The sequence below is a fragment of the Capsicum annuum genome, chromosome 10 (genome assembly GCF_002878395.1).
Source record: "Capsicum annuum cultivar UCD-10X-F1 chromosome 10, UCD10Xv1.1, whole genome shotgun sequence".
In the NCBI taxonomy this organism is placed as follows: Eukaryota; Viridiplantae; Streptophyta; class Magnoliopsida; order Solanales; family Solanaceae; genus Capsicum; species Capsicum annuum.
Window position 1 is genome coordinate 67,701,804 of NC_061120.1, and position 72,089 is coordinate 67,773,892.

A 72,089-nucleotide genomic window follows, 5' to 3' on the forward strand; every position below is an offset into this window, starting at 1 on the left:
TGTTGAAATTTCCCAACCTCCTTTTTCTTTTTTCTTAAGAAATTATATTTGTCACATTATTTTTATATTGTCACATCACATATAATTAAATCCACCCCTTTTACACATTAAACGACAATCAAATGCTCTCATCTACCTCACAATCCCTTTAGATTCTCTAATTTGCCGAAATCCTTTTATTGTATTTTCAAATTCTTGCGTAACCGTTCCTCTTGTACATACATACAGACAGACAGACAGACAGATAGACCTATAAAAGATATCCTCTTAATTGACAACTTGTTTTTGTTGTCTCTATATGGACTGCCTCTTCTACATCTCAATTTCTCACTTGGGGTTTCCTTATTCTTCTTATTCTTAATGTTAGAATTGACGGTGGTCCGAAAGATGGAGTCAGCGTATGATACTAAAATAATTTGTCATTGGTAAGAACTTTAATTCTTGATTTTCGGCGCAATTGTGCATTGAGTTTTTATGGGGTATTCTTGACTTTGTTTATATTTTTACATGATGATTCTTGGGGTTACGCAAGAATTGAAAAACACAACAAAGGATTTCGGTAAATTAAAGAAAATCAAAAGAGATTGTGAGGTAGATGAGAGCATTTGACGGATGGTTAATATGTAGAAGAACGGATGGATTTAATTATATGTAATGTGACAATTAAAAAGTGATGTGGAAAATATGATTTCTAAAACAAGGAAAAAGGGGTTGAAAAGTTTTAGCAAAGCAATTAACGGCAACAGGGGTATATATGACCCAAAACTTGACAATAGGGGTATATATGGCCCAAAACTTGGCAACAGAATTATATACGGTCCAAAACTTTGACAGCAAAGGCATTAATGAGCTAAACTTTTAACGGAAGGTATATCTGAATATTTTTACAAAGTTTAGGAGCATATTTGACCTTTTTCCCAAATATATATAATGTTGAGTTTGTGGGCTTGAGGTCGCAGAGGCTGGATGAAACGAAACAAGAAGCTGTGTAAATATGCCTCTATTGGTGCATCTATGTCATCTTTTACTTGTCTTGAGTTTTCTTCAATTTTTTCAAGATTATGATTTGTAAGAATCGGACAAAAATGAATCTGAAATATTCCTGAGAGTTTTTGTAAAAAATTGTAGTTTTCTTTTCTTTTTTCGTTGTACTTTTTTCATTAGTTATCGTCTCATAACATACAAGACATCATACATAACCAAATTTATTCATCTCATTGCATGTAACTAGACTTCTCTCCCACAATGTACCATGGAATTTCAAAAAAACATTGGCAACAAACATAAACACAGCTTTGAAAGGATGGAAGTCTAACTGCTCACTTACAAAGAAAAGTAGGGCTCAATGGAACAATATGAAACAAAACATTAGAAACCTAATTAATTCGTCTCGCCACAAAGTCAAGGTGCAGATGGCAAGACAAAGGAAAATTTGCTAGCTCATTTGGTGTGAGGTATAAGATATAGTTGTCCCGAAATAAAATGTAGGATTATTTAATATATTCTGTGTTTGGTTGGAGGTAATAGTTAGTCCCTAGATTATTTTATCACACCATTTATATCATAGTGAAGGGATAAGTTATCTCATATAAATAATGGAAAAAATATTTTCGGAATAATTAATACGAGATTAATTATCTTGAGACAAATTGTTTCTAACCAAACGATCATGTCCAACCTTTCAAGCCCAACTAGAGAAGACAGTGTGCATTGTATGAACCAGCATGCGAATCATGTGAATCATCAATACAATATTTGATTCACATGGTTTTCTACCATATGTAATTCAATTTCATTATATTTACTTAACTCGAGAGTTACGAGAAGAAAAAAAGTCTTCTAATTTTCATTTTCCAAGAATGATTTAAAAAACAAACATAGGTTTTTTTTTTTATTTCAATCATCCAAATTATCTATAAAAAAATTTAGATAGAATATCTTCCACCTTGTCAATTGCTGATGAAAGAACGAAATTGGGTGTATACCAATACCTATTACGGGTAAAAATATGGAGATCGAACAAAATAACTCTCGGGGTTTAGAATCAAAAAAAGAATCCTTCGGGACATTAAATAGCTTGTATATATAAAACATCTGACGCATATTTGTTAGTCTATTATTTATGGATTTTATGGGCCTACGTGTGTTTGTTTGTATGTGGTTTCTGAGCTAGGAGTGCTTGGAATTTCAAACCTACCCTAAACTATAAAAAAAAAAAAGTGGCTCTCCTTCTTTTATGAGAGATAAGCGCTCTTTCTACGGCTAATTCTCTTTAACAAAAAAGGCGCTCCCTGATCTATGATCATCCTTTATTCATTCTTATCCTGACTTTCTAAGTTGATGTCCTTTCATGCGTGAGGAACTATCAGGAAGTGAAAGGCATCATTGGTAGGCGGCCAAGTGAACATTCCTAGCAATTTTTCTTTTTTGCGCTTATACGCTTTTCTCTGTCTTTGATATCAAGCTCAGTCCCAGCGACCCATTAGATTGGATTTCTCCTTGGGTGGACTCCATATGGGGATAACTTGTAACTTGTAAAGTGTAAGAATGAATGCTTATCAAGGAATCGGTAAGTTGATGTGTCATTACTGGGTTCCATCATATGGCAATTATCGACTCGGGAATGAACGAAGTCACCTCACTTCAAAGTAGAGGTTTGTGGTAATGGTGGACTGACAAATCAACATCAAGTACTGAGTGGCTAGTTTGCATTGGTAAGAGTCATTGTCGATGGAGTTCCAACTGCCAGAGTCTTCGATAAGAAAGAGGAGTTTGAGTAAACAAAAGTGAGATCTTTCTAATTCTTGAACTAGCCTTCCCCAGCTTGAAGTCAAGTGAGGAACTCTTTCTCTTATATAGGTTATTTTGCCTTGAAATTCTATTTTATCCATCTTATTCTTCCGTGTAAAGAAGGTCATATTGACCCTAAAAAAAGTAATCCAAAATTAGGGTATGTCTGGCCAAAGATTTTACTTACCCGATTATGAAATCCTACAAATAAAGCAAAAATGACTCTCAAAGAAAGTACATAATGGAAATGTGCAACCACATAATAAGTATCACGCAGAGCAAAGTCTAGCCTAGAATTTGCCAAAACTATTCTAGTGAGTCCTCCTATGGTGAATAAAAAAATAAAATCTACAGAGCGTCGAGGCTAAATAGCGAGGAAAGGATCCTCAAAATTGGGCAAGCATTGAACATGCCCTAAATTCAACTTTAGAAAAAAGAAGGTCAACCACTCCAACAGTGTCATGACCCAAACCAGGGCCTGGCCGTGATGCGTATCTCAAGTCTACCGAGGATTGGAGACCACCCCCTGTACCCTAACCAATCGAAACACAATACAGCTAGCAGCCGATGAATTCTGAACATATAACAAGATAGGATTGAGTTCCGAACATATAACAAGATAGGCAACTCAACTAACTCATAAAAAAATCTAAGAATTTTAACATCCATAATAATCCACAAAGCCTCTAAAATCCAAGAACAACCTAAGTCAGGACATGCCCCCGGCCATAGCAAAAAAAGTCCAAAAGAATAGTCCAAAACACAACGAAACAAGAACATGAAATGAGGGTCTCCCGAAGTATGGAAACTCACCACTTTAAGCTGACTCACAATCGATGCAAGAATCACCTAATCATTGTGCAGGAAAAGCAGAAGTGTCTCTGTTCCCTGCATCGCATGGGGATACAACATTTGAAGACGGTTAGTGGGGTGAGGGCTAGCATGTAATTTAGGGTAGGGATAAAATAATGTCAACTCAAAATTTAGTCCAAACTCAGTGTACATGTCCATATATATGCATGCATACATATATATAAGATACTGAGATAGGAAACAAGGTTTAACATGATATGTAAAATCATTAACCTAGAATGTGTAGCTCTAACCTTCCTAAGGGCACCCACAGGCTATATGGGTTCAGCTCCTCCTGCTGAAAGGATCCTTATCTTTGTTAGCCACACAAACCAGGAAAATACAAGGATGAGCCAGGGAATACCTCGACCCCATCCAATATATATATATATATATATATATATATATATATATATAAATGTGATCATGCACACATTCATAAAGACCTCTACGCCGACAAACGTGGTTTCCAGTATCAGTCTCCCAGGGACCTCCACCTTTCATGGTGAGCTACACAACCCCCTTTAAGACCAATTAAAATAAGTTTCACATAACCCATCAGTTTAACCAAGGAATTATCCGTTAAGGCATCAACCATAATTATTGTCATACCATTATGCTTGTAGGCTTATAATTATGCCATACCAATTCCATTAACCTAGGGGAATACCACGACCCCCTTTGTTCATTAAATCTAGTTGGGGAATTCCACGACACTCTTTGTTCATTAAATCAAGTTTAAAATAAAAAAGTACGGCCAATAAGGCCTTCAAAATCTTTTTTTAACCGTTTAAGCATTTATCCAATGCAATAGTTTAGGGAAAATAAGCCAAAACATGTGATTAACTATATTTTTCAAGCCAATATGCAAGTGGGTTGAGGGAATAAAATTTCCAGACCAATTCCAAAACCAAAATCATCAATTTGGGGGAATACCTTTACCCCCATCCCATTAACCATACCATGCACCCCAACGAATTTCAAAATGCATAGATAAAACATAAATATTTGCATTAAAATCATGGAAATTCAAATCAAGTAACAACCCTTCCAAAAAACCCCAATCCAATTCAAAATCCATATTCAAATCCACATGAATAACCATTTAAACACATGCTTTAAGCAAAACAAGTTTAAGGGGAAAGGTATATGCCTGAAAGCATCACAATTATGGGCAGAAATCACCACTTGGAAGCTCTAAATGATCAACCTTGAGAAACCCTAGCTTGTTTTTGACTTATGGATTTGCAAGTGTTTAAGACTTGTTTGATTTGATATAGGATGAAAATAACCCCTTCTTTTGGAGTTTTATGAACATGGGGTCTAAATGGGGAAAGAGAGAATTAACGAAAGTTCCCTTAATAAAAACACTAAAAATTTACCGCCCAATCGTTACGGGTCACCTTACGACTCTTAACAATTGACTATGAGTCGTCCCCTTAACTCGTGGTCTGGGTAGTGTCCCAAGGCACCCTGACTGTTGACTCTATGAGTCATACCTTATGACCCGTAGTCCATCCTTACGACTCGTAGGGTCCAGTTGTAGTCATGACAGAAATAAAGGGTCACTACACTAGTGAGACTACGAGTCCCATATTACGACTCGTAATGTCTCATCGTGACTTGTTATATCTTAATAATACTCAGGTTAGGAACTTTTAGGTAACTTACTAGTCACCCAACAATTAGGGTCCTACGGCCCGTAATAACACCTTACGACTCGTAAGGTAAGTCATAATCTGGGAAGTAAGAATGAAGTCAAGAACTTTTTTTAGAGGCAAAAATCTAGGAGGTTACATTACCCCTCCCCCCTCCCTTCCTAGGATCATTCGTCCCCGAATGATGAGTCAAGGCATCCCTTAGCATGATTCGAAGATCAAAACATAACCATAATTTCTTTTAACAAAGTAAGAAAGCAAAGATGATAAGAAAAACACATACTGTATAAGTAGTCTTCACAGGCAAGAAGTGATTGACTTAGTCAGCCTATCCACAATGACCCAAATTGAATCAAACTGATGGCGAGAGTGCGTAAGACCAGTAAAAAAGTCCATACTGATCACTTCTACTTCCACATAGGCAACTCAACCTCTTAGGACATGCCGTCGGGCCTCAAGTTCTCAACCTTTACTTGCTGACATACCATATACTTAACTACAAAGTTAGCCACATTTTTCTTCGTGTTGTTTTACTAATAAATCTCCTTCAAGTCATGATACATCTTCATCGAGCCTAGATGAACTGTATACCTTGACTAATGAACCTCAATCAAAATTCTTTATCGCATCTCATCAATATCAGGAACACGTAATCTACTTTGGTACCTCAAGATACTATCTCCACCAATCTCAAATGCCATGACCTTCTGCTGACCTACATCAGCCTTAATCTACATAAAAATGAGGTTCAAAACCTACTTCTCCTTCACTTCTGCACCAAGAGATGACTTCACCACCTCTCTTACAAATACCTCCACCCTCAGAATCCAAAAGATGAACTCTAAGAATAGTCAATCGATGAATGTCCTTCACTAATCCATGCTTCTCTTCATCCACATGAGACAAGATACCCATGGATAGCCTACTAAGAGCATCAGCAACTACATTAGATTTACCTAGATAGTAATGGAAACTAATGTCATAGTCCTTGAGTAAATCAAGCCATCTCTTTTGCCCGAGATTCAACTCCTTCTGAGTGAACGCATACTGCAAGCTTTTATGATCTAAATAGATATCAACATGAACCCCATACAATTAATGACACCAAATCTTTATAAGAAACACAACAGCTACCAACTCTAAATTATAAGTCAAATAATTCCTTTCATGAATTTTCAACTACCTATAAGAATAGGCCACAACCTTACCATGTTGCATCAACACACACCCTAGTCCCACATGAGATGTATCACAGTAAACAACAAACCCATCAGTACCCTCGGGCAGGGTTAAAATTAGATCAGAAGTCAACTTGTCCTTCATCTTCTCAAAACTATCTTCATAAACATCGGACCACAGAGACTTCACCTTTTTCTGAGTCAGCTTGGTCAACGGCGCAGCAATAGACAGAAAACTTTCTACAATTCTCCTATAATACTCGGCTAAACCCAAAGAGCTCTGAATTTTGGTTGGAGTCGTGGGTCTAGGCAATTTCTTAACCACTTAAACCTTCTGTGGATCCACCATGATTCCCTCACAAGAAACAACATGACCAGGGAAAGTCATAGTATTTAACCAGAACTCACACTTAGAAATTTGGCATATAATTGATGATCCTTAAGAGTCTTCAATACTATACGGAGGTGATTGGCATGATCCTCCCCACTCTTAGAATATACCAAGATTTCATCAATAAACACATTCACAAATAAATCCAAGAACTACCTTAATACCCAATTTATCAAGCCATAAATGCAGCCGTAGTATTAGTCAATCCAAATGACATCACCAGAAACTCATAATGACCATATCGGGTTCGAAAGGCAATCTTAAGGATAACCACCTCCATAATCTTCAACTGATGATAACCCGATTAGAGATCAATCTTAGAAAATTAATTAACATCCTAAAGCTGGTCAAAGAGATCATCTATACTAGGAAGAGGATACTTATTCTTCACCATCACTTTATTCAGGTGGAGATAATTTATACACAACCAAAGGGAACTATCATTTTTACGCATGAAGAAACAGGGGCACCCTACGGAGAAATACTAGGACAGATAAAACCCTTATCAAGAAGATCCTTTAGCTGCTTCTTAAGTTCTTTTAAGTCAGTCGAATCCATTTTGTAAGAATGAATAGAGATAGGATTGATATCCAGTAGAAAATCAATCTCAAAGTTTATTTTCCTATCGGGAGGAATACCAGGAAGATCATCGAGAAACCCTTCAGGAAACTCATTAACCACAGGGATAGATTGTAAAGAGAGAACCTAAGAAACTAGAATCTTTGACCCAAACTAGATGGTATAGACACCCTTTGGAAATCAACTTCGAGCTCTAAGATAAGAAATAAACCTTTACTTAGGTACCGGGGAACTCCCTTCTCACTCAAGTACCGGTTCATTTGGGAATCAGAAACTGACCCTCCAGGTTTGATAATCTAGAGAAGCATAGCACGAGTGAAGCCAATCCATCCCTAATATCATATCAAAATCTAACATATCCAACTCTATCAGACCACCAAAGGTCTCTCGACCATATATAGATACCACGCGACCCCTATAGACCCTTCTAGCCATAATAGAATCACCCATCGAGGTAGACACAGAGAAAGGATTAAAAATACACTCAAGACTGAAACCAAAATGAATAACCACTTAAGGGGTCACATAAGAAATGGTAGATCCCGAATCAAGTAAATAGTACACGTCACGAGAGAAAAATTATAACATACTAGTGACAACATCAGGAGATGTCTCAGATTCCTGATAGGTGGAAAGAGCATAAAGACAATTCCAACTAGTGTTGGTACTAAAAGTAGCACCCTTTGGTGCGGGAGCTGAAGAAGTAGAAATTGAAACCTTATTAGTTCCAGCAGTAACACTTGTTGTCAGACAGTTCCTCTGAAAATGACCATGCTGGCCATATTTGAAACATTTATTTATTCCCTCTTCATAAAAAACATAATACAACTACCCACGAAATCTATAAGGAGGATAGAATAGAGTTATTTGAGCTCCACTAACCTAGGTCTCGGCACCCGGGGTCTTAAACCCACTGTCAACCTGAAAAGAATAATTACCCAACGGCTTAAGATACAGAGCACTAGCCAAAGAATAAGAAATAGAATTTCCCTAAGCCTTTTTTTGCCCTACTGCCTACCATCTCTACCACTAATCTGTTGGCCTCTACCCTGCTCTGAATACCTGAACTTCTTATTGTACCTCTCTTCTATTTCTGCTTGCTTCTTCTTTTCATTTTCAACCTGCTATATATACACCACCAGCCTAGATATATCATGTCATTATTCAATATCGCCGCCTTACACTCTAGTACCAGGTCCTGAGATAATCCCGAAGTAAATTTTCTCATCCTTACCCTCTTGCTAGACACCAACTCTGAAGCATAATAAGACAACTGACGGAACTTCAAAACATACTTCTTCACAGTGATCCTTTCCTATTTCAAGTTCACAAACTCCTCAATTTTAGCCTCCCTCCACTCCTAAGGAAAGAAGAGATCAAGGAAAGTACCAAAAAATTTCTCCCACATAGACTGCTTAGTATTTTTATCCCTCGACTGCTCCCACTCCCCATACTACTAGTATACCATATTCTTCAACTAGTATGCATAAACTCCACACCCTCCACATCAGTAGAATGGATCACCCTGAATATCATCTTCATTTCATCAACAAACCCCTAAAGATCCTCCTCAACCTTAGAGACTGTAAAGGTCGGACGATTCAACCTCATGAATTGGCCAACTCTAAAAGAAGGGTAGCTCGGTGCACTAAAGCTACCACAATGCGCTGTGTTTGGGGAAGGGCCTCACTACAAGGGTGTATCGTACACAACCTTACCTTGCATTTTTGCCAGAGGCTATTTCCAAGGATTGAACCCGTGACCTCTTGGTCACATGGCAGCAACTTTACCAGTTACTCTAGTGACCTCAAAAAGTAGAGTAATAAAACCAACACGTTCAGGCTGATGAGTCTGATAAGTCAATAACTACATCAGCAGATAAATAGATTAATGGAATTCGGCATTAGAAATGTATTCTTGGGACGGTGGGGAATGATCATCATCGGCCCGATGAGGACTTGTAGGGACCGGTAGAACTCCACAAAGGGATGTACAATCAAGAGCTGGGGCTCTAGACCGGGTATGTACCGTATAAATAGAACGAGTTCCATCCATATTGTCCTCAGGTGGGACAGAGGAGTTTCCATGAGCATCAGATCTTCAAGGAGGCATGATCTAAAATGTGAACAAACTAAATTAGAGGTTATTCCAAGACATTAGACTCTACAGCTTGAAAATAGATCACAAGAAAGGGGAAACATTCCTAAATGCCCCGAAGACTCTAACTTATAAGTATGGAGCACTACACACCCACAAAAAAGACTCTACTTGACATGGCGGCTTTGGGGACACCCAATTAACCATGAACTTAGGCTCTGATACCAACTTTGTCACAAATCAAACCATATCCTGGTCGTGACCGGGATCTCAAGTCTATCGAGGACCCGAGACCACTCTTTGTATGCTAAACAATCAAAACCTACTGCATCTAACAGGGGATGAATTCTGAACATATAACATGATAGAGCTAAGTTCCAAACATATAAAAGATAGGCAACTCAACTAACTCATAAAGAAATCTAAGAAATTTAACATCTATTCCAATCCATAGTAATCCACAAAGCCTCAAAAATACAAGAACAATCTAAGTCGGGACATGCCTCCAACCATAGCCAAAAGAGTCCAAAAATAATAGTCCAAAACAAGTAAAACAAGAACAGGAAATGAGGGTCTTCTAAAGTATGAAAGCTCACCACTTTAAGATGACTCACGATCGATCCAGGAATCACCTAATTACTGTGCAGGGAAAAAAATGTCTTCATTCCCTGCATCGCATGGAGATACAATATTCGAATATGATTAGCAGGGTGAGCACTAGCATGTAAATTAGGGTAGGGATAAAAAATGCTAACTCGAAATTTAGTCCAAACTCAGTGTACATGTTCATATACATACATACATATATATATATATAAGATACTGGAATAGGGAACAAGGTTTAACATGATATTTAAAATCATTAACTTAGACTGTGTAGTTCTAACCGTCCTAAGGGCACCTACACAAGCTATATGGGTTTAGCTCCCTCTGCTAAAAGGGTCCCAGTACGTGTTAGTTGTACGAACTAAGAAAATATAAGTATGAGCCAAGTAATACCTCGACCCCAACCAATCCAATATATATATATATATATATATAGCAAACTATGTACACGGTCATAAAGACCCCCATAGAGGCAAACGTAGTTTCCAGTCCCTAGGACCTTCACTTTCCACGGCAAGCTACACAACCCCCTTTAAGCCCAACTAAAACAATTTTCACATAACTCATCCATTTAACCAAGAAATTATCCGTTAAGGCATCAATCACAGGTATTGTCATACCATTACGCTTGTAGGCTTATAATTATGCCATACCAATTTCATCAACCTGGGGGAATATCACGACCTTCTTTGTTTATTAAAACTAGATAGGGGAATGCCACGACCCTCTTTGTTCATTAAATCAAGTTTAAAATCAAAAAAAACATGGCCGATAGGGCTTCAAAACCTTTTTTATCCATTTAACCATTTATGTAATACAATAGTTTAGGGAAAATAAGCCAAATCCTGTGATTAACTATATTTTTGAAGCCAATTATGCAAGTGGGTTGAGGGAACACAATTTCTAAACCAATTCCAAAACCAAAATCATTAATTTGGGGGAATACCTCGGCCCCCTTCCTATTCACCATACCCATGCACCCCAACGAGTTTCAGAATACATAAATAAAATATGAACGTTTGCATTAAAACCATGGAAATTCAAATCAAGTAACAACCCTTCCAAAACCCCCAATCCAATTTAAAATCCCTATTCAAATCCACATGAAGAACCATTTAAACACATGTTTGAAGTAAAACAAGTTTAAGGGGGAGAGATGCATGCCTGAAAGTATCACAATTATGGAGAGAAATCGCCACTTGGAAGCTCTAGATGATCAACATTGAGAAACACTAGCTTGTTCTTGACTTAGAGATTTGCGAGTGTTTAAGACTTGTTTGATTTGATAAAGGATGAAAATAACCCCTTTTTGGTGTTTTATGGATGTGGGGTCTAAGTGGGGAAAGAAGGAATTGATCAAAGTGCCCTTAATAAAAACACTGAAAAGTTATCGCCCAGTTATTACGGGTTACCTTACGACTAGTAACTACTGACTACAAGTCATCCCCTTAACTCGTAGTCTGGGCCGTGTCTCAAGGCACCCCGACTGTTGACTTTACGAGTTATACTTATGACTCGTAGTCCATCCTTACTTCGTAGGATCCAATCATAGTCATGATAGAAACAAAGGGCTACTACACTGGTGAGACTATGAGTCCCACATTACGACTCGTAATGTCTCACCATGACTTGTTATATATTAATCATACTTAGCTCAAAAACTTTTGGGTAACACACTGGTCACCTTATGATTAGGATCCTACGACCCATAATGACACCTTACAATGCATAAGGTGAGAGTCATAATCTGGGTAGTACACTCGAAGTCAAGAATTTTTTTCAGAGGTAAAAATCTGGGGTGTTACAAATAGAGTGAGAGTTTCTTTCCAAACCTGGAAGAAGCTTAGTATATTAATAAAAAAACTGGCACTAACCGTCGAGCAACAACCGCTATTAAACTTAGAGGCGATTAGAACTTCTAGAATATGAGAAAACGTTTCCTACATTGAAGATGTTGATTCTCTTTCTCTTTCTCCTACCATATAAATAGCTTTCTCTATTGACATAATAGGTGTATGGAAAGGAACCCATAAAATACCTAATATGTAAGGCACCCTAAGCCCATACCCTTCTATTTTTCTAGAAGCTGCAACCCTCTAAATCCTTACAAGTGTTATAGCTCGCTCGCCATTAGTTGAGTAAAGGAATTAGTAGTTTGATAAATTGATAGACCCTAACTGTTGACTCAGTATGATACTTATTCCGAAAGCCCTCAAAAAGAGTGTGAGTGGGTCAGTTTTCAGTTCATGGGAGGGTGAAGCTATGTCATATTTCTATAAGATTCTAATATCTCGTTCATAGCTTTGTTACAGATGATACATAAGGAATCGTTTTATGGCGGTTCTTCATTCTAATGACCGACATATCTACGATTTTTTCTCCCAGATGAAGTAGAAGGCATTGGTTCGTAGAACCTGTAAAAAGGAGATGGTTGTGGTGCGAAGTACTCTTGTGCACCTACGTCATCCAGCTCGCGCGTAGAAGGTGGGGCTCATAATCTTTCAGGCCTGCTTTGGGGGCTTTTAGTATCGATATGAGTAGTGTGCGTATTCAAATATGTTCTCGCAGGGCCACAAGGAGTGTACACGGAGTTAGATAGAGCAAAAGAAAGTCATGTCAAGTTGATCCACCAATGCCTTATCTTTCTATTTATAAGCCTCAACCTACTTCAACTTTTCCAATTTGCCATAGAGGAACTACTTTCTGTGTTTGCGGCCGTTGCTGCTAACACAGAGAAAGGAGGAGGGAAGGATGTCGGACATCAAAGACTAGAGTATTCAAAAAACTAGAAGAGGTTCAATTCCTCTTTGATGTGGTTAAGGCAAAAGATAGATATCAGAGAGAAAATTCTAAGGTAAGACTAATTTTTTCTTAGGTCATCAGGTAAAGTTTAATAGTTCCAATCTAAACATACTAAATCAATTAGCTTATTACTATTGAAAAATTCAATTCATTTCTTGAAACTACTTCCTTGTGATCGAGATGAGGTAGATGTCTCCCAGCAGAGGGGCGAATCAAATCGGTGTTTCCTTAGGTAGCCAGCAACCTACAGTTATTCTTAAACTTCCATTCTTGGTAGAGAAGAAGCGAACAAAAGTATGCTCGCTTGTTGTCTTGTTCTCTATCGCTAACTGGGATCGCTGCCAAGTAGGTCAGATTGAAGCAAGATTTTTTTAGAACATATTCCTCATATTTAGGGACAAGGGGCGGAACTACCTCTTGATTTACTTACTGCAACCCAAGAAGAAAAAGTCGTCTAGGCGTTCCAGTTGCTCTGATCTCCCCTGCGCCTAGGACATTGTCTGGGCCAAGAGCCACAATTAGTTGTTGTTTCTAATTGTTTCTTATTTGGAAGAAATGAAGCTCCACCATGAGTCTAGGTATGGGTAATTTTAGGGGCTTCTTTATTTTCATTGAAGCAATCAACAATGATTTTGGAGTCAATTGTGAGTTTACGAGCTTGATGAAAGTAAAGTACATCCCAAGTAGGGCGAACTCAATGGAATTCATAATCCTTTCAATCTTCTCCTTATTTCCTTGATCGGGCAGCAGTGTTCTCACTTCCAGGAAGAGCCACATCTGGGGGTTGTCTAATATGTTTCTCATTAGTTGATACCTCAAGGGAATTTTTAGAACCAAAATGGAGTCATAAAGCTTTAATTACTGAATCACTTCCAAACAGTCTATTCCCAATTCATTTAGATATGATTCTAAATTCTGTTTCAAGAAAGATCTGACATAATTTTATACGAATATTGTCAGAGTAAAAATTGAAGTAAGTTCGATCGAACGAAAGTAAGGAAACTATTGCACATTCCCCCATTCGCCCCTTACTAATACAATAGAAGGTAAGGCAAAGTAAAAAAAGATGCTTTCTTGGTTACTTTTGTTTACAAGGAATATAATAAACATTAGTCATGAGTACTGTGTTACACTTTTTTTTCTTGGGTGAGGCTCGAGTAGCATTACTCGCAAGTATCGTGAGCAACTATTCTACATAAGCAAAACGAATAATAATGCCCAAAGTGGCCGAGTACACCCACACCTTGTATCATGACCTACCCAACCAACCAAGCAACCCCCAACAACCTTGTATCATGACCCACCCGACCCCCCCAACAACCTTGTAACATGACCCACACAAACTAAGGTTTAACAGCATGATTTTATGCATAAATATCATGACCATTTAAAGCACAAATTCCGTAAGTTATCTCCTTTCTAGAAACACCTTTCACATAAAATAAGACAAAAGGCGCAGGCGCGCAGCACATTATCATTGATGAATTAAACTTTTCATTTTTAAAAAAAGAACCAAAAAAATGACTTTTCATGTCCTTCAAAAAGTAGGATTCCCAAGTCCAGAAGTTGATTCAAGAATTAAAAAATAGTTGGACAAAAGAAACAACACTCATTTTCGAAATCTTTTTAAAGGCATTGCATGCATGAAAGCAACAGTCAACAGTGCTTTAGCTCCAATTACTTAAACAGAAAAGAGAGATTATGATTGAAATGAATTCTAATCTTTTGTCTATTAAATTCACCATGGTATAATCACATACCACTACACTGTCGAAATCCTGAGTGAACTGAAGCTACTACAGAGTCATCTGTAAAACAAAATTCTTGTACATTCCCTCGGAAATGATTTCCAATTGTAACACTAATATAACAAGTTGAACCCCCATGTTCTCTTACCAACTTCAACGAGGTTACAATATGTCAATAATCTACATGACATTCCCCTTTGGCATCGTTGAAAAGGCTGCTTCGGCTAAATCATGATTTCACACCTTACGGTGAATCTAGGCATCACCACGTGAGTGGCCATTTACTAGCAAAAATTGAAAAGCTAGGGCACGAAAGCCCAATTCCAACATGAGGATAAGAATGATGAATAACTCGCCATGCCTCGCCACTGTTTCTTGCATCACCATTTCTCAGTCTTCTTTCTGCTTAATATTCAAGGGATGAAAAATCAGCATTTTCAAATGAATTTTTTTCGAGAAAATGATCTACCAAAACAATTAAAACTCCTGCTGAGATGCATTGACAAATTTAAAAATGTTTCACCAAGAAAGAATAATGAAATAGGCAGTGAATTAAAACTACCACTATCATACAGAGCATCATTCTACGCTAGAAATACAATGTACTCCCTACGGCCTTCATTTATTTGATCAAATTCATATATGGGTATTTGAAAAAGATACAAGCAACTATCTCCAAGATCTAAATTTTACTTGCCATGATTACTATACACAGGTGTGAGGTTTTCTCCATTAATCTACCATTTTGACAAACCAAAACAACTTTTAATATAATTAAACAAAAACAAGTATCTTATAAGTGCTTCAGCTTCTACTCTGTCTTCAAACTGCAATTGTTAAGTGTGTAGTTGGAATGAAGGCAGCACCGGCTGATACTTTGTTTATCGTAGCATCTTTTGCCACAACTTTTCATAGTCAACGATCCCATAAAAACAAGTTAGAGAAACTAGGTGTCAAGGAATGTGCAGAAGCAGGCTCGACATAAATATAACAAGCAAAAATCAGCTAAACACAAGTAAAATACTATTGATTCTAATGAACTTCTACAAATCACAAATTTGATGCATCTTTGGAACCAACTAAAATATTACCTTTGATAATGCGGTGAAGACGGTCGATCAGGGGAAGACCGTTGCCCAGAGACTGCATGAAATCTCTGTTCCTCAATTGCTCCCTTTAGTCGACTTCTATCACCTGGCTGGGCTTGTTCATTTATACCTGAGAAGCCTACTGGACCTATAGACCCGAACTCAAGCTGTTCTCCATGTGAATTATAAGTAGAATTATGGTCAAATGGATAGAACATTACAACTGGAGGGACACCAGGTCCATTTGAAGATGCTGCACTTGGATTCATTGATGTTACAGGATACATGCCATACACCATATTCGGAGGAACACTTGGGCTTGAGTTTGCATGCAACGGACCATTTTGAGACTGATATGAAGAGAAGGAGTCGTGTCTATGAGAGGAGCTCCATGACCTGTCAGCTCGGCTCTCACTGGACACTGGACGATCCAATCTTGAGTTTAATTTCTCAGATTGGCTGCGGTTGTAATTGCGCCCACCAGCACGGGATTTTGAATTTCCATTCCAGTTTCCTTCTCTGTCACCATAGTTATCGTTTCTGTCATGGTTGTAATTCCCCCTTCTTGTACCAGGAGCATGCCGATCCCTGACTGAAGCCTTCTGAAGAAACAGTCAAATCACAAAAGGTAAATATCCACTAGAAATGCCAGTACTATACATCTTAGTAGAAAGGATTTTATACGGCAAAACACATGAGTGAGCACTGTGAACAGACATGTAATCTAGTTTCACCAACTAGGGAGACCAGACCAGGGTGCTATATCTGAGCTTCATGGGCATGGAATAGGCAAATGCTCATTGCACTCCTCAGCATCAATTGAAAGATAAAATAAAGCAAAGTGGGGTGAGGTTTTCCACTTACAAAAAACACTCTCTTAATACTCGGAACAAGCATAACTCTTCTCTTCTTAAATTAAGCAAATAACAAGTATAATACCCACATCCCACCAGTAATAGAAGCATCTCTTGGTAGTAATGTATAAATTGTTGCTTTAAAAGCAACTAGTGAAACATTGAGATGCATCTATTGATCTAAAAGTCATTCTTGGGGATCTGAAGAAGAAAAAATGCTAATAGACAAGTGAAGTCAAAAATGTGAATACCATATAATAATATCGCATTAATCTCTCTCCAACAACACCACCTAGGATCAAACATACAATGGAATAGAGCAATATCAATAAATAAACAGTTTTTTCGAGCAACTTTCTTACTGGATTTGGCAAATATGTTCCTGTCCCGCTACGATATCTCGGTATGTCATCCGCATAATGTTGAAACATATTGGGAGGTCTATTTGAAACAGACTGTAGCGGTGAAATGGGTAATACACGAGGACCATAGCTCATTAGCTGAGTAAAAAGGTTCATGTTGGCTGACAACGGTCTTCCAGGACCATCCCAAGGAAAACGACCCTGTAAGTATACAGGAGGTACCATAACAGGAGGAGGATAAACAAGAGGCCCAGGATGCCTTGGATTTTGGCAAAACCGTCCATATTGTAAATTTTGCCAATGACTAGCAAAGTCACTGTTAAGTATATCAGACCTATGTCCACCAGGTGCTTCTATAGAAGTAGCCCCTCTAATAGCACAGGAAGCATTTAGATTTTCAGTGTGATCAGAACCCTCAGATGGATCAAGGTTCTGGCCTGAATCACGATTATCATAGCATTCTTCTCTTCCAAATTGGCTGGTTGATGCATCAGGATATACTGGAAGCATTGTAAGAAAGGGAACTGGTGGTCCAGTGGGATAAAAGGCAATAACCCCAGAATTATCTGTCATTCTTTGCCGAGAACCAGGCCCTATGAGCATTGGTGCAATGGGTATTATAGGGTCAGATCCACTTGTCTGAGCACCTTCATATTCAGGCACATTATGCCTTGCAATGTGCATGGAAATAATAGATTGAGGTACTGAACTTCCCTCAGCCATTTCGGTACCCATGTTTGACACTGAGTTCCAATCCTGATCATCCTCCTCAGCTTGGTTAGAGATATTGTCAGACATCATCTTACCTTTTCCATAACCAGCAGTTGGCTCGGCAGCACCTGTTTTATTTCCCCGTCTTCCCCTTGTTGACTTTGTACTTTTAGAAGAAGAACCATCCCAAGAACTCTCGGAAGAGGTTTTGCTTCTCACAGAACTAGTGTGAGCAGAGGTTGAGAACCTTGAACTTGCCAATCTTTCTTCAGCATAAACATCGCTCATTCTGTTATCCTGAAACTGAATATCATCAGAATGTTCTTCCTTGATCGGCCCACATTTTTCCTTTGTTTGCTTCTGCTGAGCTCTAGCACTGGAGCTACTCACCCAAGAGGAAGGAACAAAATCAAAACCTGACTGGACTGCATGTGGCTTATGATCACATTGAGGCGCTTCATAATTTCCATTTTCTGGGCCAAATCCAATGTTGGAACCTGAATCTGGCTCGTGCCAGATATCTTTGTTCACCTCACCTGAGTTCATATCCATAGAACTAAAGTTTTCACTATTCCGATCAATTGTATCTTCGGATGTTGGACTCAAGCCAGGGCCTGGGAAGTAATGATTTAAGTGGGGCGATATCATACCATGAGGAAATTGTATATTGGAAAATGCAGGATCAATCACAGGAAAATTAGCTGAAACTAATCCCGGAAAATTTCGTTGATTATATCCCATAGAAGCCAGAACGGAAGGTGAGATAGGGAAAGGCAGTTGAGCTGAAGCCCAATTAAATGGCAAATGAACTTGACCATTAAAACCATGAAGTGAATTAGATGCCATCAGGTTTACAAGATCTTGCTCATCCTGATGCATCATCCCCCGTGTACCAGTGAATGAAAGCTCTTCACTCGGAGCATCTAAACCCGCATCTTGGTTAAAGCTATTTGATCTACTGTTGGAGTCAGAGACGGCATCAAGACTTTGATGAGAGGGAAAATGTCTGATAGATGAAGTATCATTATTTAGAGATCGATCGCTCTGGCTTGCTAAATTTTCAGATCCTTGATTCTTCCTCCAGTTCCTGCCATCCTGCCTCAATGGAATAGGTTGCATTTTTGCAGTCTCCGGAGCATTGCCACGCTTTCCTTGAGAAGTAACTTCACCATATGTGTCAGTTAGCTCAGGACTAGACCGTGTTCTAGAAAAGACAATCTTACCCTGTATATCATTTGCTGTTTGATCAGACCTCAAATTTCTCTGATTTTTATCGGAACGTACAGCCTGAGAGGAAGTGAACTCCTTTTTCGCTTGATCAAACGCCCTTGAGGTGTTCAAATTTCCATAGCTCTTTTGGCTCTCGGTGTATGAGGATTGAGCTAAATCATTCATTCTAGAGAAGCTTCCAGCTGAATGATTACCATGTTGAGAGGAAACAATCCGTGATACAGTTCCTTCCACCTCAACATCATGACCAGAAGATTTTTCATTTACCTTTTTTTGCTCACTAGAGTGGACCCTTAAGTACTCGGAGTCGGGAAGGTCATCCATTGTTGACAGTCTGGGGCAAAACTCAGCTCCAGGTGCATCTGGCCTCTGACCACTGCCGTGCCTGTCCCATGTATTCATAAAGAACTGATTTACTTCATGAATGAGATTTTCTTCAGGGCAGTCCAGTAATCTTGCCAGCTTTTTGGCACCAAATCCAAATGCACTCCGTATCCTATAGAAGTTACCTGCCAAGAACACACAACATATCCACATGAAGCAGCACAAGAAATCACACTAAGAACCCATTTTCGGGGAAAAGTATTAAGAACCATACAAGTGGGCCTTTTAGAACTAAGTGATGCTGTCTATAACACTACACGATGATAAATAGTCTCATAAAATTGCCTCGAGAGGTTCAACATTCATCATTAGTCAATAGAAGTTTGCCCAAGGCAACAAGCAATAGAATTTTAACTTTTTGTTCTTCAGAGGCACCAAAACAAACATTTTTTTTGAGATCTACATTGCATTACATGGAGCACACCAAACTCATACGAAGCCAAAATAGTACCAATAGTGCCTGAGACATTTATACAAAAATCATTGAGAGGAAGTAACAAAGAAGGTGGAAGAAAATTGATTTCCAGCACCCCCACCCCACCCAAAACAAAAACAAAGAAGCTTCTGAACACATCTTAGCTATTCATTAGCATCCAGAACCGGCAGGTGTAAACAGCAAGAAGAACAACAACAACAACAACAAACCCAGTGTATTCCCACCTAGTGGGGTCTGGGGGTGTAAGATGTACGCAGTCCATACCTCTACCTCTAAAGAAGTAGAAAGACTGTTTCCGATAGACCCCCGGCTCAAGGCACGAGATACCACACAAACACATAGTAAAACACAGAAGCAGATTACATAACATAACATAAATACGGCACCCATAAGTAATATAAAACAGAGGAAAGCAGAGGAAAACACACAGATTCGTAATAAAACATGGAACACGGAACACGGAATCATAACAGGAATAAAACCCCCACCAAGTAATTCCCTACACTAGTGACCCAAACTGGCCCTAGTCCTCTGCCCTAATTCGCGTCCTCCAGACCTTCCTATCTAGGGTCATGTCCTCGGTGAGCTGTAACTGCTCCATGTCCCGCCTAATCACCTCACCCCAGTACTTCTTCGGCCTACCCCTACCCCGCCTAAAACCATCCAACGCTAGCCTCTCACACCTACGGACCGGGGCATCCATGCCCCTCCTCTTCACGTGTCCGAACCATCTCAATCGGGCTTCCCGCATCTTGCACTCCACTGAAGTCACACCAACCTTCTCCCGGATAGTCTCATTCCGAACTCTATCCCCTCTAGTCAGCCCACACATCCAGCGCAACATCCGCATTTCTGCCACCGTCATTTTTTGGATGTGGGAGTTCTTAACTGGCCAACACTCCGCTCCATACAACAAGGCCGGACGGACTACCACCCTGTAGAATTTGCCTTTAAGCTTGGGTGGCACCTTCTTATCACACAGCACCCCCGACGCGAGCTTCCACTTCATCCATCCCGCCCCAATACGGTGCGAGACATCCTCGTCAATCTCACCGTTACTCTGGATCACGGACCCAAGATACTTGAAATTATCCCTCTTACATACCTCCTGTGCTTCCAGCTTCACTACTACCTCATTCTCCCGCCTCACGTCATTAAACTTGCATTCCACATACTCTGTCTTGCTTCTGCTCACCCTGAACCCTTTAGACTCAAGAGTTTGCCTCCACACCTCTAATTTGTCATTCACACCCCCTCGAGTCTCATCTATCAGAACTACATCGTCTGCAAAAAGCATACACCACGGCACCTCCCCTTGAATACGCCGCGTCAACACATCCATCACTAACGCAAACAAAAAGGGACTAAGAGTAGATCCCTGATGCAATCCTGTCAGGACAGTGAAATGCTCTGAGTCTCCTCCCGCCGTCCTCACCTGGGTTTTCGCCCCATCATACATATCCTTAATTGCTCTGATATATGCCAGCGGTACTCCACTCACCTCCAAGCATCTCCAAAGCACCTTCCTGGGGACTTTGTCGTAAGCCTTCTCCAGGTCGATAAACACCATGTGCAGATCCTTCTTCCTTTCCCTATACTGCTCCACCAACCTCCGTACCAGGTGGATTGCCTCCGTCGTCGAGCAGCCCGGTATAAATCCAAACTGGTTTTCCGAAATAGACACTATCCGTCTCAGCCTCACCTCGACCACTCTCTCCCAGATCTTCATAGAGTGACTCAATAACTTAATCCCCCTATAGTTATTGCAACTCTGAATGTCCTCCTTATTCTTATAGAGAGGGATCATGGTACTCCACCTCCAAGCCTCGGGCATCTTTGCCGTCCTGAAGATTTCATTAAACAATCCAGTCAACCACCTTACACCAGCCTCTCCAACGAACTTCCAAAACTCCACCGGTATCTCATCCGGCCCCGTCGCCCTACCCCTTCGCATCCTGCGAACAGCCTGTCTAACCCCTTCTACCTTAAAACGTCTACAATAGCTAAAATCCCGACACTCCTCTGAGTGTTCCAGTTCCCCTAACACAATAGCTCTATCCCCTTCGTCATTCAAGAGCCTATGAAAGTACGACTGCCATCTATTCTTAATGTGGCCGTCCTCCACCAACACTCTACCGTCCTCCCCCTTAATGCACCTCACCTGATCGAGGTCACGACCCTTCCTCTCCCTAGCCTTAGCGCGTCTAAACAACTTTTTCTCTCCTCCTTTCCCCTGTAACCCTGCATACAAGCTCTCAAAAGCGGCCGTCTTAGCTGCCGTGACTGCTGACTTAGCCTCCTTCCTCGCTAGCTTGTACTCTTTCCTGTTTACCTGCTTCTCCTCTTCGTCCTTACTCTCCACCAACTTAGCATACGCCCCTTTCTTGGTCCCCACTTTCTTCTCCACCTCTTCATTCCACCACCAATCCCCCCGATGGTGCCCGGCCCGACCCCTAGAAACACCCAACACCTCACTTGCATTCTCCCTGATGCACTTTGCCGCCCTGTCCCACATACTATCCACGTCCCCCCACCACTCCCACACCCCCATTCCCGCCAACCTCTCCCCTATCTCTCACACATTCACTGGCGTCAGGCCGCCCCACTTAATTCTAGGTCTACACTCCTTACTCCTCCTCTTTCTATTCTTCTTTATACCCAAATCCATAACCAAGAGCCTATGCTGGGTCGAAAGATTCTCACTCGGGATGACTTTACAGTCCTTACACAACACCCTATCCCCTTTCCTAAGCAACAAAAAGTCAATCTGGGTCCTGGCTATCGCGCTTCGAAGGTGATCAGGTGCTCGTCCTTCTTCGGGAAGCCCGAGTTCACCACCACCAACCCAAAGGACCTCGCAAACAGCAAGAAGAACAATACAAAAATATAAATATCAACAATTGAGCATTGAACATAGATTTCACTAACATCAAACTGAAAGAGAAAGATTTTTCCTTTTTGATTGGTCTAATAGAAATGACTTCTATAAACCAAGAAAAATGAAATCAAGAGAAAAAATGAATTGCAACTAAATTTAAGTAAATCCTCATAAGGAAAGATCCCACATGCATACATAAAATTATAACAACAGAAACTACTTTGAACAACAAAAAATAACTGATGTCATTAAAAACTTTCAAAGCTTGAGTACCTTTACTCACACTGCGGCCAAGGTTGTTGTTTACTCGTAAAGGATCAATCACGTTAAAATATTTAGACACAAACGGTTGTCCTTGGCTTTCCTGGCCGCCAGGGAAAACAGCATATACAGAGCTACAGGCATCAAGAAACAATTTGCTGAGGAGCAATTCTCCACTATCTTTTCGAGGAGGTTCCGCTGCATGTTCCAACTACACTTAAGCTAACAAATAAACTCACATCAAAGTACAAGGAAAACAGAACTAAAAGTGACTCTTCTACATATCTTTACCAGTGACATCAGGAAGTGAACTAATTGGCACAGGCCCCCACAAGCTAACACAAAAGTTGTCCCAATCAAAGTTGCTGAAGAACTCCAAGAAGCGATAAAGAACCTGCAAGTATAAAATACAAGCCTTTTTTGAGAATGAAGTATAAAATACAAAACTTTAAAGGATAGAAATTCACACTAAGAACCAAAAAATAAAAGAAAGAGAGAGAAAAAGTAAAAGTTGCAACTTAGTAACCTCTAGAGGCCCAACAAACGAATTGTTGAACATGTGAAATATATAAAGAACTAAGGTCTCCAAGGCATAAGTTGAAATAAGACCATGATGAGCACCCAATAAACGGCTCTCATAATAACACCACGCCTTAATTAAAATAATGCTGCGCTTGAATAAATGATTCTGGTCTATCAGGTGATCGACCTACAACAGACGAACAAGTACAGATTTCATTTCCTTTTATTTTTTTGGAAACTGAAAATAAAATGGTACATTAACGTTATGACCATATCATCAAATATCAGATTTTTTTTCCATTGTAAGAAGAAACTGCATACCTCCTCAAGGAAGCAAAGGGTACACAAACCCCCTAGCTGATTGAAAGATATGTCAACCACGATATTTTCAACTAAACATTTTATTAGCTTCACCTGCAATAGAAAGGGGAAGAGAACAATGAAAAGTGAGTGCACAAAAATAAAAGAATATTAATGATTATGGTGCATAGGAATACAAATGAAGAAATGTAAAGTATAACACCCAAGAACTTAAGCAGCATTTGCCTTCTCCAAGTATAATAATAAGACATCAATATATAAATAAATTATTGATTATTCATGTTAAAATATTAGCTTCAAATCCAAATGACATTTCAATAACTCAAATTAAAAAGCCACTTCCTCAACACTACTATATCCTCATTAACAAAGTTCAATCCCAGGAAAAAACGTAAACTACAACAACCTACCCAGTGTAATAGTGTAATCCCCCAACTGGGGTTTGGGGAGGGTAGGAGGTACACATACCTTACACCTATCTTTCTAGGGTAGAAAGGTAGTTCCCGATAGACCATCTGAAGGTAAAAGTGTAAAGTGAGGGCAATAACTCAAAACTTGCAAAAACATGGCGGCAACCAATATGCCATCCCCATGCGAAAATCCCGAAGGTGCAAGAAATAGCATATGTAGTGCCAGGTGTTACCAAAAATATGAAGCTTACATCACTTAAAAAAAGATAACATTTAAAGACCCAATTGGAAAGATCTACACCATTAGGATACAATAACTGCAACTGCAGGATAAAGAAGCCCTCCAGCAAGCTCAAGAGGATCCCATTGACAGCTTTAGACAAACAGAACAAGGGGAAAAAGAAGACATCCTTAAACCAGCGCTTAGATAAATAACAACATTTCAACTGAAATCTTATAACATACTTTTTTTATCAGCCATCTCTCATCATTCTTAAACCAATGGACTAAGCCTATGAAGGAATATCAGTTTTTATTTTCTTGCTTTTGATATTGAAAACCCAACCAAGAGATAAATATGACATGCTAATTAGCAATCAGGCAATACAGATGAGTCTCAAATAAATGCAAGAGAAAAATGCTTCATTAAATTTACAACTCTATCATATGAGATCCAAAGGGAGTAACAGACAAGACATTTGACCACTGAAATATGTCTTGATGAATGGTACTAGGAAAAACTTCTAGGATGAGCCCTTCTCAAAGAGGTACACTTTCATTGGGAGCACAGTGTACCCCAATTTTACAGCGAACTTCAATTCCTCGCTAAAGTAAACCCCTACAAACATACCAATCGGGAAGATCAGACTAGACATTTTTGAAGTCGGAAGCAGGTCAGAATTCCAGCTTCCTCTATTTAGTTAGGAAAGCGAGAAGTCATGATACTTAGTTAACACACACTGACAACTGAGTGTGGCATCCAACGCAATGAAACCATCAGTTAATGACGTGTTCGTTGCCAAGGTAGATCTTTTTCTTTGCCTTACAAGATATTGCGTATAAAGAGAAACACAATCAGTCCTCCTGGGCGGCCGAGAGTGTTATGTAAAAAGGACCAAGGAGGATCCTATCCTAAAGGAGGAGGAATGTAATTAATAATCCAGAGGGAATCCTGATATTGAGTGAACCTCAATGATATGCCAGCCTGGAGTTAGTTCTTCCTGTGGACAGCTCTTTTTTAAAACCTAATCTAGGCATTAATAATATAAAACCATCACGCTAAAGAAAGATATATGAACAAGTTCTTCCTGTGGATAGCTCTTTTTTTAAGACCTAATCTAGGCATTAATAATATAAAACCATCACGCAAAAGAAAGATATATGAACAAGGCAATCAATTCTTTGACTTTCTGTTAACAAATTAAAAAGGGAAAGAGGAAATTCTTTTAGAATGACATTTGCTTTTATTCTTAAAGGTCAGAAGAAAATGAGAACATATAGATATCATGGTATACTTCATTTTCTTTATGAAATTCCTTTAAGGCCCAAAGAATGCAGATACCATTCAGGTCCAAAATAAACAACGAAGAAACTACTTTCACCAATCTATTGTTCTCAAAATTGGATGAAACCTGAACAAAGCTCTCTAAATGGAGCGATGCTCCAACATACTCTAACTCTGTCAGCAGAGTGTAATTCCAATCACTGCAGAAAAGAAAACCTACACACGTCACCTGCTTTTTCCTACTATGCTCTGATGCAACAAAACTAAGAGCACAACAACGACAACATACCAAGTGTAATCCAACAAATGGGGTCTGGGGAGGGTGGTGCATACGCAGCCTTACCCCCACCTTGTGAATAGAGAGGCTTTTTCCAATAGACCCTCAGTAACAAAACTAAGAGCACATTTAATGCAAATTCTAAATTAAATGGGGGTTGTGTAGAAGACATACTTCAGCTTGAATGTACTGAACCTCCTTGACACGGAATTCAGCATTTTCATTTTTCTCCTCCTCCTCTAACATATCCCGGACTTGATAAGCCCATGTATCTTTCAAAGTTTGGTTATTACAGAAGGCAGTTAAATCAATGTCCCCATCAGGAAGATAAGTCTTCAAGGGTACTGAACCAAAAGTGAAAACCTGGAAGAGTAAGGTGATCAAAAAGATTAGCAGCAAAAAGCCGCGCATTACCAAGCCAGAACATAATGCCTGCATATTATGTTTTCTTTCAGTAATAACAGTAAGAGGATGAAGTTTGTATGGCAACTCTAAGTAATTCTTTCTTTACCAAAGAAAGCTTACACCAATGAAAGACCGTCAACTGCATCACAAACACTAATGCTGAATTCACTTTATGACCATAAAAATAATCACTTTCCCTGGTCAATGAGATACAACTATGTTCATCATGCTATACCCTGTCAATCATTCATGATGACTCCGTGTTTTATTGATTGCATCGCTAAATTTTTAACCACTCCAAACCAGCAGTCCACTTAGCACTTCTTTTCAACCACCTCCACTACATACATTTCCATTTCCGATGGTATAATTTGCTAAGAAAAGCAGACTAATTCACTCTATAATTTGAACAACATATTAATTCATTTCAAAAGTTAACATAAATTTATTGTGGCCATAGTTTCAACCAGTGTACACCGATGCGCGAAAGTCATTGAGAATTCATTTTTACATTATCACAATAGAGCAGCCAAACAATGCATATGAAACTTCTATACAACTATTGTTATCAGAATGCGGCCACACAAGCAACAATAGGAAATTTCAAGACAACCTGACAAGGAAAGCACTTCATGATGAGCCGCTGAACGTAATCAGCAACAGAATTTCTCCGTTCCTCAGATGGCCGATTAGGCTGAATACAACCAACTAACTCAGCAATTCTTTCCTCAGCCCGTAACCATCTTTCCGAGCCAAGAACTCGGATCATTGGTTCTGCATTGGGCACTAACCCATTCGGCAATAGCCCACTTGGCTCTGCCCATCCCTCATGTTCTCCCATACAATACTAACTTGTTAACCCACTAAATAACTTAAATTTGTTCTCTTTTTCACCTCTTATGAAATCCAATATCTATCTATCTGCTAAACTAACTCCACTTAAGCAAGGTAGCCAATAATACTACAATTTAAATTACAATAAAAAAATCCAATAATCAAAAATTTAACAAGAATCCCTAAAAGGGTATACTTTATATGAAACAAAAAAAACAATTTCCAACCCCCAAATAAAGGAAACCCTAAATTTTGATAGCACTTCTTGATCAAGATTCAAATGGAGATTGGACTAAATAAAGAAACCCCAAAAATGAAAACTTTACGTATATATAATAAAAATTAAAATTAAAAAAAATAAAACAAAAAAAACACAGAAGCTTCTTCTTGTTACTATATAAGAAAGATGATAATTTTCATTTCAACAAGATTATCAGGATCTTGAAAATCCAGATAAGAAAAATGGTAAGTATATTTCAAGAAAATGGGTAAGGGAAATGGCAAGTGTGTGTTTGTGTGCGTGAGAGAGAATCAGAATTTCAAGAAAAATGGAGGAATTGGCATTGACGTATTTGAAGATGGTAAGGGGATTTTTTCTTTTTGTGTATGTATATGTTGTTTGTTCTGGAAAAATAATTGGTGAAAAGAAGACATGTTTTTATTTCCTTTTTTACTTTTTTTGTATTCTGTGGTTTTTTCCCTCAAGACTTTCAATCTCCAACTGAAATGAAATGGGGATGTGAATATTTTGGCTAATGATAAAGTAATAATTAAATTACCAAAAAAGGATTATGTATATCTAATTAACTTATCCAAAAATATAAGGTAACTTAAATTATATAACTTTTAAATACAAAAATTTTATTTTTTAAAAATTTATGTTCAAATTTGCATACAAATATTAAATGGTTATTTTGACTCTCTTATTCCAAATTAAGTCAAGGAATTTAAAATAGAATGCGTAACTAAATTTCAAATAACCACTAGAATCATTGATATACTGTTTTTAGTGTGTGTATATTCAATTAAATTCCATTTATTTATTGCGAAGAAAATTTTCCAGATTTGTCTATACACTTTTAGGCCATCAAATCTGCAGGTGCCGTTTGTTGAGTTTTTGTGCCCTAACCTAGAGCAGTAAACTAGCCGGTGATTTTTTGTTTTTTCACCTTCATTAAAAAAACGGAAAAGATAAAAAGTATAACGGTACAAATATACTTTTGTCATATTTTGAATACAAATATATTCTTATCGTTAATAAAAAAATATAAATATATCTTCAAATTTTAATAAATAGTATAAATATACCCTCATCATACTTTGAATACAAATATATTTTTACCATTAAAGAAAACGTACAAATATACCCTTCTCATTAACGACGGGACACGTGTCAGTATCGTATTGGTTGGCCTTTTTTAAATTTATCTTATCTATGAATAATTTAATCTATCCTAAATTATAATTCATACCTGATCCAAATAACTCGACCTGACCAGTGTAATAGAGAAGCTTCAAGAGACATATCACGTGTCTCTATTCACGCGTGTTTCTTTTTTCCATCTCTCACACTCACACTCTCTCACTAACCCAAAAAATCCTAACAAATGCATCAGTTCGATTCATATTTCGATCCATCTACCATCTAGAATCGAGTAGATATTTGTTTGATATTGTGATGTTGTTTAATGTTTTGATGTTAGATTAATATTCTGATGTTGTTTAATGTTCCTCATGAATGACTGTTGATTGTTTTTTTTTTAATTCATGAGTGTCTGTGAATCAAAAATTATTTCTAATTCATGGTTATCTTTACCTGCTTTAAATTCATTGTTACACTATTGTTCACCAACTTCAAAGAGTGAACAAGAAGACAACATTTTAAGAACAAAAACATGAGAAAAACTTACAAGTTTGGACATTCCTCAGTCAAACCAAGGTCCTCATTGTATCACAGGTCGGATCGGGTTATTTGGACAGGATATGAATTATAATTTAGGATGGATGCAATTATTCACAGATAAAATAAATTTAAAAAGGTCAATCAATATAATGCTGACATGTGTCCCGCCATTAATGAGAAGGGTATATTTATACCTTTTCGTTAACGACAAGGGTATATTTATACCCAAAGTATAATGTAGGGTATATTTGTACCATTTCTTAAAGTTTAGGGGTATATTTGTACTTTTCATTAACTGCAAAGGTATATCTGTGCCCAAAATATGATGTATGATATATTTATACCATTTATTAAAATTCAGAGGTATATTTGTACCTTTTCTGATTTAAAAAATGAAATACTAATCTTTTTATAGAATAAGTATATTTTTGTTCATCTATACTTAAAATATTTTTAAATTTTTCATGTTTATTTATCTCTCAACGTCTATTTTTTTTTTTTTATTTTTTCTTGTTTTAATTCATTTATCTCAATCTTTTTTTATTATTATTATTTTCATTTTTTTCTCAAATATTATTTATTTTTCATTTCTCTTTTTTTCTATAATTCATTTCTCTCAACCTTTATTTTTTATTATTATCATTTCTTTTCTTTTTTTCAAACTTTATTTTTTTCCTTCTCATTTTCATTTTTCTCAATATTTATTTTTTTATTCTTCTTTTTTAATTTCTTTTTTCTTAACCTTACTTTGTTCCTTTTTATTTCTCAATCTTTTTTTTTCTTTTCCCTTTTTTTTCTTTTCTTCTCAATTTTTATTATTTATTGTTAAGAAAATTGGATAATCCGCAAAGGTTCTTCTCTCTTTGATGTCGAAGTAAATTTAAAGGTGTAACTTATTGTTTGGAAGTCCTTTTGGATAAGTCTTGTCTTTAAGGCAAAAGTTATAGAAATATCAAAAATCAAGACGCAATGTGGTAGTGTCAAATCTTGTTTGTGAGCAAAGCTTGTTGTTTGAAAATCCATGAATTAAGTCTTGTCTTTAGGGCAAGAGTTATAGAACATCTCATTAATCAAGACACAGTGTAGTAGTGTGACTTGCCAATGGATCTTAACTTATTTTTTGGGGAGGTTCTTGAGCTAAGACTTGTTTTAGTGGCAAGACTAATAGAGCATCCATAAACCAAGACACAATGTGATAGTGTCAATTCTTGCCCATGGGGCGTAACTTGTTGTATGAAAGTTCCCGGGCTAAGTTTTGCCTCTAAGAGAAGATTTATAGAACGTCTCATAAATCAAAACACAATGTGGTAGTGTCAACTTTTGCCCATAGGGCGTAACTTGTTGTTTGAAAGTCCTTGGACTAAGTCATGCCTCTAAGGTAAGAGTTATAGAACATCTCGTGAATCAAGACATAATGAAATAGTGTCAACTCTTACCATGAGACACAACTTGATGTTTGAAAGTTCTTGATTTATAGAACATCTCATAAATCAAGACACAATATGGTAGTGTCAACTCTTGCTCATAAGGCATAACTTATTATTTAAAAGTCTTTAGTTAAGTATGGTCTCTAAGGCAAGAGTTATAGAACATCTTATAAATCAAAACTCTTACCTATAGGGCGTAACTATATAAGATGCGCATAAAAATTGTATCATTTTTGTATGAAAAATGTATATCTATCATTGACTTTTTTAAAAAAATTAAAATTCTACTCTACAATTATTGTTCTTTTAGTCTGTGATGCCTTTTTTTTTCTAAAAAAAGGTTGAAAATATGTATTGATTTCTTTTTTCTTTTTAGTGGTTTTTGGAAAAATATTATTTTAATATTTAATTGATAAGAAAGAGCAACAATCAAAGAGTAGATTTTTTTTTTTGGTTAAAAAAAGGAGTCACAAAGAAAAGGCATAAAAAGATGCAGTTAAAGAAGTTTGGAAGAAAAATAGTAGCTTAAACATAGGAAAAAAAACTTATTACCCAAAAAAAAAAAGGAAAAAAAAATAATTCTCTTTCTCTTATATAATAAGAGACAGTTGAGGAGCTTCCTGTCGTCTCCCTTGCGGACATTCACCTGCTTACTTCGTAATTTTACTATATCACTCCTAATTAATTATTATATATTATTTATATATTAAAAAAATTAATAATATTTAATTAAAAAATAAAATAAATATTTATGACATGTCTGTTTCAACTGCTTCAACCGTAATTTTACTATGTCACCCCTAATTAATTATTATAAGTCGTTTAAATATTAAAAGTTAATAATTGTAGACACCTAATTTTTGACCCTTCCGTAGCTTTTATCTTTTTTTAGTACCAAAAATTTATTTTTTGTCTAATGTTTATTTTAACTTTGATTTTTATTTTTATAGGTTTTATTTGAAAAATAAATAAATAAAATCACATTTTGGAAATTTTTTTTATTTTTTTTAGAATAATACGAAAAATGTTAAAAATGTATTTTTCTTTTAATTTTAATAAATAGGATAGTAGTTTTAGTATTATCTTAATTATATTATTTTAGGCTATTTATAATTTTTCGTTGTATTTTTCTTAAATATGAAAATTAATTAGCAAATCTACTTTTATTATTATTATTATTTTTATTTTTATTATTTTATATAGTTTAAATTAAAAAAAAAAGAATCCTTATCCACTCCCAACCTCCCTACCTATCTACAACCCACTCTCCCTCAACTGCCCCCACATCCCTCTTTTAAGGGGTAACTTCTCAAACTCCCCGAAATACGTACATCATACAGAGAGAAAGAAAACATTATCACACTAACATAGAGTAGAAAAAGGAACAAACAGAAAAACACTGACAGAGAGAGAAAAAAAACATACATTAAAAGAGAGATATCAGAAGGAAAAAAGGGCAGAGAGAAGAAAAAAGCAGTAGAAGTAAGAAGGAGAAAAAAAAAGTAAAGGGGGACGACTTGAGTTTTAAATTGAGTTTCGTATTTTCGTTCGCGTTTTCGATAATTGAGTTTTGTTCTTGTAGTCAAGTAAAATTGTCACACAGGTTCTTATTTGATTCTGTGCTTTTTATTTTACGAAGTTTGTTGCAAATTACATCATAAATAAAGTCATTTAGTGATTTTCTTAGATTATTAAGTATGTGTGATTGTTGTAGTGCCATGTTTATTTGTATGACTATTCAAATTAATGTTTGTCGGTTGTTGATTATTCATTAAACCTGATTCCAAATGTTGAGATATTCCTCTAGAGTATAAGATGATTTGGTTTCAAAGAACATAAAATAGAAGAGAAAGAGGAAAAGGAAAAATAGTCACACACAAAATACACTGCATACACCATTTACACAAGCTTACAGAATTCATCTTCTCCATTCACTCAATAGACACACCTCACCCAATAATTCATGCACATAGAATAAAATGATTGACGGAAAGCCAGTAAAGAAAAATCTGATAAGAAGAGACAAAGTTAGAGAGAGAGAGAGAGATTGAGAGAAATAAATAGGAAGAGAAAAATAAGGTTTAGGGCCCAGATTTTCTGGCGACATAGCAGCAAAACATCATCGAAAAACGATCGAAAAACACCCTCTAGTTAATCCTTTGTAAATGTTCCAGCGAAATCGTCACCAAAATTTTGCTAAAAGCGTCGACCAGTTTGAAATTGGTAGAGACTTAAAATCAATAACCGAAATCGACCTTCCATCGATATACATCAGAAAATCATCAAATCCGACCCTATGGTAGACTCCGGAGATAACACACCAGAAAATCGCCAAGGCGCAGTCCAACCGACCCTTTTTCGATGAATGTCCATTGAAATACCCCTTTTTTCAGCCAACCAACCCACCGCCGGTTTTGACTCGAAACCTCTTTACCACTAGCGAAACTCACCGGTAATCCACCTATCCTGTCCCTTTTTTTCGTCACCAGGACCGGCGATGCCGACTACCAATAATAACTTCAGCACTGTCCCCTCTCCCCTCTATTCACTGGCCACCAAAACCAGTGGGACAACGACCCCTAACCCCCCTACCCCCTTTCTCTCTTCATTGGCCACCGATGGTAAGTCTACGATAGTGAATTTTTGTGTTGGTGTGAAATTTATCTTGTAAGAATTGGCACCACCATTTAGGGAGATTCTTGAAAAGGGTGTTGATGAAAACTTGTGATTTGGGAGAAGGGGATGATTTCTTAACCCCAAAAGCAATTGCCAATCGAAGAAAAACAAAGGGTTTCGAGTTTTGCAATTTCTGTTTTAGTTTGCTCAGTATTTTGGCAGATTTTTGTTCAGATAAATTATGAGAGCCTCGTGTTTGTAGATCTCCTAGTGCTTCGGGGTTTGCAGTAATTTAAAGAAAATGATTTTGGAAGATCATAATAAAATTAGTATAATATGATTAATTTTTTTTATGTATTTGTATTATTTTATTATTATTTTATTTTATTTCTATTTTATTATCATTAATAAATCTTGATAATTGTTTTGTTAAATTAATTAATCGCTTTAAATGAATTTTGTTCAAGTTAATGTTAAAGTAAGGTGAAATTTCGAGTAGGCAAGCTTTTGAACGTTAGGCAAATATAGGATAAATAAATCTTGTCTCGATTAAGAATGCGGCGTACGCATCTTTTTGATATATTTTAAAAATAATTCAAGGATGCAATAGTGCACCTTGGCAAATATTTTAAAAAAATAATTTTCCACCAATTTAATACAAGGGTTAAAAATAATTTTAGTATAATAAAAGTGAGCGAACCTAGGCCTTAAAATAATAGTGTAAGTCAAGATAAGTCAATAAAAGAGACCGTGCTAGAACCATGACACTCGAGGGGTGCCTCACATCTTCCCCCCGGTCAATAGAATTTCTTATCCGGTCTTCTGTTTTTGCAGACCATAATAAAGAATTTTTTTTATTTGATTAGGGATTCCAAAAAGTGACTTGGAATACCATAACTCAATTCCAAGTGGCGACTCTGAAAATAAATAATATAATCTCTATTTCAAAACTATCACTTTAATTAAGAAAACCCTTCGAGCCTCTGGGCAAAAAAAGGGTGTGACATCTCCGATGATTCTGCTAGGGAACGAACCAGAATTCAAACTTTGGATATTGACTTTTACTTGCTTTAGTTATTGTTTATATTGTGTTTGTTGGCCTAATGTGCTACTTGTCTCTTATTTATTGCTTTGATATTGTTGAACTGTATTATAAATTATCTTTTCTCACGCACCTGCTCTGAGTCTATGAAAATATGATAGAAGGAATACATAGTATGCATCCTATCTTCTTTTTGAGATAGCTGGAGTGTCAAGGCACCTGGTGAAATATTATTAGTCACACATGTTAGGCGGGGTTTGGATCCACAATGAGGGTAGAGTAGCACTGCTACCGAACAAGTTGTCTATTCCCAACTTGAGTGTCCGCTCAAGTAAGCCAGTCTAGACACATATCTCTATTAAGCTAAACTTAGTAGAACTGAAACTCAGAATCTGGTTATCCCTATTAGGTTTCTCTTTATTTACATCATGTGCATTTTACTTAGCGAGACTCGGCACAGGGGTCAGGTCTGTCTAAGACAGGTGTCCCTTTTTATAATGACCAACATGTGCATCCTACGTTCTCTTTGACATTTATTTGGAAGGCCATTTGATTGTTGAACGACTTTAAGCAACTTGGTAAAACGCAAGAGAGTATTTTATCCTCAAATTTAACAAATCATTTTTCAAAGAAATTAAAAAATTCATATACTTTTTAAGGTCTTCATGAACTCCGAGGGTATGATTCTCACTCTTTAGTGAGATACATAGGAAATCCTTCCCAGGATATGACCATGTCTTTTAAAAATTATTCACAAATTTATTTAGGGATATTTTTGAAAAAAAAATGAATGAAAAAATGACTATTTTCATTAGTATTATTATTTTATCTTACTTTTCTCCTTTTTTTTTCTTATTCTCAAATTTAATTTTAATACATATCTTAATAGCCCCGAACCTTTAGGGGTCGTGAGCTAAGTTTTGATAAATTAATAAAACATGTAAATACATAGTTTAATAGTCCTGAACCTTTAGGGGTTGTGAGGATGAGTTTTTCACAACATCGTATACAAAATAATTATTTTCTTTTCGTTTCTTTCCTTCTCTCTAAGTTGTTATTATTTTTATTTTTCTAGTGTATTTAGTTGTATTTTCTCTCAAACTCATAGTTGAAATTGTATACGGGTCTGTCGTTTCAAAATTTTCAGTAGAGTTGGTCTAAAAAGTGTCACCCCTTAAAAGAAATGTTGAAGTTCATATTTCTCTCACTTCTTATTTTGAATAAAATTATTTTTGAATCTGAGTCAAATTTAATAGTTGGATTAACTCTCACGAGTCAAACTAAAAAGTTCAAAAATAGTGAATTAAGTTCTGCCTAGATTCTAGACATTTTCTAATCTTGTGTCTCTATCTGTAGGTATAACATGTCTCCTCCAATTGATGGAAAGTGTCAAAAAAGAAAAAGAAATAGGAATATACCACTATAGGTTGTAGACTGTACCCCTTGGAAACTCTGGACATGGTGGAACAAGATGGATTCATTTGATCATGGTGATATATATAAGTATTTGGGTTATTTGACATGCATCATGACAATCAACCCTAGCAGGAAGGTGGTTGATGCACTGCTGACTTTCTGGGATCCGATGAACAATGTATTTCGTTTCTCGAATTTTGAGTTGACTCCGACTTTAAAGGAGATAGTGGCTTATATTGGATTTAGGGGTATGCATTGAAAAAGAATTATAGCCTCGAGACTCATCTTGATAAATAGATTCTGTAAGCTTATGAACATACGGAACTCAAAAAAAGAATCAATGGAAAAAGGTTGGGTCTCCTTACAGTTTTTGTATGAAATATATGAAAGACAAGAGGGGTTTGAGCAGCTCGGTAAACAACTCTACAACAAAAGAAGTTTTGAAGCCTGGAAAGTGCATGGACGATTTGCTTTCATGGTAGTATTTTTAGGAACTATGGTCTTCCCTAGGAGAGAGAGAAAAAATAATATTCGCTTAGTTGGAGTGGTACATGTATTGATCAAGAAAAAGGATTACACTATGGTACCAATGATCTTGGCTGACATATACCGTGCTTTAACTGTTTGTCAGAAAGGGAAGGGCTTCTTCAAAGGATGTAATATCTTGCTACAAATGTGGATTGTTGAGCATCTTTATCAACATCCTAAGATGTCAAGATTTTTTCCTGAACGAGTTGATCACATCAAAGATTATGATTTAAGGATGGAGAAATATAAATGTCCAGAAGGAGTTAGTGATTGGGATAAGCTTTTTCGCTCACTGATGGCAGATAAGATTACTTGGAATCTCTCTTGGTTCCTTGGTGATAGCCTAAATACTATCAAAAACACAAAAATGGTACTAGATAGCAAAAATCAGCAAACACACATAGAAGAAAAGAGATGAAGAAGAGATGCATAAAGTAAAGATAGTAGAGAGATGAAGAAGAGATGCATAAAGTAAAGATAGTAGAGAGACCCCCACTTCCACCAATGAATAGCAATAGAAGGTGTATCAAACCTTCAAACACACATCACCAATGTAAGATCAAACCACTATTTTAGGTGACCCAAAGAACTCACATTTCCTCAAGCACACCTTGCTTGCCAAATAACCCAATACAAGTGAAAAACCAATTCCAAATGTATTCAAGGTCCAAGTTTCGATTTTTCTCTCTTAAGGAGAAGGAGAAGACTACAATATAACACTAAGATTACAATCTAAAAAGTCACTCAATCCATTATGTCAAAACTAGTGAAAATAGAAGGCTACTTGTCTATTTATAATATTACATGACAAATGTCAAAAATGCCCTTAATGGGGGATAGGCAAAGGGTGCCTCTTGAGTGTTGAAATATAAGGTATAAAGTCAAATTTTCCCTTCACTTGAGGCGCCTCTTGAGTGTAACAACCCCTTCTCCTTTCTCCTCAAATTTAGATCTTTCAAAACCCAAGAGAGAGAAAAACAAACACACAATCCTCTTGGTAGAAGGGTTAGCATTAGCAACACAATTATATCATTACTCCAAGGTGGTTCACACTTAACATGCATCTATGTATCCTTGGTATTTGGAATGAAAAGCTTGGCATAAAGGATACAAATGAATTGAATGGCATCGACATCAAAAGTAATTGAGCATGACCCAAAACTACAACTTTCACATCTCAAAAGTATTTCGGGGTCAAAGGGAAATAGTAAGCAAGGGTCTAGGTCGTGGTTAAACATCCCTTGCACTAGATTATCATGCCAAGGGGGTACATAGTTGACATACAACCATAAATCCCTTGTTTTGTCCATGAAACAATTAGTATATGCATCACAAAGGATAGGTCTAAGGTAAATATCAAGGGAAAAAAAGCACAATCCAAAACAATCCCTTTCCCACCCCACTAGTACACCGGGATCAAATGGGTAAAGTGGCTAAGGGAATAATCCGTAGCTACTCATTCCATTTATTACGGTATCACACTCACCCAAAGCATTTGTTCTTAAGGGAAGACTAACACACAAGGATAAGGACCTACGGCTTAGTAGGCCTCCCTTAACAATATACATTTCATCATCCGCAATCTCTACATACACTTGATCACCAAAAACACAATTAATAGCAAGGTTCTCACCACACAAAAAGTTCAAGGGACCATATTTATTATCATGATCAACATTATAAACATCAATACTAACTTGAGGTTTTTCAATCCCATAATTCCCATATTCAAGTAGTAAACTAGTTTTAAGAGCAAGTTGATCATTATTCACAACAAAAGAGTTACTAAGGAATGAGGTGTGCACTTGCAAACCCAAAACCACATCACTAGACACTAAATCACAATATTTTGAGTTCAAAGAAGTGTTGAGTGTAGCAAAGTCACCTTAGGTAAGGCTTGGGAAGTCCGCTTTTTTGGAGATCTCGGTCAAGGGAGTCTCTAGTTTAATTCTCATGCTTTCATGTGGAACTTCTTTTGGATCCTTTTTGGTTATCATAGCATCTTGTACCTGCACGTAATAAGAATCAATGCTAGGCAAAGTGCTAGCATTCGGGTTAGTGGATAACAAGGGTTCTTTGGGAACAAAATCCACAATCAAGTGTTCTTTTTTTCTTTTAATTTCACTACCCGTGGCTTCTCTTTCCTTTCCTCTCCTTTCTTCACATCCTCATTGTACCTCACTATTCATTTTCTCTCAATTTTGAGGCTTAGCCTCACTCTCCTTGGGCTTTAACTTTCCCTCATATTCTACTTGGATGGAGGGGTCTCGGTTTAGTGTAATTTGGAGAAGAGGTATCGATTTTGGTTGAGGATGGATTTAGGTTGGTGGCTTCGTATTTGGGGAAGTGTAGAATCTTTGGTTTTGAGGGATTTGAACTTGTGGTGGTTTTGGTGGACATAGTCTATCAATCCCCGCTTTCATTTTAATCATGTCACCCCTCATATCATCCATATCACCCTTCATAGCATCATGATTATCCTCTATTTTTGGGGAAAAGGCCTCAAACCGAGCCATCAAGGCTCCTATAGCATCATTTCCCAAAGGTTGGAAAGTAGTCCCTTCGGATTCCATGGCAATGGTACCTAACAAAAGCAAAAAAACAGCAAAGAAAAACCTACAAAATGAACAAACAAGTTAGTTCAAAAGCCTCAACCTCACCTCACGCTTAGCTTCACAAGTGTTGGATAATTGGCAATACTTGGCAAGTTACTTGAGTGGTGAGAAATTTTGGTCCAAAATCGATCTTTGTTTAAAATGACTCAAATAAAGTGATGTACGAACTTGAACCAACAAAACACTACGAATAAAAAATGAGAAAAGGCACACAAATTGAAGACACGAAATAAATGGACCCAAGACCAATTATCAACCTAGTAGGTAGTTACTAGTTTGTTAATTAGTAATAGAGTTTAACACACAAGAATCTAGAATCAAAAAGAAGAAACTAAGAAATCTATTTTAGAGCTTAATTGGGTTGATCAACTAGTGATGACGTGGCACAATGTGGTTGGTTATCAATTTGCAAATTTTTTTTGACATTCCAATTTTGAGTTTCGGCCAAAGATCCACTTAGGAGAGTGTTTTGCATGAAATTTGGGAGAAAATGGTGGGTTGGAGCCTTTTTCTCAAGTTCAAATGGATTTGAGTTCAATGGTTCCCCCTAACTTGTACTTTCAATTGTACTTTGTTGTCCCCTTGTCCCGTCTTCTTTTTGGAAGACTTGAATATTCTTGGAATATGATTTTGGACAAACAACTTTTTCACTCTCCTCTTTCTTTTTGTGGATCTAACACTCTTTTTGAATATTCTTCTTCAACAATACATGAAGATGGTGAAGAACAATATGAATATTCAAGAGTTGACCGAAGTTTGACTATAAGGCAAATGAACCCAAACTTTAATTTTTCTTTTAGATCTAGGTTCCTTGGGTCAAGGCAAGCTCAAATATCCACAAACCATCCACAACACGTCACAAAAAGATGTTCACCATGATATCCACCTAAAAAAGCTTCAAACAAGGCACAACAATGGTGGATCTAACTTAAATTCAACCAAACCTTGCTCCAAACTTAGATCTAGACTCCCTATATGCTAGAGAGAAAGGATCTAGCACTAGAAACCTTCAAAACACAATAAAAACTTGTAGATCTAACTTGAAAATTTTGGATCTACAACAAACACACAAGACAACACCCTTTTTTTTGTATTTTCGGATTTTTGATTCTTTTTTGTTGAGATTTTCTTAATAATAACACTAAAACCAAGATTTAGGGATGTTGGAACAACCCAAAACATGGCTCTGATACCAAATGATAGCCTAAAGACTATCAAAAACACGAAAATAGTACTAGATAGCAAAAATCAGCAAACACATAAAAGGAAAAACAACACACATAGCAGAAAAGAGATGAGAAGAGATGCATAAAGTAAAGATAGTAGAGAGACCCTCACTTCCACCAATGAATAGCACTAGAAGGTGTATCAAACCTTCAAACACACATCACCAATATAATATCAAACCACTCTCTTAGGTGACCCAAAGGACTCACACTTCCTCAAGCACACCTTTATTGCCAAATAACCCAATACAAGTGAAAAACCAATTCCAAATGTATTCAAGGTCCAAGTTTTGATTTTCCTCTCTTAAGGAGAAGGAGAAGACTACAATCTAACACTAAGATTACAATCTAAAAAGTCACTCAATTCATTATATCAAAACTAATGAAAATAGAAGGCTACTTGTCTATTTATACTATTACATAACAAATGTCAAAAATGCCCTTAATGAGGGATAGGCAAAGGGTGCCTTTTGAGTGTTGAAATATAGGGTATAAAGTCAACTTTGCCCTTCACTTGAGGCACCTCTTGAGTGTAACAACCTCTCTTCCTTTCTCCTCTTGACCAAGGCTTCAAAATGCTCCAAAAGGGTCTTCAATTGCTTGCCAATTCCGAAGCTTGAACCTTGGACAATGTCTTGTGCTCTTGTAGCTACTTGTGCTTGTTTCACTTGGAGGCAGATCAAACATAGTTTTATTGTTCGGACTTTCTTGTTATTGATGGTTATTAGGGGTGTTCAACCATATATTCCATTGAGATTTTTACATCAACTAGGCAGACGTCAAATAATTCCCATAACAGAAAATATGAAAGAGTTTGTGTTTGAAGTCAGATTAGAGATTCCCCTTCTAGAGGGATTGGCACAATAAAGTTGGGATAGTTATTGTATTATGGGGATTAAAATAATGGTCATAAAATATGAGAAATGAGAAGTATACCCAGACTACTATGGATAGTTTGAGAAACAACCACCTCCACCAGTCAGACCAGAAAGATCGATTAAGGGACCCATAAATCAAGAGATTGCAATAAGGATAGGGATTGAGATGGATATGTGTAACATAATGATGTCAATCAAGCTTTGAGAGCGGAGTTGGAGTGCGCTATGACAACTTTGACTAAACTACAAGCAGATAAAGATGCAGAAAATAAGGCAAAAGTTAAGCAAGCATGATTGGAGGTAGAGAGAAATTATTAGTCCACTATTCAGGTGCTAAATGCTGATTTAAAATGAGCTAGGGAAAGAATAGAAGAATAACAGAGGGAATTTGATGAGGAAAAAGCTAAGTCGGCAGACATTGAGGTTGCACTTCGAGGACAAATTAAGTTGGTCACAACTAGGGACTGGTCGCATCTCACCGCCAACAGTTATAATAATTTGAAATAAAGAAGCAAGAAGAATTTAATCAAGATAGATCTTAGTGGATACATTAAAGAGGGATACTATGAGTACAACTTGAGGTAGCTTCTGCTCGAGAGCAATGTGCAAAAGAGATAATTGACTCTCGTGATCGACTGGCCCAAGAATGGGATCAGGACTTTAGTTTTCTTCGAGGGAAGGTCCATCATGTGGCATAGGATACCGCTAGAATGGATTTGGACTACCAATAGTTGAATCGAGGATAATTTCTAGTACAAGTGCCAGCTTTTGCCCAGTGTCTTACCACTTTATTGGAAGACATATACTTGGGTTTGGGAGGTCATATAAATCTAAAATCTCCTTGATTAAGCATGTTTAAGTTATGAGGATCAGTTGAAGACCTTGAGACAACGGAGTTTAGTTGTATGGATGGATAGTATTTTCTTTTGTTGCAGTCTTTCAGTTTCAGTTTTAGAACTTCTTATCTAGATTTTATGTCTTTTATTTAATCTTATTTGTTTAAATTTAGTTTTGTTTGTCAGATGTCAGTTGGTAGGTTTTCTTTTAGGAGTTGTGTCACTTGTTCTGTCGTAATTGTATTAGGAAATAATGGAATGTAGTGAAGTTGGCCGTTTAGTTCTATATATATTACATATGTTTTACTTCACTTTATTTATTTTTTTAAAACAATCATCAATTATTTTTGTTAAGTTTTCCCGAACTATGCAAGATCTGATTCATGTTCTGTCATGATACTTAGGCAACCCTCCAAAGGGTTTGATAAAAACTTTTCAAAAAGTGTTAGAAAAGCTGGGATAAAACATAAGGCCTTCAATAATAGGCTGGGAAATGCATATAGAGACAGAACATACAACGTGTCATTATAATATGTTAAATATGTAATACTTACCTGTTTGCTACTTGATTCAGAGAAAAGATAAAGTAGTTCGTGATTGGTTTATGGTTTAAACTGGCATCTCATCCGTACAACACAAGATACAAAGGAAATAGGAAGATGACCTACAAAAAGGTTGTAGAGTCTGACAGTAAGGAAAATCAAAATAAGTTGATTTCATAGGAGTTTGCATACATGAAGAAGAATAAGTTATTGAAACAATAAATAGTGGAGATGTATCAAGCTTGGATGAATAGACAAGCCCCATCTTCCTCAATTCCTGAACTTTCGAATACGAATAATCCAAATCCCGCTCAAGCCCAAACTGCGATCCATTTTATCCACCTAGATTTGGCCCATATGCTAATATATTTGGCGCTGCTGGTAATTCTATGATGCGCCTACCAAATCTATCTATCATAAATAACCTACTTTTAACACCCGTAGCATCAGCTAATGCGGGTCCTCAATCGATATTATGGAAGACTATGGGTGAACCAAGTCATGATCAATTATATCTTCCTGAAGTGACTTTCAAACCCTCAAATTCATATTACCCCACTCATCAACATAGTTCTTCTATTATGATTGAAAAGACTGTTAAGAATGATGAACAAAAAGAAATGGCGAGGAAGGTGAGAAGTTTGGAGCAGAATATGAAGAATATGCAAGGAATAGGAGGACAAAAAGTTTTCATACAAACATTTATGTATGTTCCCTGATGTCCACTTACTGCTAAGATTAAACTCCTAAGTTTGACAAATACGAAGGTCATGGCTATCTCATGGCTCATTTGAAAAGGTTATGTAATCAATTGAGGGGAGAAGGGGAAAAGAAGAACTATTGATGGCTACTTTGGAAAAAGTCTGACAGGGATAACTTCAGAATAGTTCATCGACCAAGATACTTAACTTCAGAATAGTCATCGACCAAGATACTTCTCATTGGCACATTTGGGATGACATGGCTCCAAATTTTGTTCAGTAATTTTAATATGATATTGGCATAGTGCCAGATCGCACCACACTTGCCAACATAGGAAAAAAGACAATTGAAACTCTTCGAGAATATGCTGTTAGATGGAGGAAGTAAGTTGCAAGAGTCAGGCTATCAATAAAGGAGTCTGAGATGATTGATATTTTTCTACAGGCGCAGGAGCCTGATTATTTTTATCATTTGTTTTCTACTATTTGAAGTACATTTGCTGAGGTCATTAAGGTCGGAGAAATGGTAGAAAATGGAATTGGGTCTTGAAAAATCATAAGTTAAGCTGCTTGGAAAGCAACAACACAGGCAATTCAAAATAGTTCAAAAAGTTTTGGTTGGAAGAAAAGAAAGAAGGATGTAGCTACTGTTGTGCCAAGTCCATGACAAGATTTGAGAGGTGCACATCAACCATACGCACAATCTCAATCTCAGATTTATGTCTAATATCCATATAATCATCCACGATACTATGCTCCTCCCTAAAATTTATTATATTATATTCCATCCCCTTAGTATCCTATCTATAATGCACAACCATATGCTCGAACTCCTTCTTACCCGCAATGGCGTGCTCCAACCATTTAGAATCATCCTACTATCCCCCAAGTCCAACAAGCTCCCCCTAAATTAAATTTTCAGCCCAGAGCAGATTAAAAGAAGACTGATATATGCAAAGATAATTTCACTATCTTATGCCAGCTTATTGCAGAGACTGAGGGACATAAATTTTCTAAGCCCAATTGAGAGAATGATCGTGATTCCTCCTCTAAAAAACTTAGATTATTCTAGAAGATGTGCATACTGTTTTGATGCCCCAGGGCACGACACAGAAAAATTTCATACTTGAAAAGAGCAATTCAAGAGTTGATTGACTCATAATAAATTATGGTACAGAGTCTAGATGCTCCAAACATTAATCAGAATCCACTATTGACTCATACTAAAACAAATATGTTTGAGTTGATACCTAGTGGCGAAGAGGCTGCAGTTTTCTTTAAGCCTATCATTAAGATCAAAATTGATATGGAAAAGTCAGCAAATATTATGGATTTGACGAAAGCAAGACCTGCAGAAGTAGAGAAGGTAGTAACAAACCAAACCATTGAATACTTCTTTGGTTATGGGGAAAGAAACTTTAGAAAGTGTTGGGTCAGGTCAGATAAAACGAAAGCTTTTTTTTCTCGAAAGGCCCACCAAGCCTATCTTAATTGTAAAAGGAGATCCCATAACTCTAATTATGATTAAATTGGTGTCATAACTTCCTATGGTTAATACTAAGACAGTCTTTTGGTACTATAATCCCATTATGGTGACATACAAAGGGAAGAAAGTTATTGAAGAAGTGGATGGAGTAGGAGGATTAACCTGTTTAGGGAGGTGTTATGCTTCATAAGAGTTAAGGAAATCTAAACAAGGCAATAAAGACTGAATTCCAATCAAGAAACCAGTTACCGAAGAAGAGGCTGAAGAATTTCTAAAAAATATGAAAGTGTCGAAATATTTTGTTGTGGAATAATTGAGGAAGATGCTAGCCCAAATCTCTCTGTTTCTTTACTGATACATTTGAATGATCATCGCAAATCTATAATGAAGATTTTGAATGAGGCACATGTGCCCAGTGAGATTAAGGTGGCCAATTAGAGAAAATTGTTGGTAGAATCTTTGAGGTAAATAGGATTACTTTCTTAGATGATGAATTACACGCAAAAGGTACTGGACATAATTGAGGCCTCTATATTACTATAAAGTATAAGCATTTCTATGTCACTCGAGTATTTATTGATGGAGTATCTAGTGCTAATATGTTTCCTATGTCAACTTTGCAAAAGTTAAATGTTAACGTGGAGAGGATCCGACCTATTAATGTATGCGTCAGAGGATTTGACGGAGCAAAAAATGGATGCCATTGGTGAGATAGAGCTTATACTGACAATAGGTCCTGCGGAGTTTGCTATGGATTTCCAAGTACTAAACATCGATGCTTCATATAATATGTTATTGGGAAGGCCATGGGTTCATAGAGCTGGGGCAGTCGCATCTACGTTACACCAAATGGTTATGTTTGAAAATGATAGACAAGAAATAGTTATTCATGGTGAAGGGGATTTGTCCATGTATAAAGATTATTTAGTTTCATCCATTGAGGCTGACAATGTAGATAGAGCACCAATTTATCAAATTTTTGAGGCAGTGGATGCTGAGCATATCCCCGAGGGGAATCTCATTGCAAAACCACAATTGTCCTCTCCATCTGTTATGGTAGTGAACGAAATGTTAAAGCATGGTTTTGAACCAGGAAAAGGTCTAGAGATGTCTTTACAAGTCAGGGCTCATCCAATCTATCTCCATGAGAGTTTTGGTACCTTTGGTTTGGAATACGAGCCTACTTTTGAGGATATAAAAAAGGTTAAAAAGTGTAAGAAAGATTCATGGTCACTTACCAAGCCAATACCGCTACTCAATGAGTTTTTCATCAAAGTCAGTGTTGTTGGGTCCTCTATATTACCTGCCGCAAAAATCAATGAATGATGATGATACAGAGTTGATCGTCCTCTTTCAGAATATGTTCATTGAAGCTAATATGGTTGAAATTGGAAAAGGTACCAGTAATGCAGATTTATAGTTTATCGGCCCTGATGTTCAGCTTAACAATTGGGAGGCCACTCCTCTCCCTACTACAAAGGAGTCTTGGTAATTTGTTTGTTTGTCTTTCTACAATTTAAATTATTCTGGGGTTGTAATTCAGATATTTATCTTGTTGTTTTTCTTAAGATTAAAACTCTTCTGTCTTTGTTTTTAATGAAATGTAGTTTCCCTTTATTTTATTTTGAGTCTAATATTTATTTTCTATTATACAGTTCTTTCTATGCCGATTCTAGTGATATACATGCATGAAGAATTGTCAACCAAACCTTAAAACTCAATCTAATTATGAAATAATGAATAAAAAAGATTTTAAACAATTTGAGAATAAGTTAAACCCCAATATAGATGAAACTGAAGCAATCAATCTAAGGGATTATGAACATATTAGGGAAACAAAGATAAGTGTACATGCTCAATCACAACAAAAAAAAGATATAATTAAAGCTTTGCTTGATTACAAGGATATCTTTGCATGGTCTTATGGTAACATGCATGATTTGAGGATTGATTTGGTAGTTCATAAGTTGCCAATTGATCCTGCTTTTCCTCCCGTCAAGCAAAAATTAAGAAAGCTTAAAACTGACATGAGTGTAAAAATCAAAGAGGAAATCACAAAGAAAATTGAGGCTAAAGTCATTCGAGTGGAATAATATCATACTTGGTTAGCCAATATTGTCCTTGTACCCAAGAAAGATGGCAAAGTTTGGATGTGTGTTGATTATTGTGATCTAATAAAGCAAGTCCAAAAGATGATTTTCCACTTTCCAATATCCATATTTTGTTGGAAAATTGTGCCAAACATGAGCTTTCATCTTTTGTGGATTATTACGCGGGGTATCACCAAATCATTATGGACCTAGAAGATGCGAAAAAGACATCATTTATCTCATCATAAGGGATGTATTATTATTAAGTCATACTTGTCAGACTAAAAAATATTGGGGAAACTTACATGAGGGCTATGACCATAATATTTCATGACATGATGCACAAAGAGATTGAAGTTTATGTGGATGATATGATCATTAAGTTAAAAAAGCATTCCTACCATGTCAAAGATCTGAGGAAATTCTTTGAAAGGCTTTGCAAGTATGATCTCAAACTTAATCCAGCACAATGTGTATTTGGAGTCCCACCTGGAAAGCTCTTTGGATTTATAGTCAGTAGGCGTGGTATTGAGTTAGATCCTTCGAAGATAAGAACTATTCAAGAACTGCCTCCACCAAAGAACAAAATGGAGGTTATGATCTTAATTGGAAGGTTGAATTACATCAGTAGATTCATTGCCCAGCTCACAACAACCTGTGAGCCAATCTTCAAGTTATTGAAAAAGAATGCTAAAGTTGAATGGACTAATGAATGTCAAGAGGCATTTGACAAAGTCAAGAGGTACTTATTGAATCCACTTGTCTTGGTTGCACTAGAGCCAGGTAGACTTTTGATATTATACATATCTACTTTAGAAAACTCTTTTGGGTGTGTGTTGGGTCAAGATGATGTCATGGGAAGAAAAGAACAATCTATCTACTACCTTAGCAAAACCATTTACGAGGCTAAGTACACTCTTCTTGAAAAGACATATTACGCCTTGACTTGGGTGGCACAAAAGCTGAAGTATTACCTTTCATCTTACACTACTTACCTCATTTTTCGTATGGATCCTTTAACGTATATTTTTTAGAAGCCTATGCCCACAGGCAGACTCGCAAAATGGCAAATACTGCTCACAAGATTTTATATTGTCCATGCGACACGAACTGCAATAAAAACTCAAGCTTTAACAGATCATTTAGCTGAAAATCCTATTGATGAGGGATAAGAGCCATTGAAGACTTATTTTTCAGATGAAGAGGTGTTGTGTGTTGATAAGGTTATTTTTATGATTACCATTCAGGTTAAAAGTTATTCTTTGATGGAGCTTCTAATGTAAAAGGAGTAGGGATAGGAACAATTCTTATTTTTGAATCGGGATAGTATTATCCTGTAATAGCCCAACTTCGATTCTACTGTACCAATAATATGGCAAAATATGAAGCTTGTATTCTAGGTTTGAGGCTAGTTGTTGACATGAGAATCCAAGAACTATTGGTGTTAGGAGACCTACACTTACTAGTCCATCAGATCCAAGGAGATTGGGAGACTTGTGACACAAAGCTCATACCATATTGAGGTTGTTTGCAAGATCTTTGTCAATAATTTATATCAGTAAAGTTCAAACATATTCCCAGAGTTCATAATGAGATTGTTGATGCTTTGGCGACTTTATCTTTGATGCTCCAATATCTTGACAAGACTCATATCGACCCCTTGCATATACAGATCCGTGATTAATATGCATATTGCAATGTAGTTGAGGAAGAACTTGATGGGGAACCTTGGTTATATAATATCAAAGAATATATTCAGTCTGGAAAATACCCAATACATGTCGATGGTAACCAAACGATAACCATTCAACGACTCGCTAAAGGATTTTTCCTGAGTGAGGGAATCTTGTATAAGAGGACTCCAGATTTGGGACTTTTAAGGTGCATAGTAAGTGTAGGTATCCTAACACCAATAGTTCTTGGACGTTTATGAAGTCCCAAATCTAGAGTCCTCTTATACAAGATTCCCCCACTCAGGAAAAATCCTCTAGTGAGTCGTCGAATAGTTATCGTTTGGTTACCGCATATGAACGGGACCCGTTCATATGCGGTCCCCATGTACCCACATATGAACGGGTATGTTTTGGCAAAGAAAATACTTCAGGCAGGTTACTATTGGCTCACCATGAGCGAGATTCCATCTGTTTCTTTCGTAAGTGTCATGAATGCCAAGTACATGGGGACTTGATACATTCCCGTCTATCTGATCTGCATATAATGATTACTTCATAGCCTTTCGTAGCCTGGGGAATTGACGTAATTAAACCAATTGAACTGAAAGCATCGAATGGACATAGGTTCATCTTTGCGTTCATTGATTATTTTACAAAGTGGGTGGAAGCAGTGACTTTTAAGTTAGTGACTAAGAATGCAGTGGTTAATTTTATTCACTCTAACATTATTTGTCGGTTTGTCATTCCAAAGATAATTATCATGGATAATGTTGCAAAAATCAATAGTCATTTAATGCAAGAAATATATCAATAATTTAAGATTATGCATTGAAATTCAACTTCTTATCGCCCAAAGGAAAACGGGGTTGTGGAAGTTGCCAACAAGAACCTAGAGAAAATACTTTGCAAGATGGTTCAAGGATCCCGACAATGGCATAAACAGTTATCTTTTGCTTTATTGTGTTATCGCACTACAGTTTGGACTTTAGTTAGCGCAACTCCTTACTCGTTGGTATACAAAACTGAAGTAGTTATACCTGCAGAGATTGAGATTCCATCTCTTTGAGTAGTTGTGGAAGCCAAAATTGATGTGATCAGTGGGTCCAAATTTGATTAGAGCAATTAAGCCTGGTTGATGAAAAATGATTAACGTCAGTATGTCATGGTAAAGAAAGTGTTACCCAATGGTGCATTATATCTGACTTATATAGAAGGCAAAATAGAAGGAATGTCGATCAATGCTGATGCAGTCAAGCGATATTATGTATGATATTCATGTACAATTATGTAATGTATGTTTTGTACTTGCATTTTAAAAGATTGAAATGATGAAGGCATTTTGTTCTACTATCCAAATATTATATCAACCATTGCTTATCCCCTTTGAACTTTGATTTGATTTTTCTTTCATAACCCTTTTTTGGAATCAATTAAAGTCAAAAGTTTTAAAAAAACTAAAAAAGAAATGAAAATCAAAATCAAGCAAAAGAATGACTTGCCTGAACTACATTTGATCTGATTCTTGCTATGACAAGATACGTAGGCAACCCTACTCTGGGGTTCGGTCAAACCAAGTGAAAATTCAAGTTACCCAATATGAAATAAAACTGGGCCAAAAATTATTTTTCTTAAAAGTCTATTCCAAAAGTTGTATACAACAAAAACAACAACAAACCTAGTGTATTTCTACATAGTGAGGTATGGGGAGGGTAAGATGTACGCAGTCCATACCTCTACCTCTAAAGAAGTAGAAATGTTGTTTTCGATAGACCCCCGGCTCGAGACATGGAATACTAAACAAATTCATAGTAAAGCATGGAACAAGATGGCATAGCATAAATACGACACCCACAATTAATAGTAAATAGAGAAAAGTAACAGACTCGTAATAAAGCATGAAACAAGGTATCATAACAAGAATAATACCCTCACCAAGTAATTTCCTACACTAGCGACCCAAACTGACCCTAGCCTTCTGCCCTAATTCGCGTCTTCCAGATCTTCCTATCTAGGGTCATATCATTAGTGAGCTGTAACTGCTCAATGTCCTACCTAATCACCTCTCCCCAGTACTTCTTTGGCCTACCCCTACCCCACCTAAAACCATCCAAAGCTAGCCTCTCACACCTACGAACCGAGGCATCCATGCCCCTCCCCATCACGTGTTCGAACCATCTTAATCAGACTTCTCCCATCTTATTCTCCACTGGAGTCACACCAACCTTCTCTCTGATAGTCTTATTCCAAACTCTATCCCCCTAGTCAGCCCATATATCCAACACAACATCCGCATTTCCGCCACCTTCATTTTTTGAATGTGGGAGTTCTTAACTGGCCAATACTCCGCTTCATACAACATGGCCGGACGGACTGCCAACCTGTAGAATTTACCTTTAAGCTTGGGCGGCACCTTCTTATCACACAACACCCTCGAAGGGAGCTTTCACTTCATCCATCCCGCCCCAATACGGTGCGAGACCTCCTCGTCAATCTCACCGTTACCCTGAATCACGGACCCGAGATACTTGAAACTATCCCTCTTACATACCACCTGTGATTCCAACTTCACTACCACCTCATTCTCCAGCCTCACGTCATTAAACTTGCATTCCAAATACTCTGTCTTACTTCTACTCAACCTGAACCCTTTAGACTCAAGAGTTTGTCTCCATACCTCTAATTTATCATTCACACCCCCCCTCTCCCCCACATCTCATCAATCAAAACTACATCATCTGCAAAAAGCATACTCCAAGGTACCTCTCTTTGAATGCGCTGCGTCAACACATCCATCACCAAAACAAGCAAAAAGGGACTAAGAGTAGATCCCTGATGCAATCCTGTTAAGACAGTAAAATGCTCTGAGTCTCCTCCCGCCGTCCTCACCTGAGTTTTAGCTCCATCATACATGTCCTTAATTGCTCTGATATATGCCACCGGGACTCTACTCAGCTCCAAGCATCTCCAAAGCACCTCCCTGGGGACTTTGTCGTATACTTTCTCTAAGTAGATAAACACCATGTGCAGGTCCTTCTTTCTTTCCCTATACTGTTCCACCAGCCTCCGTACCAGGTGGATTACCTTCATCGTCGAGCGGCCAGGCATAAATCTAAATTGGTTCTCCGAAATAGACACTATCTATCTCAGCCTCACCTCGACCACTCTTTCCCAAATCTTCATAGAGTGACTCAATAATTTAATACCCCTATAGTTATTGCAACTCTGAATGTCACCCTTGTTCTTATAAAGAGGGATCATAGTACTCCACCTTCAAGCCTCGGGCATTTTCGTTGTCTTGAAAATTCCGTTAAACAATCCAATCAACCACCTTACACCAGCCTCGCCAGAAAGCTTCAAAAAATCCACAGGTATCTTATTAAGCCCCGTTACCCTACCCCTTCGCATCCTGCGAACAACCTCTCTAACTTCCTCTACCTTAAAACATCTACAATAACTAAAATCCCGACACTTCTCTGAGTGCTCCAGCTCCCCTAACCCAATAGCTCTATCCCCTTCGTCATTCAAGAGCCTATGAAAATAAGACTGCCATCTATTCTTAATGTGGCCGTCCTCCACCAACACTGTACCGTCCTCCCTCTTAATGCACTTTACCTGATCGAGGTCACGATCCTTCCTCTCCCTAGCCTTAGCGAGTCTAAACAACTTTTTTTCCCCTTCTTTCTCCTGTAACCCCGCATACAATCTCTCAAATGTCATCGTCTTAGCCACCGTAACTACTAACTTAGCCTCCTTCCTAGATAACTTGTACTCTTTCCTGTTTACCCACTTCTTTTCTTCATCCTTACTCTCAACCAACTTAGCATACACCCCTTTCTTGGTCTCCACTTTCTTTTTAACCTCTTCATTCCACCACCAATCCCCCCGATGATGCCCGACCCGACCCCTAGAAACACCCAACACCTCACTAGCATTCTCCCTGATGCACCTACCTACCCTATCCCATATGCTATCTACATCCCCCTATATTTTCACACCCCCATTCCTGCCAACTTCTGCCCTATCTCCCACACATTCACTGGCGTCAAGACGCCCCACTTAATTCTAGGTCTACAGTCCTCACCCCTTCTCTTTCTATCCTTCTTCTTACTCAAATCTATAACCAAGAGCCTATGCTGGGTCGAAAGATTCTCACTCGGGATGACCTTACAGTCCTTACACAACACCCTATCCCCTTTCCTAAGCAACAAAAAGTCAATTTGGGTTTTGGCTATCACGCTTTCGAAGGTGATCAGGTGATCGTCCTTCTTCGGGAAGACCGAGTTCACCACCACCAGCCCAAAGGACCTCGCAAAATCCAATAGAGTAGCCCCCTCTTCATTTCTTTCCCCAAAACCAAAACCACCATGCACATCACCAAAGCCTCCCGGTAATGTCCCGATGTGCCTATTGAAATCTCCTGCTACAACAATCTTCTCCGAGCTAGGCACACCTCTCACCACCTCATCCAAAGCCTCCCAAAACCGCATCTTCTCCTCCCCATCCAAGCCCACTTGCGGCGCATAAGCACTACACACGTTCAGGTAAACCCCCCAATGACCAACTTAATAGTCATCAACCTATCGTTGCTCCTCTTTAACTCTACTACCTGACCTCTAAGCTCTTCATCTACTAAGATGCCAACTCTATTCCTACACCTCTCGCTCCTAGAGTACCAAAGCTTGTAACCATCCACATCCCTGGCCTTAGACCCTACCCACTTGGTCCCTTGAACACACGTAATATTAATCCTTCTCTTTTTAAGAATCTTCACAAACTCTATGGACTTACCCTGAAGAGTCCCTATATTCCAAGACCCAACCCTCAGCCTACCAACTCTATCAACACGTCTTCCTCTACCGCCCCTGAGGCCAAACCTTGGCCTCCCTCGCACCCCCGCCCTTTCTTCTTCCCCCACCCCCACAACAGCCCCTCGCCCCAACCCCCTCGGACATGACCCTATCTAACCATCAACGCCCACAGCCACTACTACAAGAAAATATAAGAAAATATAAACAATGGTAGTAACAAAGCAGCAGCAGGAAATACAAGGCTCACACAAATTAGAAGAAATAATCAAGAAACAAAACTAAACTCAAATAGGTATAAAAACAAAACCAAGGTAAGGACAAAACTAACAGTAAGAAAAATAGAGCACACTAATGGCCTGGCACCAAGGACAGCCAAACAAATAATAAGGAGCGGTGTAAGTCACGAATATACTACAGCATACATGTAAGTCAAGCTACAAGAGATAGTACGATAAATAATATGAAGCAACATAAGAGGTTCAAAAACAGCAAGACAATAAAGACACCCTCAAACCACACACTATATCCAAATTTTAAGAAAAACAACTTCTAGAAGTCCAAATAACAGATAGGAAATCCCACGCAAATTACAAGCAATAAAAATATCAAAAAATTGCACGATAAAATAAAGTTCAAGGGTTAAAAGTCACCGAAATACGTATATCATGTAATCTGCTCTTGCTTGTTGTGCTGGAACTCGGCAAATTAGGTAGCTGAAAAGTCGCCGGCTCAAATTTGGATAGTAGATGCAATATCCGATAGAGACCCCCACCTGGATTTTTCAGCTCCGCCGCCTTCACCACCGACGTCCGTTGAACCAGTCGAACCGTCGAACTAGTTCGTCGAATTTAAGTAGTGCAAATATCTAAATATTAACTAGTAAAAATATCTAAATATCAAAGTTTAGATGTCACTGGGGTAATCCTGTATTCTTATAGTACCGTCAATTTTGTTTTTGGAGTTGGTTGGTAAAAACAGCATTGCCGAAAAACTATCATCGAAATATCGCCGAATGTTGCCATCGCTGGAGCGTCTACTATACTTTATCGAATCTATGTTTTGGAGACCGTCACCGGAGCTGATCCTAGTCCCACCGGTAATATCCGTCACTAAAAAGCAAAGAGAGGGAAGGGGAGAGAGAGGGGTAGCTCGAAAGAGCTGTGGAGAGAGAGAAAGAGAGAGCTCGAGGGAGGAAGGCAAAGAGGGTAACTTACCTTTGCCGTCGCCGGCGCTGGATACTCGGTCGGAGAAGACGACCATTAGGTAAACGTTAAATTTAGTGGAGAAGAAAAAGAGAGAGCGTTAGTGGAGGAGAGAGAGAGAGAGTGTTCCCAAAAGGCTCTCTCAAAATACAATCATAAATTGGAGAGAGAGAGAGAGAGCATTCCCAAAAGAGAAATTAATTTTCCAGAAGAAACTGAATCCCACTCTCTCAAAATACAATCATGAATTGTATGATTCACCCAATAGCATACATATTTTTGAGCCTCATGCCGTCCTTTCTTTCTAACCTTTTCCAAAAGCCAAGTTACAACCAAAGAAAAATCTTCAGATCGATCTTTGAGAATGTCAAGGCTAAACATGTTATGGGTGCATGATGTTTCATACTCTGGGCATCGTTTTTCTTCAAAAAAAAACTGAGAGAGTCTTATTGATGAAAACCTCAAAAGGCACCATAAGACGACCGTGAGGCTCGTTAGCGAAAACCTATTGGTATGTGACTAACCGAAGGAGGATTGTGATCTAGAAGGAGCGTGTTCAAGAATGTCTGAATTTCAAACTTAATAAGTGGGCAAAAGTTGTAATGATAGTATGGGCAGATCAGGTTGTTTAATTCAAAATGTATGTCATAATAGTTGGAATCGGCTACCACACCCAGATAAGTTTTTCTTTTTGTCATTTCGAAAAAGAGATGCCTATTATCTTTTCCTTTTATTTTTATTTTTGATTTTTGTATCTTTGTCATTAAATGAAAAATCATTGTCATACTTTGCGTATCTTTTAAGTCGAATTCACATCAAGTCAAGTGAGAAAGGACTTTACAACTTGCTACCAACTCCTTCAATTGTACAAAGCAAGACAAAGGGCTGATACACAAAGATAACATATTTCAAAATAAAGTAGGCTACTTAGGAATGCTTGTGACCTGACAGTTTTTGGACTCGTAGAAAGATTTAAGGTGTATAAGAAGTTAAACCCAGAGACATCATGCAAGAGAAATATGATTTGAATCAAGAGTTTCAGTAGACAGAATTCAAGGTCAGAAGTATAACAAATCAACGAATACTTATCAATGATTTGCAATAGAGCTGAGCATGACAAGTGCAAGAACGATTGCCTCAATAGCCAAATGCCACAAACCAACCACCACATTTTTTTAAAAACTAATAATTTTTCTTTGTTTGAAACAGAGATGGAATATTGTCTTCACATTAAAGTTTTCAAATAAAGGATGTAATTCCACACTTTTGTCAATGAAAGAAGCAAGGTTACAACACACAATGTTAGATCTCGATTATGCTAAATTTTATTCTTTGCGAGATGTATTACCAAAGTTATTCCAGGCTTTGATTCATCCTTTCACTGTATTTTTTTTAAAACTTTAAGATCCGGTGACACTCACAAATTTTCCCAGTACAAACTTGGGAAATTTTTTATGTATGTTGTATGGGAACTTATTTCAGCTCAGGACCCCCTGGATAATGGAAATTTACTTTATGCTCAGAGCCCTCCTGGATAATGGGACTTTATTTTTTTCTCAAGACCCTCCTAGATAATAGGACTTTACTTTCTACTCAGGGCTCTCCTGGATAATGGGGCTTTACTTTTTGCTCAGGGCCCTCCTAGATAATTGGACTTTACTTTTTGCTTAGGACCTCCTGGATAATGGGACTTTACTTTCTTCTTAGGACTTCCTGGATAATGGGACTTTAATTTCTGCTCAGACCCTCCTCGATAACGGGACTTTATTTTATGCTCAGGACCTTCCTAGATAATGGGATTTTAATATCTGTCCAGGACCCTTTTGGATAATGGGACTTTATTTTCTGCTCGGGACCCTCCTAGATAATGGGACTTCATTTTCTGCTTAGGACCCTCCTGGATAATGGGACTTTACTTTTCTGCTCAGAACCTTCTTGAATAATGGGACTTTAATTTCTGCTCAGGACCTTCTAGGATAATGGGACTTTATTTTTGCTCAAGACCCTCATGGATAATGGGACTTTAATTTATGCTCAGGATCTCCCTGGATAATGGGAATATAATTTATACTCAGGACCCTCTTGGATAATGGAACTTCATTTTTTGCTCATGACCCATATGGATAATGGGACTTTAATTTCTGCTCAGGACCCTCTTAGATAACGGGACTTTATTTTCAGCCCAGGACCTTCCTGGATAATGGGATTTTTCTTTTCTAGTTCACCTTTTATTTGAGTTCAGGAACATGTTTGGAAAATCAGAAATAGTGAGTCAGGAGCCCACCTGGAGCACAGGGTGATGAAATAGCAAGTCTGGAGCCCACATAGAGAACAGGGTGAAGAAGTTGCAAGTCAGGAGTCCACCTGGAGAATAGGGTGATGAAATAGCAAGTCAGGAGCTTGCCTGGAGAATAGAGTGAAGATTATCAGTTGCAAGTTCAGGAGTCCGCCTGAAGAATAGGGTGAAGATTTTCAAGTTCACATCAGAAGAAAGTCTGAAGAATAAGTCAATTTTCAAGTTCCTCTCCAGTGCTAAGAATCAGCATAGAGGAACATTTTATTTTCCAAGTTCAAATCAAAATAATTATTGTCTTACTACTTGAGAAGTCATGAAGATTCAAGTCAAGATTCCAGAAAAGCTGTGCATAGATAGGATCTTTCACTTGTATCTTCGTTTTATTTTTTGTTATTCATTTGAATGTAAAAGCAAAATGTCGTGAACCAGAGACTCGACAGAACCTGACTCAACCACTAACTCATTGTCTAACCGTTTTACCTCTTTAAACTACACATGACCTGATTCCCTTATCATCCGGGATATGTAGGCGGTCCAAAATCAGAACTCGATCACATTACATTTATTTTATCCTCACCTTTCAAATAATTGGAAGGTCAAAACTCATCTCTTTATCTATTTCTTTGTATGAAAACTCTTCGAGATTTCAAACAAAGAGGAAAAAAATGTAGACACATAATTTCTTACCCTTCCGTAGCTTTTATCTTTTTTTTAAGTACCAAAATTTTATTTTTTGTCTAATATTTATTTTAACTTTTATTTTTATAGGTTTTATTTGAAAAATAAATAAATAAACAAAATCACATTTTGGAATATTTTTATTTTCATTTTTATTGTTTTTAGAATAATACGAAAAATGTTAAAAATGTATTTTTCTTTTAATTTTAATAAATAGGCTAGTGATTTTAGTATTATCTTAATTATATTATTTTAGGCTATTTATAAATTTTTGTTGTATTTTTCTTAAATATGAAAATTAATTAGTAAATATTCTTTTATTATTATTATTATTATTATTTTTATGTTTATTATTTTTATTTATTATTTTATATAATTTAAGTTTTAAAAAAAATAATTCTCATCCACTCCGAACTTCTCCACCTACCTACAACCCACTCTCCCTCAACTGCCCCCACATCCCTTTTAAGGGGTAACTCCTCAAACTCCCCAAAATACGTACATCATACAAAGACAAAAAATATTATCACACTGATAGAGAGTAGAAAAAAGGAACAGAGAGAAAAATACCGACAGAGAGAGAAAAAAGACGTACATTAACAGTGAAAAAAGGACATAGAGAAAAAAAGTAGTAAAATTAAGGAGAAAAAAAATAAAAGAGTGACGAGTTAGTTTTAACGAGTTTTGAATTTCCATTAGAGTTTTTGGTGATAGCGTTTTGTTCCTAGAGTGAAGTAAAATTGTCACACAGTTCTTATTTGATTCTGTTCTTTTTATTTTACAAAGTCTATTGCAAATTACATCATAAATAAAGTCGTCTCAGTGATTTTCTAGAATTATTTAGTATGTGTGATTGTTGTAGTGCCATATTTATTTGTATGATTATTCAAATTAATGTTTGTCGGTTGTTGATTATTGATTGAACTTGATTCCAAATGTTGAGATATTTCTCTAGAGTATAAGATGATTTGGTTTCATAGAACAAAAAATTAGAAGAAAAAGAGGAAAAGAAAAAATGGTCACACACAAAATACATTGCATACACCATTTGCACACGCTCACAGAATTCATCTTCTCCATTCACTTAATACAAACACCTCACGCAGTAATTCACGCACACACAGTAAAACGATTAATAGAAAACCAGTAAAGAAAAATCTGGTAAGAAGAGATCAAGTTAGAGAGAGAGATTGGGATTGAGATAAATAAATAGGAATAGAAAAATGAGGTTTGGGGCCCAGATTTTCCGGCGACATAGTAGCAAAATCGTCGTTGGAAATCGATCAAAAAACACCCTCTAGTCAATCATTTGTCACTGTTCCACCGAAATTATCGCTAGAATTTTGCTAAAAGCATCGACCAGTTTGAAATCGACGGAGACTTACGTAAAATCAACAACCAAAATCGACCTTTCGTTGATATACATCAGAAAATCATCAAATCTGACCTCGTGGTAGACTCCGGCGATAATCCGCTGGAAAACCGCCAAGGCGCAGTCTAGCCGACTCCTTTTCTGGCGAATGTCCACTGAAATACCCCCTTTTTCAACCCGCCAACCCACCATCGATTTTGACCCAAAACCTCTTCGCCATAGGTAATTCACCTATCCCGTCCCTTTTTCCCGTCACCAGGACCTCCGACGTCGGCCACCACCAATAACTCCGTCACCGTCACCTCTCCCCTCTGCTCACTAGCCGTCGAAACCAGTGGGACAAAGACCCCCTACCCCCCTTTTTCTCTCTTCATTGGCCACCGACGGGGAGTCCACGACAGTGAATTTTTGTGTTGGTGTGAAATTTATCTTGCAAGAATTGGCACCACCATTTAAGGACATTCTTGAAAAGGAACTTGTGATTTTGAGAGGGGGGGGGGGGGCGATTTCTTAACCCCAAAAGCAATTGCCAATCGAATAAAAGCTAAGGGTTTCGGGTTTTGCAATTTATGTTTTAGTTTGCTCAGTATTTTGGCGGATTTATATTCGGATAAAATTTTGAGAGTCTCTTGTTTGTGGATCTCATAGTGCTTCGGGGTTTGCAACAATTTAAAGAAAATAAATTTTGAGGGATTATAATAAAATTAGTATAATTTGATTAGTTTTTTGTGTACTTATATTATTTTATTATTATTTTTTATTTATTTTATTTTATTTTATTTTATTTTATTTCATTTTCATTAGTAAATCTTAATAATTGTTTTGTTAAATTAATTAATCGCCTTAAATGAATTTTGCTCAAGTTTACTGTTAAAGTAAGGTGGCATTTCGAGTAGGTAAGCTTTTGAACGTTAGGCAAATATAGGATAACTAAATCTTGTCTCGATTAAGAATGCGGTGTAACCATCTTTTTTAGACGTTTTAAAAATAATTCAAGAATGCTATAATGTACCATGGCAAATATATTTCTAAAAAATAATTTTTCACCAATTTAATACAAGAGATAAAAATAATTTTAGTACAATAAAAGTGAGCGAACCTAGGCCTTAACATGATTTATCAAAATAGTGTAAGTTAATATAAGTCAATAAAAGCGACCGTACTAGAACCACGAGACTCGAGGGATGCCTCACACCTTCCCCTCGATCAACAGAATTCCTTACCTGGTCTTCTATTTTTGCAGACCATAATAAAGAGTCATTTCCTTTTGATTAGAGATTCAAAAAGGTGACTTGGAACACCACAACTCAATTTCAAGTGGCGACTCTGAAAATAAATAAAATAATTCCTATTTCAAAACTGTCACTTTAATTGGGAAAACCCTTCGACCCTCCTAGAGAAAAAAAAGGGCATGACAATAATATTTAATAAAAGACGTAAACTTGACATAAAATGATAAATAAGCTCTTGATGTTTTAAATTAACTTAATGTCTTATATGATGTCCACTTAAATTTTTTTCACAAATATTTTTTATAACAATTTTGCTATATCACTTCTAATTAATTATTATGAGTCATTTAAGACACGTCTACTTCATTACTTCAATCGTGATATTCGATTACTCTCGAAATTATATCAATGTCACTTAAATTGAAATAGAAGAAAAAATATTATAAATCACAATAATTAAAAAGCTTAAAATATCTAAAAACATACTAAAAATATAATTGATTATTTAAATTTTATTTTTCTCATATAAGACCGAAAAATACGTAAAAGATACTATAAAGCATAATAATTAACAACTTAAAAAATTTAAAGATATAAAATATTTATCAGACTCTCGAAATTATTTCACTACTACTTTAATTGAAAAAGAATAAAAAGTATTATAAGTCACAACAATGAAAAAGCTAAATTATTTTTAAACTATAATTAACTATCAGTGTCACAAAAATTTGGACAAGGAGAGTAACATATATTAATTGAAAATTACATAAAAAGTATTATAAAGACAGTTGAGGAGCTTTCCGTCGTCCTTCTTGCGGACATTCACCTGCTTTATAATTTTACCATGTCACCCCTAAATAATTATTATATGTCATTTATGTATTAAAAAAAATTAATAATATTTAATTAAAAATAAATAAAACAAGCATTTATGACATATCTGCTTCAGTTGCTTCAACCGTAATTTTACTATGTCACCCCTAATTAATTATTATAAGTCGTTTAACTATTAAAATTAATAATATTCAATAAGAGACATAAACTTGATATAAAATAATAATTAACTCTTGATGTTTTAAAATAACTTGACGTCTTATCCCTTAGTAAGAAATACTATAAGCCATAATAATTAATAACTTAAAAATTTTAAAATATATAAAATATTTGTCGGACTCTCAAAATTATACCATTACCACTTAAATTGAAACAAAATAAAAAATATTATAAATCATAATAATGAACATCCTAAATTATTTTTAAAATATAATTGACTATCAGCGCCACAAAAGTTGGACAAGGAGAGTAACATATATTAATTGAAAATTACATAAAAAGTATTATAAAGACAGTTGAGGAACTTCCCGTCGTCCTCTTGCCGACATTCACCTGCTTGCTCCGTAATTTTACTATATCACTTCTAATTAATTATTATATGTCATTTATGTATTAAAAAATTAATAATATTTAATTAAAAATAAAATAGACATTTATGACATGTCTGCTTTAGCTACTTCAACCATAATTTTACTATATTACCCCTAATTAATTGTTATAAGTTGTTTAACTATTAAAAAATTAATAATATTTAGTAAAAAAAATGTATACTTGACATAAAATGATAAAGTAACTCTTGATGTTTTAAATTAAATTGACGTCTTATATGATGCCCACTTAAATATTTTTCACAAGTATTTTTTATAGAAATTTTGCTATATCACTTCTAATTAATTATTATGAATCATTTAAGACATGTCTACTTCATTACTTCAATCGTGATATTTGATTGACTCTCAAAATCATATAAATGTCACTTAAATTGAAAAAGAAGAAAAAAATTATAAATCACAATAATTAAAAGCTTAAAATATCTAAAAACATACTAAAAATACAATTTATTATTTAAATTTTATTTGTGTCATATAAATTTAGATAAAAAAATACGTAAAAAATATCATAAATCATAATAATTAACAACTTAAAAAATTTTAAAGATATAAAATATTTGTCGGACTCTTGAAATTATATCAGTACCACTTAAATTGAAATAGAATAAAATGTATTATAAATCTCAATAATGAAAAACCTAAATTATTTTTAAACTATAATCATCTATCAGTGCCACAATAGTTTTGATAAAGAGAGTAACATATATTAATTAAAAATTACACAAAAAGTATTATAAATTATAATAGTTAACAACTTAAAATATTTAAAAAAAATTAATTTATTATATATTTAAGAAATATGTAAAAATACTATAAATCAAAGTAATTAACAACTTAAAAAAATTAAAAAGATATAACATATTTGGTTGATTGTCGAAATTATAAGAATGTCACTTAAATTGAAATAGAAGAAAAGGTATTATAAATCTCAATAATTAAAAACTCAAATTATTTTTAAAATAGAATTTACTATCAATGTCTCAAAAGTTTAAAAAACATATATTATTTTAAAATTACATGAAAATTATTATAAATTACAATAGTTAACTGGAAATATTCTCTTGTAAAGTTGCTGCCATGTGACCTGGAGGTCACAAGTTCACGCCTGAGAAACAGCCTCTGGCAGAAATGCAAGGTAAGACTGCGTACAATACACTCTTGTGGTGGGGTCCTTCCCCGAACCTGCGCATAGCGAGAACTTTAGTGCACCGGCTGCCCCTTTTACAATAATTAACAGCTTAAAATATCTACAAATATATTAAAAATATGATTTATTATCTAAATTTTATTTGTGTCATATAAATTGAGACAAAAAAATATATATTGGGCCCGTGCTACCACGAGCCCTTGATATCTAGTGAAAAAATAAGTAAGAAAAGATAGAAAAGATCTGTTAGTGATGGCTATTAAGTGGAATTAGTTTAACGGCTACTTAGAGATATTTAAATTTGGGGGCTATTTCAGTAAAATTATTTTAGAATAAAGTGTTATTTTTGTCCTTTTTTCCTAAAGAAAAATAATACTTTCAAATAAATACAATAAAAGTTAATTTACAAAAAATATAGTCATTTTTTATATACCAAAAAATAAGTCAAAAAAGTTAAAAAATACTCCCGTTGGATGGCTAAATGATATCAAAACCGTGACTAAGTGGCCATTTCTTTTGGTAACTAATAATTTTATTAATTAGCAAAGGATGTTCATATAACTTCTCGAACTTGTATATGTAATGTATCGAGATTGCACAAATAATTATGTACTATATATGTGATGTATTAATATTATACAAAAATTATGTAGTAAATAAATTATGTCGACATTGTACAAAAAAGTATATTGTATATATGTAATGTATTGATATTGTATAAACATGTATAAGTATGTATCAATATTTTATGTAAACGTGTATTAATATTATATAAATAGTTATATAATGTATTAATATTATATAAATAATGTATAAACGTGTATCGATATCGTATAAAATATTTTAAGAAAAATAAAAAAAATAGTGCAACCAAAAAAATCAAATTGGAAAAATATAGTAAAAAATAAATGATTTTAAAAGAAGAAGTTGCATTAAAAAAAGGTTAGAAAAGCAGCGAAAGAGTTCTTTGTTCTTTTTAAATAGCGCAGAAAAAAAAAGAACCAAAAAAGTTCTCCTTTTAGAATTATCGCTGGAAAAAAAGAAGGTAAATGGCAGAAGGCCATACATTGAAATCAATTTGGCCGACTGGCCATCTTTTGCAATAACAATGGTTGATAAACAGGAAGCGGAAAATTGCATCCCATAAATCCAAATACAGATGACTTTAGATATTTGACATTAATAAGAAATATCTTTAAAAAATAAATTTTCTTATTTTTAAAATATAGTACAAGTATCATTTTACCCCCTACATCTCAAAGATATTTTTTAAACTTTTCATACTTATTTGTCTCTCAAATTTTTTTTTATTATTTCCATATTTTATTTATTCATTTAATTTTATTATTCTATTTTATATTATTTTCAATTTTCGTTTTTTCTTTAATTTTATTATTCTATTTTTTTATTATTTTCACTTTTTATTTTTCTTTTAATTTTATTTTCATGTTTTAATTCATTTCTCTCAACTTTTATTTTTTTATCTTTTTTTTTCTCAAACATTATCTATTTTTTTTTAATTTATTTGTCTTTAACCTTTATTTTTCTTTTATTTTTTATTTTCATCAGTTCTCTTTTTTTTCCCCATTTTTCTCAAACTTTATTTTTATTTTTCCTCTCATTTTTTATTTTCTCAATTTTTTTAATTTTTCACTTTTTTCTTATTTTTTTTTTTTTTCTTGCTTTTTTTTCTCACTCTTTTTTTTTTTTTTTTTTTCTTTTTTGTTTGATCACTTTTTTCTTTTTTTTTCAGTTCTCTTTTTTTCCTCATTTTTCTCAAACTTTATTTTTATTTTTCCTCTCATTTTTATTTTTCTCATTTTTTTAATTCTTCGTTTTTTTCTTGATCTTTACTTTTTTTCTTTCCTTTTTTTCTCAATCTTTTTTTATTTCTCTATTTTGTTTGATCGTTTTTTTCTTTTTCCTCAACTTCTATTATATTTTGCTAATAAATAAAAAATTGGATAATCCGCAAAGGTATCTTTTTTTTTTACATCAAAGCAAATTTAAGGGCATGAATTGTTGTTACGAAGTTCTTTAAAAATTCTTGAGATAAGTCGTGTCTCTAAGGCGAGAGTTGTAGAATATCTCATAAATAAACGCATAATGTGGTAGTGTCAACTCTTGCCCGTGGGACATAGCTTATTATTTGAAAGTCCTTGAGCTAAGTCTTGCCTCTAAGGCAAGAGTTGTAGAATATTCCATAAATAAAGACATAACGTGGTAGTGTCAACACTTGCCTGTAGGGAATATTTTATAGTTTGAAAGTCTTTTAGCTAAGTGTAGCCTTTAAGGCAAGAGTTGTAGAACATCTCATAAATGAAGACATAACATGGTAGTGCCAACTCTTTTCCGTGGGGCATAATTTGTAGTTTGAAAGTCCTTGAGCTAAGTCTTGCCTCTAAGGCAATAGTTGTAGAACATCTCATAAATGAAAATATAACGTGGTAGACTCAACTCTTGCCTGTGGGGAATAATTTATAGTTTGAAGGTCCGTGAGCTAATTAAGTCTTGCCTCTAAGACAGGAGTTGTAGAATATCTCATAAATGAAAACATAACGGTAGTGTCAACTTTTGCCCGTGGGGCATAATTTGTAGTTTGAAAGTCTTTGAGCTAAGTCTTGCCTCTAAGGCAATAGTTGTAGCACATCTCATAAATGAAAATATAACGTGGTAGAGTCAACTTTTACCCATGGGGCATAATTTGTAGTTTGAAAGTCCTTGAGCTAATTAAGTCTTGCCTCTAAGGCAATAGTTGTAGAACATCTCATAATTGAAAACATAAAGTGGTAAAGTCAACTCTTGCCCGTCTGGCATAATTTATAGTTTGAAAGTTCTTGAGCCAAGTCTTGCCTCTAAGGCAAGAGTTGTAGAATATCTCATAAATGAAAATATAATGTGGTAGAGTTAACTCTTGACCGTGGGGCATAATTTGTAGTTTGAAAATCCTTGAGCCAAGTCTTGCCTCTAAGGCAAGAGTTGTAGAACATCTCATAAATGAAAACATAATGTGGTAGAGTCAACTCTTACCCATGGGGCATAATTTATTGTTTGAAAGTTCTTGAGTTAAGTCTTGCCTTTAAGGCAATAGTTGTAGAACATCTCATAAATGAAAATATAATGTGGTAGAGTCAACTCTTACCCGTGGGGCATAATTTGTTGTTTGAAAGTCCTTGAGCTAAGTCTTATCTCTAAGGCAATAGTTGTAGAACAACTCATAAATGAAAACATAACGTGGTAGAGTCAACTCTTGGTCGTGGGGCATAATTTATTGTTTGAAAGTCTCTGAGCTAAGTCTTTTCTCTAAGACAATAGTTTTAGAACATCTCATAAATTAAAATACAACATGGTAGAGTCAACTCTTGCCCGTAGGACATAATTTATTGTTTGAAAGTCCCTGAGCTAAGTCCTGCCTCTAAGACAATAGTTGTAGAACATCTCATAAATCAAAATACAATGTGGTAGTGTCGATTCTTGCCCATGAAACATAACTTGTTGTTTGAAAGTCTTGAGCTAAGTCTTGCCTCTAAGGCAATAGTTTAGAACATATCATAAATGAAAATATCACGTGGTAGAGTCAATGCTTGCCCATGGGGTATAATTTATTGTTTTAAAGTCCCCGAGCTAAGTCTTTCCTCTAAGGTAAGAGTCATAAAATATCTCATAAATTAAAATATAATGTGATAGTGTCGATTCTTGCCCATGAAACATAACTTGTTGTCTAAAAGTCATAAGTCTTGCCTCTAAAATATAGTAGTGTCAACTCTTGCCCATGAAACATAGCTTATTGTTCGAAAGTCGTAAGTCTTGCCTTTATAGTGTGATAGTGTCAACTCTTGCTTATGAGATGTAACTTGAATGAAAGAAATCGAAGAAAAGAACAAAAATAATAAAAATTGCGGAAAAAGAAGAAAATGAAGAAAAATATTTAAAAAACAAAAATCAAAGAAAATATAGAAGTTGAAAAAAATAAAGGTTGATAAAAATAAAAAAAAAGATTAAATAAAAATAAGGTCGATAAAAATTTAAAAATAAAAAAATAAAAAAAATAATTTTTAATAAAAGTAGACGTTGAAAGGTGTAAAGCAAAAAAAGTAAGGGTTGAGAAAAACTAAAATGAACAAAAAAAGAGGAAATAAAAATAAAAAATAAAAAAAATATAAAAGAAAAATGAATAAAAAGAAGTTGAGAAGAAAAAGGGGAAAAAAGTAAGGGTTGAGAAAATTAAAAATAAAAAGAAAAGAAAAAATAAAAATCAATGTAAAATTAAAAAGAGAAAAAAAAATATAAGTTGAAATAAATATGGAGTTGTTATCTATTATAAGGATCATTTAGGTAATTTACTCCATTGATCAGGGGCAATTTTATCCAAAAAAATATTAGTTAATTGGTAAAGTTTATTTTAAGATTATTTTTATTATTTGGGGCTAAAATTTGAAAGGAAAAAAGACACTCTATGACCTTTTCAAAAAATAATAGCCCAATTATAGCCCAAGTTTGACATTTGAACAAATAATGTTCAGTCGGCTAAACAAATGTCATTTATGGCCATTTCCTAATCTTTCCCAATTTGGGTCATTTTGATCCACGTAGTCCATATACAGTCCATATACGATACTGATACAGTCTATATACAATATTGATACAATATTCAACTTGGGCAATTCGGCCCTTTTAAAAATATTTTAATTTTTTTTTACTATAAATTTTTAAATTGATCAAATATTCTGCTTTTTTTTTTTTTTAGAAATACTAATTAAATTATATAAAAATGATATAATTATTAAATAGAATATGAATCTATATAAGATGTATGTATAGAAATTGTATAGTTCTATCAAATGTGTATATGTACAATATATAGAAAGTGTATACAAATTATATAATTATTATATAAAACATGTAAAAAAAAGTACAGTTATTATATAAATTATGTATCAAAACTGTATAATTTCCGTCTAGAATATTTATGTATAAGATTTGTATAAAACCCGTATAAAAGTTGTGTAAAAACGGTATAGAATCAGTCAGTAAATTAAAATGGCTAGAAAGTAGAATTTAAATTCCATGGCCATTTTCAAGGAAATAGTTTATTTGAAGTGCAAATGTACAGTTATTACATAAATTATGTATCAAAACTGTATAATTTCCGTATAAAATATTTATGTATAAGATTTGTATAAAACCTGTATAAAAGTTGTGTAAAAACGGTATAGAATCAGTTAGTAAATTAAAATGGCTAGAAAGTGGAATTTAAATTTCATGGTCATTTTCAAGGAAATAGTTTAATTTGAAGTGTCGTTTCTGTCCTTTCTCCAATTTGAAAGTCACCCCAATTTGGATCTATTTTTGAGATTCACCCAACAGGAAGTGGGTTACTTTTTGTGTAAAAAAATTAACTCAATAGGCATTTTGCTCAATTATTCCAAATAAAGTTTAGGGGATGGTTGGCCATAAATTTTTTTAATTTTTCTTTTGCCGTTGAACTTCGAAAAATATGTTTTGCCATAAAATTTCAGAAAATTTTATTTTCACTTTTTTCCAAAATTCTAAAAACAACAAAAAGGTATTTTCACTTTTTTTTTTTACTTCAAATTATTCACCAAAATTCAAAAATGACTCTAATTTATTTCATGACCAATATCATTTTTCACTTTAAAAATAAAAACTTTTTTGTTTTAAATTTTCCCAATGAAACATGACCAAACACCTACTTAATTTTTTTTCTTTTCTTTTTTCTTTTAAATAAAGGTGATAATGACAAAAAAGATTGTAGAACAATAATGTAATGTACTATAAACTACCTTCATGAATAACATGTGTTACTCGTCATTACATAGTTCATTTCCACTTTTGAAGTTTCAATAAATTGTCCATGTCTCTTTTTTATGTGTGTGTTTATTAAAGCTTAATTTGGTATATGTCAAAAGTAGTATCATGGTTTGGTTAGTTTTCATTTAATAGAGGTTTTAATCTGATTCAATCTGTTGGGTGCAATTATTTCATTTATTTTACAATTACTTATTTACCCATACTAGGGGTAAGATATCTAGATTTTCTACGTCATCTTAATAGTCATTCAAATTAGGGAAAATGGTTAACTATGCCCCTAAACTTTTGCAAAAATATTTAGATATATCCTCGTTAAAAGTTTAACTCACCAATGCCCTTACCATCCAAGTCTTGGGCTATATATATCCATGTTGTCAAGTTTTGGGTCATATATACCCTTGTTGTCAAGTTTTAGGTGATATATACCCCAGTTGCTGTTAATTGCTTTGCTAAAATTTTTCAACTTCTTTTTTTTTTTTTTAAGAAATCATATTTCCACATCACTTTTTAATTATCATATCGCATATAATTAAATTCACCCTTCTTCTGCACATTAACCATCCATCAAATGTTATTGTCTACTTCATAATTTCTTTGAATTTTCTCTAATTTGTCGAAATTTCTTTGTTGTGTTTTTCGATGCTTGCATAACCCCAAGAATAATCAAGTAAAAAATGAAAAAAGTCAAGAACGCCCCATAAAAACCTCAATGCACAATTGCGATAAAAATCAAGAATTAAAGTACTTACCAACTGTAAATTATTTTAGTATCATATCAACCGACTTCATCTTTCACACCACCATCAATTCCAACATCAAGAACAAGAATAAGAAGAATAAGGAGAACCCAAGTGAGAAATTGAGATGTAGAAGTGTAAAAAAGGCAGTCCATATAGAGACAATAAAAACAAGTTGTCAATTAAGAGGATATCTTTTGTACGTACGTGCGTATGTATGTATGTATGTATGTATGTATGTATGTATGTATGTATGTATGTATGTGTAAGAGAAATGGTTATGCAAGAATCTGAAAATACAACAAAAGGGTTTCGACAAATTAGAGAAAATTCAAAGAAATTGTGAGGTATATGAGAGCATTTGATGGACGTTTAATGTGTAGAAGAAGGGGTGAATTTAATTATATGTGATGTTGCAAGAAAAAAATGGTATGACAAATATAATTTTTTAAGAAAAAAAAAGTGGGTTGAAAAATTTCAGCAAAGCAATTAACGATGATAGGGGTATATATGGCCCAAAACTTAGCAACAAGGGTATATATGATTCAAAACTTAACAACAGGGGTATATATGGACCAAAACTTGGAAAACAAGGGCATTGAAGAGCTAAACTTTTAACGGAGGGTATATCTGAATATTTTCGCAAAGTTTGGGGGCATATTTGACCCTTTTTTCCAATTTCTCACTTGAGTTTTCTTTATTCTTCTTATTCTTGATGTTGGAATCGCCGGTGATGTGAAAGATGAAGTCGGTTGATATGATACTAAAATAATTTGCAGTTGGTAAGTACTTTAATCTTGATTTTTATCGCAATTGTGCATTGAGTTTTTTATGGGGTGTTCTAGACTTTTTTTATTTTTTACTTGATTATTCTTGGGATTATGCAAGCATCGAAAGACACAACAAAGAAATTTCGGCAAATTAGAGAAAATTCAAAGAAATTACGAGGTAGATGAGAGCATTTGACGGATGGTTAATGTGCAGAAGAAGGGTGAATTTAATTATATGCGATATGACAATTAAAAAGTGATGTAGAAATATACAACAACAACAAACCCAGTGTATTCCCACTTAGTGGGGTCTGGGGGGGGGGGGGTAAGATGTACGCAGTCCATACCTCTACCTCTGATGAGGTAGAAAGGCTGTTTCCGAAAGACCCTCGGCTCAAGTCACGAGATATCACACAAACACATAGTACAGCACAGAAGCAGATGACATAACATAGATACGGCACCCATAAGGAATATAAAACAGGGTAAAGCATGAATGCAGGAATGCAGGAATATAAAGCAGAGGAAAGCACACATATTCGTAATAAACATGGAACACGGAACACGGAACATTGAATACGGAATCATAACAGGAATACACCCCCACCAATTAATTCCCTACACTAGCGACCCGAACTGGCCCTAATCCTCTGCCGTGATTCGCATCTTCCAGACCTTCCTATCTAGGGTCATGTCCTCGGTGAGCTGTAACTGTTCCATGTCCTGCCTAATCACCTCACCCCAGTACTTCTTCGGTCTACCCCTACCCCGTCTAAAACCATCCAACGCTAGCCTCTCACACCTACGGACCGGGGTATCCATGCCCCTCCTCTTCACGTGTCCGAACCATCTCAATCGTGCTTCCCGCATTTTACACTCCACTGAAGTCACACCAACCTTCTCCCGGATCGTCTCATTCCGAACTCTATCCCCTCGGGTCAGTCCACACATCCAGCGCAACATCCGCATTTCTGCCACCTTCATTCTTTGGATGTGGGAGTTCTTAACTGGCCAACACTCCGCTCCATACAGCAAGGCCGGACGGACTACCACCCTATAGAATTTGCCTTTAAGCTTGGGCGGCACCTTCTTATCACACAGCACCCCCGATGCGAGTTTCCACTTCATCCAACCCGCCCCAATACGGTGCGAGACATCCTCGTCAATCTCACCGCTACTCTGGATCACGGACCCAAGATACTTGAACTTATCCCTCTTCCCAACCTCCTGTGCTTCTAGCCTCACTACTACCTCATTCTCCCGCCTCACGTCATTAAACTTACATTCCACATACTCTGTCTTGGTTCTGCTCACCCTGAACCCTTTAGACTCCAGAGTTTGCCTCCACAACTCTAATTTGTCATTCACACCCCCTCGAGTCTCATCTATCAGGACTACATCGTCTGCAAAAAGCATACACCACGGCACCTCCCCTTGGATACGCCGCGTCAACACATCCATTACTAACGCAAACAAAAAGGGACTAAGAGTAGATCCCTGATGCAATCCTGTCAGGACAGTGAAATGCTCTGAGTCTCCTCCCGCCGTCCTCACCTGGGTTTTCGCTCCCTCATACATATCCTTAATTACTCTGATATATGCCTGCGGTACTCCACTCACCTCCAAGCATCTCCAAAGCACTTCCCTGGGGACTTTGTCGTACGCCTTTTCCAGGTCGATGAACACCATGTGCAGATCCTTCTTCCTCTCCCTATACTGCTCCACCAACCTCCGTACCAGGTGGATTGCCTCCGTCGTCGAGCGGCCGGGCATAAATCCGAACTGGTTTTCCGAAATAGACACTATCCGTCTCAGCCTCACCTCGACCACTCTCTCCCAGATCTTCATAGAGTGACTCAGTAACTTGATCCCCCTATAGTTATTGCAACACTGAATGTCCCCCTTATTCTTATAGAGGGGGATCATGGTACTCCACCTTCACGCCTCGGGCATCTTTGCCGTCCTGAAAATTTCGTTGAACAATGCAGTCAACCACCTTACACCAGCCTCTCCAACGAACTTCCAAAACTCCACCGGTATCTCATCCGGCCCCGTCGCCCTACCCCTTCGCATCCTGCGGACTGCCTGTCTAACCTCGTCTACCTTAAAACGTCTACAATAGCTAAAATCCCGACACTCCTCTGAGTGCTCCAGTTCCCCTAACACAATAGCTCTGTCCCCCTCGTCATTCAAGAGCCTATGGAAGTACGACTGCCATCTCTTCTTTATGTGGCCGTCCTCCACCAACACTCTACCGTCCTCCCCCTTAATGCACCTCACCTGATCGAGGTCACGACCCTTCCTCTCCCTAGCCTTAGCGAGTCGGAACAACTTTTTCTCCCCTCCTTTCCCCTGTAACCCTGCATACAAGCTCTCAAAAGCGGCCGCCTTAGCTGCCGTGACCGCTGACTTC

At 36.1% G+C, this 72,089-nt stretch overlaps 1 protein-coding gene across 5 annotated transcripts; it reads right to left on the reverse strand.

Annotated features, from left to right (window-relative positions):
* Positions 1-14,658: 14,658 nt before the first annotated feature.
* Positions 14,659-27,913, reverse strand: LOC107845391. Of its 5 annotated transcripts, none has more exons than XM_047397959.1 (9): positions 26,958-27,913; positions 26,114-26,302; positions 23,749-23,841; positions 23,432-23,614; positions 23,197-23,299; positions 22,918-23,103; positions 17,006-19,455; positions 15,793-16,388; positions 14,659-15,106 (listed from the first exon to the last, which is right to left on the reverse strand). In XM_047397959.1, exons 1-9 carry the CDS (start codon positions 27,183-27,185, stop codon positions 15,082-15,084), a joined length of 4,053 nt encoding a protein of 1,350 aa, XP_047253915.1. In that variant the 5' UTR covers positions 27,186-27,913; the 3' UTR covers positions 14,659-15,081. The 5 variants fall into 5 exon arrangements, with proteins under 5 accessions (XP_047253915.1, XP_016545171.2, XP_047253914.1 ...); XM_016689685.2 differs by having other exon boundaries at positions 14,659-15,103; positions 26,958-27,912; XM_047397958.1 differs by having other exon boundaries at positions 15,793-16,391; positions 26,958-27,912.
* Between the last annotated feature and the right edge of the window lie 44,176 nt (positions 27,914-72,089).

Coding starts and splice junctions, on each gene's coding strand:
- LOC107845391 (XM_047397958.1), bottom strand. CDS start 27,185: ATGGGAGAACATGAGGGATGGGCAGAGCCAAGTGGGCTATTGCCGAAT. Junction 19,456..22,917: donor TGGCCGCAGTGTGAGTAAAG/GTACTCAAGCTT, acceptor TGTTCTTGGCAG/GTAACTTCTATAGGATACGG. Junction 16,392..17,005: donor GAACATATTTGCCAAATCCA/GTAAGAAAGTTG, acceptor CTGTTTCTTCAG/AAGGCTTCAGTCAGGGATCG.